This window comes from Anarhichas minor, unplaced genomic scaffold (assembly GCF_050575085.1).
Source record: "Anarhichas minor isolate MPS153535 unplaced genomic scaffold, ASM5057508v1 ptg000042l, whole genome shotgun sequence".
In the NCBI taxonomy this organism is placed as follows: Eukaryota; Metazoa; Chordata; class Actinopteri; order Perciformes; family Anarhichadidae; genus Anarhichas; species Anarhichas minor.
Window position 1 is genome coordinate 10,586,100 of NW_027466488.1, and position 72,089 is coordinate 10,658,188.

The 72,089-nt window shown below is 41.6% G+C and overlaps 3 protein-coding genes and 1 long non-coding RNA gene across 6 annotated transcripts; 3 read left to right on the forward strand and 1 right to left on the reverse strand.

The window, feature by feature from the left end:
- Positions 1-5,436: 5,436 nt before the first annotated feature.
- syap1 (synapse associated protein 1) lies at positions 5,437-10,123 on the reverse strand. The gene is made up of 9 exons (XM_076110298.1): positions 9,802-10,123; positions 9,313-9,431; positions 9,049-9,115; positions 8,106-8,179; positions 7,838-7,977; positions 7,476-7,627; positions 6,626-6,675; positions 6,368-6,524; positions 5,437-6,240 (listed from the first exon to the last, which is right to left on the reverse strand). Exons 1-9 carry the CDS (start codon positions 10,004-10,006, stop codon positions 6,110-6,112), a joined length of 1,095 nt encoding a protein of 364 aa, XP_075966413.1. The 5' UTR covers positions 10,007-10,123; the 3' UTR covers positions 5,437-6,109.
- A 434-nt stretch (positions 10,124-10,557) lies between these two features.
- phospho2 (phosphatase, orphan 2) lies at positions 10,558-14,268 on the forward strand. Of its 3 annotated transcripts, none has more exons than XM_076110299.1 (4): positions 10,558-10,659; positions 11,243-11,320; positions 11,564-11,658; positions 11,776-14,268. In XM_076110299.1, exons 2-4 carry the CDS (start codon positions 11,250-11,252, stop codon positions 12,330-12,332), a joined length of 723 nt encoding a protein of 240 aa, XP_075966414.1. In that variant the 5' UTR covers positions 10,558-10,659; positions 11,243-11,249; the 3' UTR covers positions 12,333-14,268. The 3 variants fall into 3 exon arrangements, with proteins under 3 accessions (XP_075966414.1, XP_075966415.1, XP_075966417.1); XM_076110300.1 differs by having other exon boundaries at positions 10,594-10,659; positions 11,229-11,320; XM_076110302.1 differs by lacking the exon at positions 10,558-10,659 and adding an exon at positions 10,695-10,833.
- A 9,201-nt stretch (positions 14,269-23,469) lies between these two features.
- LOC142970047 (uncharacterized) lies at positions 23,470-25,520 on the forward strand. Its single transcript, XR_012959160.1, has 4 exons — positions 23,470-24,417; positions 24,542-24,974; positions 25,092-25,381; positions 25,457-25,520. It is a non-coding gene; the product is annotated as an uncharacterized LOC142970047 (long non-coding RNA).
- Positions 25,521-25,911: 391 nt separating this feature from the next.
- Positions 25,912-31,277, forward strand: LOC142970001 (kelch-like protein 23). The gene is made up of 4 exons (XM_076110143.1): positions 25,912-25,933; positions 26,169-26,248; positions 27,210-28,905; positions 29,087-31,277. Exons 3-4 carry the CDS (start codon positions 28,760-28,762, stop codon positions 29,379-29,381), a joined length of 441 nt encoding a protein of 146 aa, XP_075966258.1. The 5' UTR covers positions 25,912-25,933; positions 26,169-26,248; positions 27,210-28,759; the 3' UTR covers positions 29,382-31,277.
- The last annotated feature ends 40,812 nt before the right edge of the window (positions 31,278-72,089 follow it).

Sequence of the window (72,089 nt, forward strand, 5' to 3'; positions counted from 1 at the left end):
GCCCTGACGGCCCACCGCTGCTTTTAGTGCATGTTCGCGCACATGAGCATGCCCTACTGACTAGCTCACAGCCGCCACTCTGCACTACTCTCATAAGGCGGTAACAGTCCCAACCCGGCAGCGTTGATGCGGAGGCGTAGCATCCGCCCCTCCAGCTCCCCTTGAATCAAAAACACCATTAGCTCTGTCAGCGCTTTTTATAGCTAGCCGCCGGCACGCCGTCGACCTGTTGAGAGCCGTTGAGAGGCAATCGAAATGCTCCCAATTTCATTCCTTGCACCTTTAAGTATTCAGTTGTGGTTCATTTTCACAAATAGGCCCTCAGATGCGTATAGAATGTAAATACTTTCGGCCTTTCTCGGCTTCCATAGTCGTTATATTCGTCCAAGCCTTTCTTTTTACCGTCAAGCAGAAATACAAACGTTACCATGAGAGGTTAACATATAGTTCCGCCTGAGATCACATTTTAATATCTCTGACATCTCTTTTACATATGATTGTTCTGTATTCTCTATCAACACTATGGCTTTTTCAACTGGTATGATGACAAATATATAAGTTGCTGGATTGTTTTCGGAGCTACTGGAAACCAAAACGAGGTCGTGGTATGAGCGGCAGGTGTTCTGAGCAGCCATGCCGCTCCTTTCCCGCCTCCTCAACTCCTCCCTTGTTCTTTCTTTTCACTCTCCCCACCATTTCCACCCGCATCCCTCTCAGTCTGGCACCTTTTATCCTTTCCCTCCTTTTTCGGTTCCCTTCAACCTTTTTGTTTGAAGCTCCCCCATTTTAAGAACATTCCTTGCTAACAATTTTACAACAATTGGTTGGAGAGGATTCGTGCCTCAGTATGATATGCCACGCATGAAACACACACTCAATGTTGTGTTTGTCTCAACATGATTAGCTCTTATCTCTGTTCATCTGTCTCTTTGTCCGGAATACGGTCAAGATAATCTGAAGGCCATAATTGGGCTACACACACACACACACACACACACACACACACACACACACACACACACACACACACACACACAAACACACACACACACACACACACACACACACACACACACACAGACAGGCCTGCCTTTATGCATTATTGAAAGATATTGTTAAACTGTGGGTCCTCATCTGCTGGGCTTTGTCACCATGGTGACAACTGTGTGACCTGCTAGAGACCAGCTGGTGGATTCTGGTCACTGTGATGGGAGTGACACGTGTGTGTGTGTGTGTGTGTGTGTGTGAGAGAGAGAGAGAGACACAACAAAGAGAGAGTTATTCATTATGCTGTCTGTTTTTTTCACATTATATGCTTAATTAAACACACACTTTAAACCCCAAGAAGAAGAGAGAAAGCGCAGCATGCATTAGCATATTGAGTATTGATCCTTGTATTGATCGCCGGTTGCAAAAGAGCATTTATTCTCCGATTCATTTTAGCACCGAACTGCGGTGGGAGTAGTGTTGACACTGCAGACAGCGTACCATCTGTTTCCACCACTGCTGCACTGAAACGTAGGCCTATGGGGCGTGCAGAGACATGACTGGCTGTCTGGTACAGCTATGTGTTTGTCTCTTTTTATTTACATGATGACAGACTTTCTACTACAGAAACATGCGTGCCTCCTTCCCCACCATTCCACACGTACTTAGTCACTCTCTCGACTGGCTTTCCTCTCGGCCCTCAGCTCCGCCTCCCATTCGGCTGGAATAGAATTGTTTGTCCATCAAAACCATTTATTACATGCCAAACTCTATATCAATTCAGTTTTGAAGTCATGCAGACCGGTACTTTGCCTGGAATGATCATCCACGTGAAAGGGCTGAACACAGTGCAGTCGGAGGTTCAGACAGCAGGGGGATAAATAAGGTTAAACGAGAAAGTTTCCATTAGAGCCGACATAAAATCACTACTATTTTAAAGTGATTGAGCCTTTATGAGACAGCACATGGCTGTCAGGCGGCTGACTCATCACACATGGCTCACTGCCTCTTCAGAAGGCTCCCATGTGGTCACAGCTTTGGTTTTATCAGGACCAGGACCACCAGACACCTGAACAGTTTTTTCCCCCTAAGGCCATCATTCTCCTCACCAACACATATAGTTCCCTCCTTCTTCCCCCGACCACACACACACACACACACACACACACACACACACACACACACACACACACACACACACACACACACACACACACACACACACACACAGTGTATGGGAAAGTACAACCCCCTAGTCCCCAGCCAGACTTAAAGTAGGCATGTTGCTATGACATTGTCGTCTTGGACCGCTAAGCCATCACGATTTCTCAGAAATTAAGATACATGAATTAATAAAGACTAGTTTTGAGGATGATGGTCGTAAAAAACCATTATATACAGCAAAACAGAGAGAAAAAAAGTGATGCAATTGATCAATATTTTGACCCACCCCATAGGTGAAAAACGGTGGAATAAAAGCGAATGTGTCATGTCATTTTTCATCTAACGCTTGAATTTAGTTCAGATTTTCACTAATAGTGCCCTGATATATGCACTCCACCTCAAAGCAATATGAATATCAAAATATATATTTATTGTAAAACCAGAGCCTCGAGGATTTTCAATACAAAGTTGTCATAGGTACAAATTTCACACAGACACCTTTGTGAAAGAAAGGTAATATATAACGGTATGTTGGCACATTTCAGTTCATCACAATACAACAAGAAACGTTGTACAAAAACAATAGCGGCGGTGCAGTAAAGCACAATGTGTAAAGTGAGGAGTCAGATATATTTCTTGTTTTCATAAAACAGGAAGAAATAAATAAAAATAATAAATTTAATTAGATACAAACACCATTCCAACTTTCATACCTTTGTCCATATCTCAGGAAAGGCTGACCCCGTACAAAGGCACTTAATGTTGGTCATTTTTCCTATTTTTAGTTCTGCATGTATAACCTCAACTGCAATGCACAAGTTATTGTTTATGTTATTTACATATCTTTTAAAAAGGACAAACTGGGCTATCAGACTACGCACAGTGATGCCACATGAATTTATAAATAAAATCACCATAAATACAAAAGAAAAAAAGACAGTTTTTATGGACATTGAGGGAGAATACAGAGGCGAAGTCTCGCTCTTTCCGTTGACCACCATAAGACCTAATTTTGGAAAAAATATGTACTGTAGTCAATGGCAAGGGACAAATAATTATCCGATCCCGTTTGACTTGTGTCATGAATTACACATATGCTTGTCAATTTAAAAGATTATTTTGCACGTCAAGATGCATATTGTGGTAAAACTCTCGAAGTATAGAATATATAACTAGAATTACATTAACAGTAATTACCCTTCAGTGACGTCTCACGTGAAGCTACGGTACCTTCCTAGCTCCACCTGCTGCTTTCACCATAAGGGCCACTTCATCACTGACCTTGAACATTTCCATTCTGGACCTAAAGGAAATACAGAAAATGCATAAGCATAACCACCGTTAACCACCGCCAATAAGGAAGAAACCTCCATTAATAGCTTTACATTTCTTTTCGAATATGTTTTATATCCACATGGAAGACGGAGACACAAGCGTTTCACTTGACTTTCTAAGGATGCAGTGAAATATAACTTTTGAATAAGTATTTAAGACTTACTGGTGCAATGTCTTTTTTTCCGGTAGCCTTCATTTACGGCTCCGAAATCCCCTCTGCTGATCTGAGAAAGCTCAATGTAGTTGGTTTCAAATTCAGCTGCATACACACACACAGAGAGAGATCACTATGAAGATAACACTGATTTAATAAAAAAGGTTGTGGTATGCAGATAGCACAGTATTGATCTAGATCCAGGAGGTGGCAGCAATGCCACGTAATTGATGCCGTAAAACCGCAAAGACGAAGAAGAAGAAGAAGTGTTCTTGCTCCCCCTGAAGAAGACACGTGTGGAAACGTAAATAAATAGAGATTGATGAAGTGAACAGGTGTGTGTGTGTGCTGTCCTCCTCCTTCAGCCAGAGAAGAGTTCCAGCAGCAGCACAAGTTTGATGAGATTGAGTTGTTTCTTTGTTTGAAATTCATACGGCTTCATAAAACTCTTCTTAAGGTTATAAAGAATAAAACATTGTGGAAATAATATTTTATAAGTTCAGCGTTCATGATGCTTTATACCACGATGTTTGTGTGTGTGTGTGTGTGTGTGTGTGTTTCTTTTCTTCTGCTTATCTTTCTCTCTGCCTTGTTGTCAACAAATTATGAATATAATGGTTTATGGGCAGATGGGAGTTTGTCAGTGTTGGGGAAGTTGTGGATGATTGTTTACAAGTTTTTGATAATGACGATAATCACAATAATACTGTTAAACCAGGTACTGGTTGCTTTGGCACTGTGTGCAGGTGCCAAGTCCTGTTGGAAAATGAAATCTGCATCTCCATAAAGTTGGTCAGCAGCAGGAAGCATGAAGTGCTCTAAAACTTCCTGGTATACGGCTGCGTTGACCTTGGACCTCAGAAAACACAGTGGGCCAACACCAGCAGATGACATGGCACCCCAAACCATCACTGACTGTGGAAACTTTACACTGGACCTCAAGCAACGTGGATTGTGTGTCTCTCCTCTCTTCCTCCAGACTCTGGGACCCTGATTTCCAAAGGAAATGCAAAATTTACTTTCATCAGAGAACATAACTTTGGACCACTCAGCAGCAGTCCAGTCCTTTTTGTCTTTAGCCCAGGCGAGACGCTTCTGACGCTGTCTGTTGTTCAAGAGTGGCTTGACACAAGGAATGCGACAGCTGAAACCCATGTCTTGCATACGTCTGTGCGTAGTGGTTCTTGAAGCACTGACTCCAGCTGCAGTCCACTCTTTCTGAATCTCCCCCACATTTTTGAATCAGTTTTGTTTCACAATCCTCTCCAGGGTGCGGTTATCCCTATTGCTTGTACACTTTCTTCTACCACATCTTTTCCTTCCCTTCGCCTCTATTAATGTGCTTGGACACAGAGCTCTGTCAACAGCCAGCCTCTTTTGCAATGACCTTTTGTGTCTTGCCCTCCTTGTGCAAGGTGTCAATGGTCGTCTTTTGGACAACTGTCAAGTCAGCAGTCTTCCCCATGATTGTGTAGCCTACAGAACTAGACAGAGACCATTTAAAGGCCTTTGCAGGTGTTTAGAGTTAATTAGCTGATTAGAGTGTGGCACCAGGTGTCTTCAATATTGAACCTTTTCACAATATTCTAATTTTCTGAGATACTGAATTTGGGATTTTCCTTAGTTGTCAGTTATAATCATCAAAATTAAAAGAAATAAACATTTGAAATATATCAGTCTGTGTGTAATGAATGAATATAATAGACAAGTTTCACTTTTTGAATGGAATTAGTGAAATAAATCAACTTTTTGATGATATTCTAATTATATGACCAGCATCTGTATATTGTCCATAATAACAGATAAATATTTATTGAAGCTTCACAGGTTCAACAGAAAAGGTACAGTATTTCAGTTGCAGAGAAACAAAAGGAAAAGCAGACATGAGCACAGTACAGTTTGTGAAAACGCGATACAAAATGTAAAATGACAAGCAGATGTAAATGGAAGGGGAACGCCATTTGAAGTTAGGTATAGTGTTTTTATTTACAGAAATGTAACTTTACATTTGACTTTACGTTACTAGAACTATACCAAGACTTTACTGTACAACCCACCAGAAAGCAGCAGTGGAAACAGAGATAGAACATTTTGTGCCATTTCAAATAAACACCCCTCCATTATAAAATCCACTGTACTTGTACCGGAGAGCCATCTAGCAGCTTTTTTTGTCCCCCCCCCATCAAAAAGAGAGAGGGTAGGGGAAAGCAAGTAGATAAAAGTAGGAAGGGGCGACAAAGTAGCGCAACTACTACTAATACGCCTGGATAGACCCACTGCTTCCAGCAGAGCTGACACCCTCTTGCTAATATTGGATCCACACCTTCATCGGAGTACAGGCGTTTTACAAGATAGTAATCACAGTCGGGTCACAGAGAATGTGGAAGTTCACCCCTCCCCCCTGTGCATCACCGGGTCACGATTCCTCCGGCCCGATCGGCGAACAGGAGGCCGACGAGCAGCAGCCGTCTAGTTATCGTCGGCCTGGAGCATCTTCTCGATCTCTTGGTCCCACTGGTCGTCTCTGTTGTCCGCCTCGGTCACCACCTCGTACTCCTGGAGCTCCTGCTGCAGCTCCTTCTCCCAGTCCGCTGTCTCGTCTGAATTGGAAAAGGGAAGATCACGAGCAGGACGATTATTTACTTCACACTTCAATCGCAGGACGGTGTCTTCCAAAGTCCAAATACAACATGTAGCTGAAGAATCAGAAACGGTCATAAAGCGGACCATCGGGAGAGGGGGCGCTGTCCTTCTTGTCCAGCACCAGCTGCTCCATCTCTTTCCTCAGGTCCTCCTGGTTGATGCCCGTCGAGTCGAAGGCGTCGCTCACAAACTCGGACACGCCGGGACTCGTCGACATCTCCTCCTCTTCCTCCTGAGGTGACTGATGGTCACGGAGACGGGACAGAGAAAGGACACAGACTGTACTCGTCTTTCTGAAGCTTTAGAATGATTGTTGGAGAGTCTGTATTTCAGTGCTCTTACCTGCCGTTTGTCGCTGATGGAAACTGGTGGAGTTTTTGGTCTGACGTTGTCTACAATAAAAACCATACAGTGCTATTAGTTTTCCACATTCCAAATCACAATGTGGTGTTTGCTTAACTTGATGACCCGAGGATTTCCTCTGAATTTCCTCTTGTCACATTCAGCTAGAGAGCTCCGTCCATACCACAACTTAAAATATTTTCCTTCAGGACTCAAATCAAATGATTTCCCAAGAGGACAAACAACTCAAGACAGAGAAATCAGAGACACACATAGGGGACAAAGCAGATTATTCTCTCTCACCACATCTTCTAACTGCAACCTAACTGGGATTTAAAAAAAGAAGAGCGTGCCGTGTGCACCTCACATACACTTCAGGCCTTGCGTGCACGTTTTGTCTTCCTAGAGCAAGTCTGTTTCATTTATATCATATGCATTGAATGTGTTGTAACTCTGTTATGTTGTTCATTCTGTACACATGACATCTATCACACTTCTGTCCATCCTGATAGAGGGATCCTCCTCTGTTGCCCTCTGAGGCAAATTTGTGGTTTTGGGCTACACAAAATAAATGTAATTTAAAGGTTTTAAACATTAATTTAGGCTATTAGCTAATTTCATTGATCCTCTGGTATTTTTTTGCACATGGGTTTGTAAAATGTCAATCCAAGGCACTTTTTTAAACTTAAACATGTGGCTGCTGAAGGTCATCGTGTGAGCATCAGCCATTCCAAGCTCAGGGCGGTGAGTTGGGAGAGGCTTGTGAAGTACATGTGTAGCTTTAAAAGAAGCAAAGTGCAGCCCTGGAATCCCCCTTCCCCCCCCGTTGAAATGTGGACGACAGTCGGACCTGTTAAGACGACGTCCTCAGGTGAGACACCGGCCCCTCTGTCCTCACCGTCCTTCTGCTGCTGCTGGGCCGCCAGCGCTGTGAGCTGAGCCGACTGCTTGACCAGAGACACCCGGTAGAAGTAATTCCTCCAGAAAACCTCCTCCTTCACGCTGTCCAACACATCACATTTTATATCATCATTTTAATGTCGACCGCGCGCGCACACACACACACACACACACACACACACACACACACACACACACACACACACACACACACACACACACACACACACACACACACACACACACACACACACACACACACACACACACACACACACACACACACACACACAATGCTGGGAGACTACTGACTGTTTAGGAACCAGGTCGAAGCGCATGCAGTTGAGGAGCTGGTCCTCCTCCAGCATCACTGCAGCCAGAGGATACATCTGCTCCATGTCGAAGTGGAACTGAACACCGGCAGGAGGGTCGCGCAAGAAATTTCTCTTGTCCTAGAATCAGCAGCCAGAGAGCTCGGTTTCAACAACAAGTTTGTACAAATGCTATCCGGGGACAAAGAGCGATAACGTCACACACACGTGTTGACACATTCATTTAGTGCATGAAGCCTTTTGCTTACAGCTGACAGGGCGAGGATCTGCTGCTGGATGGTCTCCTCCTCGTTGTAGCCGACCCACGGAGGCACCGCTGCGTCTGGACACAAACATCAACACACACCTTCAGTGGTGCTGCGACACTAAGTATATTAGATCATGGGAGAGGTTTTTCAGCACTCTCTAGTCTTATCTCTCACTGATCGCGCTCTCTATCAATACGGTGTTGCAAGGTTGCAGATTGAAACGGTGCAATTCACCCTTTCACCCTACAGCGTAGCTGATAATGATGATGGAGCAGCTGATAACAAGCCGTACATTTCAAATGTCTATTTTTCATGTGCATTAGTCTTCATTTGTGTTACTGTTTATATCTATACTACATTGAACCCTTCAGTTTGTAAGTCCCAGTAAAGCACCACCCTGTATATAGAGTGCTATACAAATAAAGTCTGATTGACTCGCTGAGTTGGACTTTTTAATGATCATGTTATTATTGCACGAGGTGGCGTAGCTTGCTGCAGCGTCTTTTAGAAACAGCGCTGCACTTGAATGGTGATATAGCTGCAGAAGTTGATGCCAGCTTGGATGAACAGTGATTACAATGGACTCTAATACTGACATACGTAATGAGCTGTGAAAAATACAAATCCTCATCAAGTCAACACAGCTGCATTAATAAGCTTATCATACAGCAGGATTCTGTTGGGTTTAGATGTGGCCTCTCCCTTATTGTGTGAGGTCCACTTCACTTGCTTCATTACAGACACACTCCCACTGTTTCTAGAAGGCCTCAGTAGTGTCTCTCACACAAAAATACAGGATGTGTGAAGCAAGTGACTTAATCAGAAGCTAGTTTGTCCTGTGAAGCTTTCACGGAATAAAACAAACATTTATAAGAGAGGTTATTCTGTAACTAGTTGATCGTTTATTGTAAAGAAGATTCCCGTCTCCTGATTCTGACTTTACCAGATTTTTTGGACTTCTTCTCTTGGACGAACTTCTCTTGCTCCTTCTGAAAGTCTCCCAGGAAAGTCTGCAAACACAAACACACACACACACACACACACACACACACACTGAATAAGAGGAAAATACCTGTGGGAGACATTTCTTATAGAATGTTGTCATGCTAACATTATGGCATGATGAGCAAACAGCTGCTCTTGACAACAACAGACCACAGAGTTGCCTCCAACATGCTGCCAAACTTGTCAAACAACACCAGCATGCCTTGTCTATGATGCCGTCGATCTTCCCTTCTTCCACCGTCTTCTTGATGGTCTGAGCGGTCTCCACCACCGACTCGGAGATCTTCTTGGTGGCACTGGACGCGAAACTGAAGATGTAATCTTCAGAGATGAGAGGACAGCGTGGGTGACAACAACAACACCATCACCATCATCATCATCATATAGCGGGACTATTGCTAAAAAAAACATTGCTACAATAACACAACACAAATCTATCAGGAGACAGCTCCTCCTCTTGTTAGCACTGGACAACAACGCTGAAGAGGAAACCTTAGCTACATTCCAACAGAATTAGAACAAGATGGGGAAAGCTTTCACTAAGAACTACAATATGTTTGGTTTAATGGGGGTATGCTGAGCTAACATAGACAGACGGATGATTTATGCAACCACATCCTCGAGCCACTGAGAAGCATTTAGCTCATTACTTAGCTTAGCTAGTTTTAGGGGAACGCAGTTTCTTTCTTACCACCAAGTCCTTTCCCATGCTCGGAGTTTTCTTGGTCCGCCTCCGGTTCTCCGTCCTCGTTAGCTGGCTGCTGTTTGTTTACTTCGTTCTGGGCTTCCACCACCTTTTTTTCTTGCTCCACGACACTCGGGTTTTCTTTTTCGTCCAACGTCTTCGTGTACGTCTGGCTCTCCAGACCCAACCACGTCCCGAACCCCCTGAACATGTTGCTCGGAATAAAATGACAAGTTTTAGCTTTGAAGGTGCGGAAAAGCGACAATCTCAACAGAGAGTGATTCTTGACTCTACGCAACCAGGAAATAAACGGGCAGGTTTTCTTCTTCTACGTTTTGTTTTGTGTAATTCGAGTTGTGTGTTACTGCCACCCAGTGGTCAGAGGAGCGGAGTGATGCCTTCATGGGTCCTCTGGGTCAATGGGTAAACGTCCGTGGTTGGTTTTTGCCATAAATGCGACTTGCTGCATACTCGGTGTTTTTGTCGGATAATTTGACAAAATATAATAGCTAGAGAGATAGATGTATACTTTATTCATCCCCAGGGGGGAATGTGTTCAATGCAAAACAAATGATTAATTTGGGCAATATTATGACATAATTATTTATTACAGCAAACCCCACTCACTTTTTAAAACATAAAAAAACGTTTAAGTGGCATAATATCTCAAAGTATATCTGAAATGGGACATAGGAACGACTGTTGCTATAATAGTAATTGTTACAATAGTTATTATAAAAGACCAAATGTGTCACTTGACCAGCAGGTGGCGGTAAAGAGCTCAGAACAGGTTTGTCATCTCTTGTAACACAACAAGACGAGGAGAAAGACAGGAGCGGTGGACTCATGTCAGAACAGGCTGGGGTCAGTTTGCCGTGGATGATAGTTTTACCGAATATCTTAGAGTTATATCTGAACCTGGGGTGTAGTCAAGTACAGCAATCTGTAATTCCGGTTATTATTCGCACTGAGCCTGATCTGAATTGTTGGAGCACAGTTTCAATGGAAGGATTTCCGGGGCTGCTAGGCCGTTTACTTGTACGAAGTTACACCAGACCTCTTACAAAAATCTGTCATTTGAAACACAGCGAGCTCAAACTTGACTTTTTATAGTTAAACGAAAATAATTTAAAACATCTCAGCATTAACTGAGGTGTTGGGGTAAAATCGGCATATGCGTAGGAGAGCGATTTATTGAGATACAACAGCTGTTTTTTTTGTGCTCCGTCACGGTGTGTGCTGCTCAAAGATAAGATGGTTGAGCGTAACAGACGGAGCAGCTACGAGTAACATTAGATCATCATAAACTTACCAAGCCGTGGCCTCATGTCACGACTAGTAATACCGCTCAATGTAACGAAAATGTCAGATATTTATGATCATATTAATAGCTGCGCCAGGTCTTATTGTGCATTTTTCTTGTTTTGAAACAGATGTATTTTTCCAGGTGAAACATGAAGACTCTGATGGTGTTCGATTTCGACCACACTGTGGTGGATGACAACAGTGACACTTGGGTGATAAGGTAAATAACATATTGATTGAATCCATAATTTAAGAATCATACAAAACACGAGTTGGGCACGTTTTTAATGCTGCAAAATGTATACAAATCTATAGTAGTACCACAAGACTGTTTGATACGAGTAGAACAAAATACCACACTGACAGGATAACTGTACAGTAAAGAACCACCGACGAAATACAATTTGCTATGTTTTAATTACAAGCGACATCTGCTGATCTTTTTTGTTTTCTCCCCTCCCAGATGCCTTCCAGATCAGACTCTTCCGGACTCTGTGGAGAACTCCTACAGAAAAGGCCACTGGACTGAGTTCATGGGCAGAGTGATGAACTACATAGGTGACAATTCATTATCCTGTTTGTAGGCTGTTCATTTAGTCGCACATACTTAGAATCTGCAAAGATCTGTACATTGACATTTCATTGCTACCACTCTTTTTTTATCTGTCCACCCAGGAGACCAGAAGGTCAGCCCCGACAGGGTCCGCAGTGTGATGGAGACCATCCCCTTCACCGCTGGCATGACGGACCTGCTGACGTTCATATCCGATCACAAGAGCACCATTGACTGCATCGTCATCTCTGACTCCAACACCGTGTTCATAGACTGGATCCTCCACGCATCTGGACTCCAGGCAGCTGTCGACCGGGTCTTCACCAACCCGGCTAAGTTCAACGAGCTCGGGTACATGGAGGTGCAGTGCCACCACTCTCACGACTGCGATCGCTGCCCCGTCAACCTTTGCAAGAGAAAGGTCCTGGAGCTTTACCTGTCGGAGCAGTGCGATGGCGGCGTGGAGTACGAGCGGGTGCTCTACGCGGGCGACGGCGGGAACGACCTCTGTCCCACTTCCTGTCTGAGGGGGCGCGATGTCGTGATGCCCAGGAAGGGGTTCACCCTGGAGAAACTGCTGGCCAGACTGGAAGACGATGCGTCTCTGAGGGCTAAAGTCATTGTGTGGAGCAGTGGCACTGACATCCTTGAGGAACTGAAAGCAAGTATGCAGTCGTAGGCGGGGCCATGGAGCACGATACTTGATCAAAGTCTCAGTTGCAACTTGAAACTGAAATATTGCACTTGCAGTTTAAAAAAAACGAAACAATTGACTGCCAAGAGAGTATTTATATTTTTTAAAGTACAATTCTGTTGGTATAATTATATAAAGTTAGGTACAAATCCTTAACAGTAACAGCCCCCTCAAACAAGTTTGGACTCTGAGCTACAGTAAAATATTTGCCTTTTATTCAGATGTGGTGGCATCTGTGCCCAATTACAATACAAACACGGAACCGAAGCAATGTTTACATTGAGCTGAAATTGGGGGATCAAGGTTTACAGAAAAGCCCCAGTAGTACGAGACGGCAGGTTGACTGGAAAGACAGTTTGTGTTGTGATGGCAACTGGCGCTCAGCTGTCGAGTGTTCGTGCTAAGCTAAGTTAATCGATCTCCACATTTATATGAGAGACACGATCGTGGTACGGATCTTCTCACTTAAAGGCGCTTTATGTGATATTTAGAGCGCATCTATTGCAACATGGCGACGGCTGAGCTGGCGGCTTGCAGCTAACAGTGCTAACTACGGCAAACAGAGCTGACAGTGTTTACCTGAGGGGAAACCGGAGGGGGGAGTGCCACGCTTCCGTTATGGACTGTAACCGCCGTAGGAGAGCAGTGCTGCGTTTCAAAGCAACGAGAAGCTCGGACAGCAACACGCGCTATATCTTCACACAGCTAATAGTTGTTCGCTGCTGCATTAATGCTCTGAATATCGAATAGAGAACCTTTAGCGCTGGGCAAGAAAGCAAATCATTGCATTTCCCAAAATATTATCCCTTAAGAGAATCTTAACCCCACGTATCACCTGTTGTTACCATCTTCCAACCACATTAAAACATACTATTTTAATCCTCCCCTTCAGCACTTCATGTCATTACCATATGTTCATAAGTACGGGTTTATAAATATCAGTTATGATATATGATGTGGCAGCACTTCAGCTAACTGATATGCTTTTAAAAACACTTTTAAACACACCGTGTGACTCTACCCATGTACCAGCATATATTGTATTGCAATAAGCCTTTTTTATTCAGGCAGACAGTTTGACTCGTCGTAGTAGGAGAAGCACAGGTGACACTCTTTAGTGAGCCATGTCACTGACAGTGAGCCATAATTCACATTCATTCATTTGGTAATTCTTTCACCTCTGCTTTCCCCACTGTGACATGTCGAAATGTCTTCAGCGAATAAGGAGTGTAATAGTATAGCTAATAAATCTGATGGAGTCTGGGCCAGGAGACAGCATTTCAAACACAACACCTCCACATTCATTTACCTCAGTTGCACAATATTCTGTCAAGATTACTTCAATCCATTTAGTCAAATCCATTGTTCATAATATGTCAAAGTTGTCTCATGTTACTTAATCAAGTGAAAAAATGAACTTCCCTGATACTACAATTTTAAAGATCATCATACAGTAATGGAACACATACTGAGCCTCTTAGGTATCACCCATAGTTGTATTTTGGATTGTATTTTTGCTCTTTGTACAATGAATCCAAAATGTGCTGCTCTGAGATTGTGAACATTTCTTCCCTCCGGTGATGTTGAGTGTTTGATATCTCAGCTCTGTGGTTTGTAGTCCTACACGTGACGCTATCTTGATTGTTTGAACCAGGTTTAGATGAACTGATCATGTTAACGCTGAGTTGGCTCCATTGAATGGCTTGAACCTCAATTTATTATTTAAGCTCAATGAACAAAAGTCCGAACTGCTGTTTTTAATCCATCAATGCTTCACACATTCAGTAATGTTAATCAGATGTATTCAAAATGATCCTGGGACTTGGTCCATATATACCAGCGATGCAACATGTGAAATGTGATTTGTTTATTCTTAATCTTGTGATTCTAATGATGCAATTAAAACCAGAAACCTCTTGGATTCTTTCCCCCCCCCTCATGTCTTCATGTCTTCATAGAACTGTGTTGTGGGGGGTTCGGTTGCATGAGTCAATATGGAAATAGTAGTTCCATTTTTTTCTTTGTGTAAATAAATGGAGTGGACAAAATACTAGAAATATACAGTATATTGGCCTTTATTAATCAAAAAAACCAACTAAGTATCCAGTCAGTCATCTGTCAACGTGCTCTATCCTCTCAGCTTCCCCAGATGATAGCCATAGCCGATATAATCACCAAATATATATATACACATATCATAGATACACATATTAAGATAAAGGAAAGGAACAGGAGATAAAAAAAAGTGTTACTATGTTAAGAATTCGAGTACACTTTTACAAACCATAGAGTACTGTACTGTACTGCTAGTGGTTCTGTGAGGCTGTACCACAGACTGTCTATGAAGATGGACGTCATGACCCTCTCGCACTAACAAGCTGCAGTTGTGCTCGGCTCTACTGCGCAGACTCCGGCTCCAAATGACGTCAACAGGACAAGATGTCCCGTTGTATTATTTACCGTGTTCACCATCTCTGTTTAGCATGTTAATATTTTCTTATTAGCACGAAACACAAAGTACAGCTGAGGCTGATGGGAATGCCGTTGGTTCTGCTGGTATTTAGTTTTAAACCGAAATATGAAACAAATTTATATTTTGACTTAATGACGGCCAAAGCGGCCGTGGTTCATCCTGAAGGAACCATGAAAGTGTGTGTCAAAGTTCGTGGTAATCCATCAAATAGTTATACACACGTTTGACTCCAAACATGCAGCTGTCAACCTCATGGTGGCTCAGGGGATCGGCAAAAGTATTTTGGGTTCATCCTCTGGGAACCATGACTGTCTGTAGAAAAGGTTACGCTAATGCTTCTAATAGGTGATGAGATATTTCTCAGCATAAGTAAAGTACTTTGACCTGCTGGTGGGACTATAACAAGGTTCAGGGGATCACCAAAGTTAGTGGGCTTCATCCTCTATGATGAGAGATAAATAAAAAAGAAATATATGAAACTTAGTGACGGTTCATCCTTTTTTAAAATATAATCATTGTTATTAGCTTCTGTTTTACACCCAAACTTCAGCCAATGGTTAAGAACTGATTCATCCTCGCCTTTCAGATGTGCAGATACATCCTCTAAAGATGCAAGTATATATTTCTTCCCAAGGCTGTCAGAGGAAAAGCATCAGTGGATTGGCACAAATGGAGGGGGATTTGAAGACGGATTTGGAGAGGGATGCAGGCCAACAACTCACAGAGACAGCTCTTCCTAAGATCTAACCTGGTATTATGATCCAAGACGCAGCAGGCTTTGTTTACTTTCTGGATCGCTCTTCAGTGGGAAGCAGCTTTAGATGAGGCTCGCTGTATTAAAGGAAGATGCTTAGTTGCATAAGTAGCAGCCATGCTCAACAGTGAGGCTGTCAAACTGGGATACAAGTCCTGGAAGTTCGGACTAGTTTACTCCGAAAGTTTGGTGTTTAGGCCGGAGAGAGGGCTCGGAAACAGCTGGGGTCTGTGGATGACCGGAGATTTTACTCCATCATATTATCAGTTGTTTATCTATGGCTACTGTAGGTAAGGCAGTATCAGTCTGTCTGTCTGTCTATCTAGTAGTAGCCTCAATAAACCAGCATGCAATGCAGCTACAAGATATGTTAAGGATGTATTGTATTATATAATAAAAAAATGAAAAACATTTATATCTCAGGAGCTGTGGGCAAAAACACAAGCTGAGTGCAGGAAATCAAGAACAGCCAGGCTTACAAAAGCAGAATGTACAGTGCTTGTGATGACCCTCCTGGGTGTATTGTGAGCCCACCTAAAGTCTGTCATTATTGTGCAGTCCTTGAAACCTTTCACTAATGGGCGTCCATGTTTTTATTTCAAGGCTGTTTTAACCTGAGGTGTATAATGATCCTGTTCATGATTCATTTTGAGGTCTGTTGGTGAGGAGCCCCACAGTTGTAATACTTTCATATTTGTCTGCTTGCAGCTGTGTGTAGAGCTGCAACACTTTGTTGGTTAATCGATTAGCTACATTAAGGATGTCACCTTGGACTGATGAAAATTGTGATGGACATTTTCCATGATTTACTGACAAAACTGAAAAAAGAAAAACAGATTTAAAACTACTAAAGCAACAGGAAAAGTTCATAGATAAAGCTGATTCCCAATCTCATTCTAGACCCATTGTTGTTAAAGTAGGCTTCAAATCGTCCTAAGTAGACAATATGTTACGTAAATATATCTACTTGAAATAAAGTCAATTAACACCACCGGTATAGATGAAATCATCAGCTTATTCTTTACATCTAGATGTGACTAAAGCTTATGTTCCAGGAGGAATAAGTGCAACAATCAAACAAGCATTTTATTTTGAAAGTCACGACCAGGAGTTATTCTGGCTTGCTAAACAGTGGCCTCACGGATGATCATGTGTGCAGTGCTTTTCTACTAAAGGCAGAGTGACATCACCAGAATTAAAAGCCATGACTCTGAACAATAACTCTCAGAATTCTGTCCCGATTATTCTCCACTGAAAAAGCATTTAAATAGCTATCTGAGCAAATTATTTTGAAAACCATTTCAACTTTAATGGTGGACTATGTTGATCAGGCATGTCATGGTCATTGACCATTCACATTGAGGAAAACTTTCTCTCACTTAATTCCAGAATGTATTTTCCTACAAAGTTCATGATCAATGAGTTACAAATTATAATACAAGAAGCAGCATTGTAATTTTGCGTCACTGGGCTCATCAATAATTTATTAATGATCTTATGTTTTTCCCATGTGTTCATAATTTAAGAGATGTTCGAGGGAAACCAGATCTATAGGAGAAACTCAACACCATAATTTAACACCACAAACGATGCATGTATTATATCACCATAACACCATTTATTATGCATGGATGTGATGATAAATATTTAAAGGAGCAGTCCTTGATTTCAGCGGGCAACTGTCTCATTTGCAAACCAAACTGAAGAATGGGGTAAGAGACCTCGGGGCCACCACAACAACTTACATTCCTCTTTTCTGATACATTTCATCATAGAGAACCCCAGAGACGTCCTCGTTACAACTTACATGCAGAACAAATGCAGCTTTAAAATGTATTCCTCATGATCAAACTGACAAATAAATATCTGACATGCCACTGTGTCAAAACTTTGTAATGCACAGACAGACTACAAGCGCGTCACCCAGAGGACCCCAGGACCTCTACGTGTACGATTCCCAGGATGTGAGCCACCCTGAGGAGGTGCTGGACACCCTGAGAGGCTTCTACTCTTACTCTGAAGGCCTCTTCTCAGATATCGCCCTGCAGCCCTCTGAAGGCCAGATCCTACGCCGCCACAAGAAGGCGCTCTGTGCACGCAGTTCATACTTCAGGGTCTTCACGCTCACAAGGGAGAGGACAGCCTCGTCGGGTATGCACGAGAATGAGATAGAAAGGGAGGACTCACCGTGGATGGATCGTGCCAATTAATGACAGTGAAGCACTCATGTTCGATGCCCCACTGCCATCTGCAGGCAATCAGCACTGACCCACCTTGAGCATCAGCATCAACCTAATCAAGGACCAGTCCAGCGTCTGCCTTGTCTCATTGTGAAAGCAATAATTAATACTGAAGGACGACATTCCTGTATGCAAATGCATGAGGACGACTGACTAAAAAGCACTTAGGGCAATGTTAAGTGTATGAACAAGAAATATTAATCATGCCAAAATTATAACAACAGCTAGCAGGAGATTCGTGTTATGGCTTACAGCATCGACAACTCCTTGTCGACATTTAGTTGGAAGACATACATGATTTAAAATGGCAAGTCAGTCAAGTGGACAACCTCGGTTCAAGTTCCTGAGCTGTACTGGCTTTTAGATGGACATTCAAGCCCAACGGAGCTGTAGTCGGGCTCTCCCTCACCTCTGACCTCCCTGCACAGGAGGAGGGAGGAGAGAATAGGAGACAAGTTTCGTCGAGGGATGAATAAACGACTGGGGGCGACTGTGGCTAAGGGGATAGCAGGGCCGTCTTTCAATCAGAGGGTCGGCGGTTCAAACCCCGGCTCTGGCTCTGCTAGTCGCATGTCGATGTGTCCTTGAGCAAGACACTTAACCCCAAAATTGCTCCCGTAGCTGTGCCTACGGTGTAGAAATGTGATAGAATCTGAATTGTAAGTTGCTTTGGATAAAAGCGTCTGCTAAAATGACTGTAAAAAAATAAACGATCACGAAATCCACCGAAACGTGTTTTGCCAGGGTCTTGTGTTCTGCGTGACCAAAATGGTAATAGTTGACAGTGGAGATGGATCATGAAGTCCCCCATGATCAAATTACTGTTGCAGAACCCTCAAGCGTTCTTCGTAACCTTTACAAACTGACCACAGTGTCACACGACTTGTGCCGTCAAAACAAGATGATACTCTTCCCTTGCTTCGTCCTCACTCTCTGTCCTCACACTCTTTATGAAGTGTGAAAAGTGCCACCTCTAACATACAGAAGGTGACGGAGGCAATGCCGAAAGATATGTACAATAATAATATCAATAAGTGAGTTGTCACCTGTCTGCTTATATTTTTCATTTATTGACGGATAAGTAATCACACAAACAGTATATGGGGGGAACTAACAGATATTACAAATACTGAAGGACACTATCTAAAATATTAACTAAATACAGTATATGTTGTATCTCAGACTTTGGCCTATAGGGAGTGTAAATGGTATGTGAGCTGCACTTGTGTGTGTGTGTATATATATATATATATATATATATATATATATATATACATACATACATACATACATACATACAGTTGTGTGAAAAAGTGTTTGCCCCCTTCCTGATTTCTTATTTTTTTGCATGTTTGTCACACTTAAATGTTTCAGATCATCAAACAAATTTAAATATTAGACAAAGATAACACAAGTAAACACAAAATGCAGTTTTTAAATGAAGGTTTTTATTATTAAGGGGGAAAAAAAATCCAAACCTACATGGCCCTGTGTGAAAAAGTGATTGCCCCCTAAACCTAATAACTGGTTGGGCCACCCTTAGCAGCAACAACTGCAATCAAGCGTTTGCGATAACTGGCAATGAGTCTTTTACAGCGCTGTAGAGGAATTTTGGCCCACTCATCTTTGCAGAATTGTTGTAATTCAGCCACATTGGAGGGTTTTCGAGCATGAACCGCCTTTTTAAGGTCATGCCACAGCATCTCAATCGGATTCAGGTCGGGACTTTGACTAGGCCACTCCAAAGTCTTCATTTTGTTTTTCTTAAGCCATTCAGAGGTGGACTTGCTGGTGTGTTTTGGATCATTGTCCTGCTGCAGAACCCAAGTGCGCTTCAGCTTGAGGTCACGAACAGATGGCCGGACATTCTCCTTCAGGATTGTTTGGTAGACAGCAGAATTCATGGTTCCATTTACCACAGCAAGTCTTCCAGGTCCTGAAGCAGCAAAACAGCCCCAGACCATCACACTACCACCACCATATTTTACTGTTGGTATGATGTTCCTTTTCTGAAATGCCGTGTTACTTTTACGCCAGCTGTAATGGGACATACACCTTCCAAAAAGTTCAACTTTTGTCTCGTCAGTCCACAGAGTATTTTCCCAAAAGTCTTGGGGATCATCAAGATGTTTTCTGGCAAAACTGAGACGAGCCTTTATGTTCTTTTTGCTCAGCAGTGGTTTTCGTCTTGGAACTCTGCCATGCAGGCCATTTTTGCCCAGTCTCTTTCTTATGGTGGCGTCATGAACACTGACCTTAATTGAGGCAAGTGAGGCCTGCAGTTCTTTGGATGTTGTTCTGGGGTCTTTTGTGACCTCTTGGATGAGTCGTCGCTGCGCTCTTGGGGTAATTTTGGTCGGCCGGCCACTCCTGGGAAGGTTCACCACTGTTCCATGTTTTCGCCATTTGTGGATAATGGCTCTCACTGTGGTTCGCTGGAGTCCCAAAGCTTTAGAAATGGCTTTGTAACCTTTTCCAGACTGATAGATCTCAATTACTTTGTTTCTCATTTGTTCCTGAATTTCTTTGGATCGCAGCATGATGTCTAGCTTTTGAGGATCTTTTGGTCTACCTCACTTTGTCAGGCAGGTCCTATTTAAGTGATTTCTTGATTGAGAACAGGTGTGGCAGTAATCAGGCCTGGGTGTGGCTAGAGAAATTGAACTCAGCTTTCCAAAGATGTGATAAACCACAGTTAATTTATGTTTTAACAGGGGGGGGCAATCACTTTTTCACACAGGGCCATGTAGGTTTGGATTTGTTTTCCCCTTAATAATAAAAACCTTCATTTAAAAACTGCATTTTGTGTTTACTTGTGTTATCTTTGTCTAATATTTAAATTTGTTTGATGATCTGAAACATTTAAGTGTGACAAACATGCAAAAAAATAAGAAATCAGGAAGGGGGCAAACACTTTTTCACACAACTGTATATATATATATACATATATATACATATACACTGGCTGTTAGAGCCATATTTTTAGTTTTGATTACAAATCATAATTTCTCATTTTTGCTAATATATTTGTGTGACTCCTTTAATTTATGAACGAAGGTTACATTTTGGATTCTGTATAATTACTTTTCTTTAGGAACTTCCGTGATTAACCAGATGAGGATCAGCTGGCATAAGAGGAAGGGGTGGGACTGAGTCTCGAGTGTTGGTTTTCCTTTGTGTGGAACGGGGCATCGGGACAGTCTTTGACCTCACGCTTAACAGATTATATTTTGCTGTTCAATTTGTCAAAAGAGAAAATAAAATCAATCAAGTGACGGCAAAGAAAGCAGTGTCTGCAAGAGTCATTATTTAGATGGTTCAACGTGTGAGTCAGAAACAGAGCCCCGTAACGTGGCTCAGTACAGAGGAAGAGGAATCAAGAACGGGCCACCACACTGGTACTTAATTGTAAAGTCCATTCCGTGAATTTGGAGTAGAGGCTTCCAGTTTCCACATTACATTTGATAAAAGAGTAACTTAACACCCACCAAAAAAACATTTCTTTGGTGACCTCCAGTGGCTTAACTTTTCACCCCACTACAGTGAAGTACAGGTGTACTCCAGGCCGCCGTGACATCACTGTTGGGCGTGGTTACAGCTTTCTTAAACCTTGACTTGGTATTCTTCTATAATAATTGTTGGTCTGGCTGTGAGGAAAAGGTAGGCTCCTTCAAATCGTGGTAATCTGGCATTTTCCACACTTCATAACTCTTCCTCTCCTCTCCTCTCGTTTCTGTTTCCGGTTGGGTGTGAGTATGGCCCAATGTCCCCCCTACAGCCTCAAACCCTGAACCCTCAGGGACTTACTGACGTCACCTGGTAAGTGGTTGAGTGTGAGAGACTATGAGTGCTTGAATGGTTTGAATACGAATGGGACAGCACTTTACTGCAACATATCACGTTACCATGAAAACGACAAAAAATATGATGTATAATTGTGGGTATTTATTTTATACTTTGTACTCCCTGATTTGAACGTCTTCCTGGCTCTTTCCTCTCAAGATGAGAGGTAACTTCATATAATCCATTTACTCGTTTTTGTCAAAACAGATTCAATGACAAAATCAAGGGGTTCATAAAGGCCTCAACATGTCTGCCAGAGAGCCTCAAACACTCGATGATTTGACAGTGGGACAGCCCTAAACATCTCACGGATTTCGCGGGAGCGCGCCTTAAAATCCGTGAGTCAGTAAAGGTGGAGATTGTGCCATTGAGTGTGCGTGGTGAACGTGAGAGTGGCGCGGAGCTTTGATTGTATTTTCACTGCTTTGGGTTTTTCCTCTGTTCTTCTGTCTCTGCACATGATCAGGTAAGATACAAAGCAGTTCATGTATTGGTAGCAGAACGTGCGATTAGTGGTTTGTTTAGCGTTGTTCGGAAGGATGGCGTCCACGCCCGTCAATCCGGTGTTACGTCCCTACTGGTTCTCGAACCTACTGGTTTCCCTTCCGTGCCTGTGTTGTGTTCACAGCAGCAGCTGTTTTCTGCCTCCGTCGCCAGATTCGTCACACATTCACAAACATATTGCTGGAGATCTAAAAGCCACATCTCATATCCATTGCGTGGATTACGATTGTATAAGCGAGTGTATAATGTTCACGCCCAGGGTTTTCTAAATTATATTCAGACTATAATAATATAAAAAATATTGATGATAAACTGTATTTACATATTAGTTGTGTAATCTTGTGTTGTGTAAAAAAAAAAAGTGCTTCACAGATGTAAAAAACGAAAATACACCGTGCTAAATCAGGATCAAACAATCACGTTAATTACCAACATCAGTGTAAAAGGAAAATGGGGCAGTTACTACGACATTTGCTCAGTAGAAATACATTTCGTAAAGCTGGAAAAAAAAAAAGACAGTACCGATGGACCCTCGGACGGTGAACAAATTGCTTGAGTTCAATCAAGATAAACAATAACTATTTGACAGATTTCAACAAAAATGAGCGATACTTTCTTAAACGAAGAGTTACCAAGTGATAAGTAAGGCAAACCACACAACAGCATGGGATCTTTTCCTAACCAAATTTTTAAATGTAATTTCAAATGTTTATGCAATTGTCACAATCAGGCTTTGCCTTGTGTGTTCTGTGTCTTTGTGTAGCTTCACCCTCCTCACTCTACCTGTCAGTCACTCCCTCAGCATCAGCCTAACTCCCTTCACCTGCCTCTAATCAAGCACTCCCTCCTCATCAGCACAACTCCCCTCACCTGTTCAAGCCACTTTATAAACCCCTGTCTCTCAGTCACTCACTGCCAGGTCATTGTTTGTGTTCTACCCGACCGTTTGTCTTGTCCTGGTCCCGGTTTCCCACGTCTGCCTGCCCTGCCTCGTCCTTCTGGATTTGCCCCCTCGTCTCTTGTCTCGTCCCTGGATTCCCTGTGTGTTCTTGTAAGTGTTCATGTTCTGATTTAAGTGTTCGTTAAATTCCCACTTCACTCTACTTCTGGTCTGCGGTTGAGTCCTCCATCATGCCCCGTGACAGCAATGTAATCCCTAGATGGGGAACTTTATTACCAGTGCCACAGAAAGAAAGATGAGCAGCGGTGTCATCTTGCTAAGGTAGTGGTAACTCTTCAAGAAGCAAGTAACATTTTTGTGGAGTTTCACACTACTGGCCTGGTATGAATTTGGCCGACATTCAAAAATGGGTGAGTGTTTTATTGCTCCATATTTCTGGGGAGCTTATGGTAATATTTACATATTCAATAGAAGAGTGTTGTCAATTGTTTCACTTTGTTAGATTGCCCAATGTGATACCTGCCAAAAAAAGAGGACCTCCATAAAAGAGAAATTCAGTACAAACCCATAGAGGTGAATAAAGATTCAATTCAACATGTTGTATGGAAGTCTTGTTGGCGTTAAGCTTTGGTTTGCATCCTAAGGTGACAGAGCCCTTTGAACTAGTCGGAATGGATCTAGTTTTCAAGCTCAAATGCACCAACAATGATTACGTATATACTGTATATGTGTGATGGTGGACTACTTTACAAAGTGGTTAGAAGTATACCCTTTAAGAACAAAGGGAGCAGAAGAAGTCACACCATGCATAATGAATTTTTTTTATAAGTACGGCGCTCCAAAGTGTATCCTGCCCGACCGCAGCAAAGAATTTGTTAACAAAGTTAGTTGAATTCTGAGACGAATGATATTACTGTTTTTTTTTTTTTTTTTTTTTTTTTTTTTTTTTTTTTTTTTTTTTTTTGTCGCATCAACAATGGAAAAAGCCCCATTGTAATGAAAATATTTTTCTTTTTATGCATCGTCAAGATAAACCTAGGGTTGTGTGACAAGCTTGGCATTGCCAGAAGCCTCTGTGCTCCCTACCACCCTCAAACAGCTTGGTGGAAAAGCTTAATGGCACCATTCAAGGGTAAAAATAAGACTTTTCTACAAAATATATTCAAATAAAACTTTTTTTTCAATTTCAGAGCTTTGGAAAAAAAGGTGCAGGACCACCCCAGTGACTGGGACAAATGTATACAGTCAACTGTATTTGGCCTACGAACAAAAAACAGCTAACAAAATACTCCCCATATTATCTAATGTATGGGAGGGAGACCCGTTACCCGTCTGAAATTCCAGATGAGTGGCAGGTATGATGGCCTTTTCCAGCACTATAAGCTGCTTGGCAGCCATATATATCTATCTAGCTATCTAGCTCTCTCGCTCTCTGCTATAATGTGTACTTGTCTTTATTTTTCTACACCAATGTTACAGAGATCTGAGGAACACATCATTGCACTGTCAAAAAATGAGGACGTTTGCATCCACACCAAATAACTCAAAGATGTGTACAATAAAGTGGAGGCAAATATTGCAGAAGGCCAGGAAAAGGTGCGAAAAAATATTCGGCAATAACAAGGAAAAAGGGGGTGAGCTAGAGGCAGACTTATTGGGTCCATACACTGTCACAAACGTGGATGGAAAAAGTGCTGACCTGATGATCCTAAAAGGAAACCATCAACCATCTCAAAAAATACTTGGAACCAGAAATGCGAACACCTGCAAAATGGGTTGCCGCCACAGCCACTTCTCCTCCAGCACTGCAGCCCAGCCCCTTGAGGTGTTTTGGGGTTCCCCAATCATAGTCAGTCCAAAATCAGACTCTTTGATCTCCAGTCATGGATTGTACCCACCTCCCCAGAGGAATGTAAGTATAAATGTCAATACACTTTCAATATAATGACAGCTTCAGTGACGTTTTGGAACTTGATACTGCATCAAATCACAAATGAGGCCTTGGTAAACAACTGTCTTCTAATCTCAGTAATCGCTGACATCTGGGCGGGGAAACGTAAAGGTGTGCTGTGGGGCCCTACAAGATTTTGGCCACAGACTGACAAAATGTGGCCCCCAGAAGGGAGCTGGAGAGTGAGGTACAGACAGTAAAAGCATGCAGTCTTTCATTTTTCATGCCAAAAAAATGTAACACCCCACAGTTGTTAAGGTTTTGCAATAATTGTGAAGAGACGAGAGGAAACGGAGAGACACTGATGTCTGGTTGACTCCTTCCAAATGAGTGCGATGTGGCAAGGATCATTCAGAGGATTCAAAAAGGTAATCATTTTCGAAATCTGTTTAGACACGATTATAGATGCAAGCAGCATTTTCATTCATTATGTATGTTTTCAGCTTGACCCCGTGGCCTTCGAAGTCCTCATAGGACCAGTTTGTGACAAACGGCACTGGACACTTGTGGTGAGAATACGTACACTACCATAAAGACAATTGTATAACCATGTGTAGGAGTGTCCAGACTCTTGTGTGGTAATCTAGCATGATGATTGAATGTGATAATTATTCCTCTTTACATGAATTTGAATGTATTGTGAAGGTCATTTATCCAAAGGAGAAGCGGGTGCTTTACCTTGATTCTTTAGGTGAAACTCCAGATCACCTAAATAAATGCAAGGATATGGCAAGGCAAGTTACAAATCAGTGGTTAAAATGTCATAAAATGTTCTTGCTTACAAATAGAAACTATATTTTTCTATTCAACAGAGCTTTCATGAGACATACAAATATCCATATATATCTGGGTGGACTTGTTCTACAATAAGCCATCCAAAACAGCAGGACTCAACATCCTGTGGGCCACTTCTCTGCAAGGTAAGAGTGCAACTGTTGAATATGTTACTGATTAAACATATCTTGTGTAGTTTGCAGTGCTTATTTTAACCGGTGGGCTGATAGATTTGTCTACGGATGAGGCTGCTATTACTCAGTTGAGGAGAGAAATAGCTTGTAGACTGGTGACTGACTCAGGTTTGTCTTTTCTGTTAATGTTTTGTCATACGCATTTAGATGTCATTGAGAAAGTAATTGCACTTGTGTAATGTGTTAGAAAACTTGACAGAACTATGCAGAGCATGCGGGAATGCATGCCAAAGTCCAGGGACAAAGAAAGATGGGCATGATGACTGGGTAAGATTAAACTGTTGGAGAACAGGTGGGACATGACAAACTTTCCTTTGCATCTAGGATGAATAAAGCTGTGGTTGTGTTCGTGACGAGCAAGGCTTATGTCCACAACCTGATGGTGGCGTATTTATCACCGTGTCCGGTGTTCCGCCATTTATAACGAACGAGCTGTTAGAAAATGAACTGCGCAGATTTGGAAAGTTTGCCAGCGGATTTAAAACTGTGCTATCTCTTAGACGGCAGGTTTTCATGTTCCTGGAGTCACCTACACAAACACTGGAGGTGTCATTCAGGGTTAAACACAGGGATGGGTCCTACATGGTGTACCCTAGCTCGGGACAAATCAAATGTTTTGAGTGTGGAGAGGTAGGACACAAACGCTTCGCATGTCTGCACAAGCAGCAGGGAGGCGTGGTGGCCCTTCCCGATGGTGGGGCCGCGGCTGGCGGCAGTGCGGCCGGCGCCGCTTCTTCTTCTGATAACAATATCGACAAGGAGGATCAGGGCCAGTCTTACAACCAGCAGGCTTCTGTGGTTGCGCAGGACCTCACTACATCTGGTACCAAAGCATCACCACAGTCTGCACACTTTGTGAAGAGGCAGCTGCAGGTGGAGATCACACCATATCCTTAGATGAAGGACGGAGTGTAGGGGCTCTGTCCAACAGCCAGCTGTCTTATGAAGGAGGAGACATGGAGTATGAGAGTGAATCAGATACTGCATCTAATTCTAAAACGTGCATTGATCTGTAGTCATTAGAGGAAATAAACTATTTTGGATGTAACAAAATATCTGCAAAAGTGAGTGAATATTTCAGTGACATTGAGTTCATACGATCTGTTGGGGTGGTGCAGAGACAGGTGGGTTTTGATCTTTTAGATGAACGAAAGCACTGCCGTCTAAAGAAACACAGGAAAGTAAAAAAAACTAAGTAAACAGTTTAACATGATCTTGTGTCACACAGGATTTTCCACTGCTTATTTCGGTGGCGCAGAGGAAGCGGATGACCTGTCTGAAGCTCCCAGGAGGCAGGATAACACCGACCAGAGGGAGCTGAGGACCCATGCCGTGGGTTTCTACGCTGCTCTTTTTGGGGAAGAGCAATGCTGTACAGAGAGCCGTAAGGAGCTCCTGGAGGGTCTTCCCCAGCTCGGTCTACGCTGGACGGAGAGCTGACGCTGGAGGAGCTGACGGCTGCAGTGAACCAGATGGCTTCAGGAAGGGCTCCGGGAATCGACGGCCACTCTATTTTCTTTAAGCAGTTCTGGAATATTATCGGTTCTGACTTGCATTGTGTTTTGTTGGAATGTTCTAAAACAGGATCACTTCCTGTTTCATGCCAGCGGGCAGTACTCTCCCTGCTGCCCAAGAAGGGCAAACTGGAGACCAGTGGCCCTGCTTTGTACTGACTATAAGGTACTCTCCAGAGCCTTATCCAACAGAAGAGACTACTTTGAAGTAATTGTAAATGGCGACCAAATTTACTGTATCCCGGATAGAACTGTTATGGACAACATTTTTCTCATTCGTGATGTGCTTGATGTATGTAAATTCCACGATGTAGATGTTGGTATTGTCTCACTGGATGAGGAGAAGGCTTTCGACAGGGTGGATCACTCTTATCTGTTTCCTGCACTCAGGGCTTTTGAGCTTGGTGATGGGTTTTTGGCTTGGGTGGGTTTGTTGTACAGTTGTTTCACACCTCACGAGAAGTTGACGAGACTCCGGGCGTGTGGCTGCTGGAGGAACCTTTGTTTTTAAACAGCTTCATAAGGACTCAAACGCTGCAGTCTGCCAGCCTGCGAATGTGTCTGAGAGAAGCCGGCTGCACTAAACTAGGACATTTGGTGAAGATGTCAACAGCATCATCCACTGTCACCTTCAGGCAGAACATCAACATCACATCTGTCAGGTTGACCAACAGAATAGTGGAGGTCTGTGCCGCCCTGCCACAACACCTGAGAGCAGTTGCAGGAAACTGTACTCTGTCTGACCAGTGGGATGAAGAGTGAGTACACCCCCCCCCCCACTCTCTGCTCATTGCCCCAGCTGTGGGGGACTGACAGGGGGGAGGAAATAAGCTGCTGACATTAACAACCCCTCACCTGGACAAATTTCAGGCGGCAGAGAAAAAAGCAATTCATGAAATCTGCATAAAGGTTGTGAACTTGCGCTCTCTGGCAGGGTTGAAGGAGTCGAGGTGGAGCAAGTTCTTTGGCCCAGAGTTTTCCCCGAAAGGCAGCTGGAGGTGCTTGTACAAGCTGCCCGTTGAAAAACGGACAGCAGTTCTCCAGTGGAGGGTGGTACATGTGGCTATAGCGATAAACGGATACCGAGCACACCTGGATCCACACATTGGGGAGGAGTGTTGTTTCTGCTGTCAGACTGAGACCCTGGAACACTTGTTTGTTAAGTGTCTCAGCTCTCTTTGAACGTTTAAAAAGATGGTTTCAGGGTCTTGGAGAGGACTTTTCTTAAATTTTATTCATCTTCGGTCCAAAATACTGCACAAAAATGAAGGCTGTCCACGTGACACTGAAGAACCAGGCTCGGGGTGCTGGTAGTGAGGATCCGGTGAAAGTTCTGGAGGAACTGTTGAAGCTCCGACTCAGGGTTGAACACGCCTACTACCAGACGGTGGTCAATATACAGGCCTTCAGGTGGGTGCTGGTGACTTTCTGAACATATTGTGATTGTTCATTTGTTCTTTGATGCTTTATTTTATTTATTTTTCCCATTTTTTTGCTTTTCAAGTGATGTTTTAGAGTGTTTTCTGCTTTCTCTGCAATAGTGAAATAAAGGGACTTTAAAAACCAAAAACCTCTTCTCCTCTGCCCCCAGGCTGCCAGTGGTGGGAGTGGAGGTCTTGTCAGCATTGGTAGACTACATCTACTCCTCCAGACTCACCATGACCCAGCTGGACCTGAAGTGCTTGCTGAAGGCCGCTGACCTGCTGCAGGCCGCTGACCTGCTGCAGCTGGGAGCGGTGAAGAGGGCCTTCCCGGTGGGTCTGCCGGATGTAGACAACTGCCTCGGCACGCTGGCGATCTCCCAGCTCCACGCGTGCCTTACCCCGGAGAAAGAAGCCTGCAGGCTGCTAGCGGGCAGGTCAGAGGGTCAAAAAAGGAATTTTTAGAACAAATACAAAGTGAAAGCAGAAACACTTTTCTGAGGAGTATTTTTTTGATCTTTTCACGTCATTGAGTATTTTCCCAATGTGCGGCGATCTTAAAATGGTCAGTCATTTAAGTGAGGCTGAAAGAAATCTTACACATGAACAAATGCATAGATTGATCTATGATAGTTCCTCTGTGTACACATGTTCTTTTACCGTAAGATATGGTTGCCAAAGTCACTTAGTCTCTTCCTTCGTAATTTAGTGACTTACTCTAAACACTGCAGGTTTCAGGAGGTCATCAAAGAAGAAACACTTCTAGAACTGGATTTTCCTATAAATTGACCAGAATAATGATCCGGTCCGTTTTCACAGGTGTGGGGAACACTTCTGTGACTGTGTTGGGAAACAACATCTATGTAGCAGGTGGTAATTATGGCTTCAAGAGCAGCTACAACAAGATCCAGAGGTCGACCAGTGGAGTATACAAACAACTTGTAACAACAAACTAACTTCTCAGCGATAAAAATAATCACAAGCACTAAAGAAATAACTGCACCTTGATTGTACGTGAAGAAAGACAGTGCCTGAAATCTGCTGTTCCCAGTTTTGCCTTTATAACTCAATACGTTCATATTTGCATAAAAACTGCTTGGATTGAAACCCAGTTATTGTCAAAACTCCCTGCAGAGAAAAGGGTTGTGCCGGGTGTCTCTGAAGTGCAGCCTGAACCTGGTGGGAGGCCGGACCTCCCTCGGCGAACGCTTCGACCCAGACACAGAAGAATGGATCCCGCTTGCCAGCACGAAGGAGAGGAGGATGGAGTGCGGGGCGGTGGCCATGCTGGGCTGTGTGCACCTCACCGGGGGCTATTCCTGGTCCAAAGGGACCTCACACAGATGCATGGGACCTGATTGCAGATCTGACAGAAGCGGCACGTTCGCACAGCTGTATCTGTGTTTATAATGGCACGTAATGAAAAAAAGACAGTGGCAAGCCAAAGGTGCCGCATCATCGCCTTCTCTTGGATTGTAAAGCTAACTGGGTGAGCTGCTTTAATAGCAGGCAGTGATGTGCCAGCTGGTTTGAGTTGTATTAGTGTGGTCTGTCACCTGAACGGCCTCTAAACCAGCAGGGACAACTGGAAAACAAACTAATGTTAAATGCTCATGCACTTTTAATTACCTCTGGGGTTCAAGAAATAAAGAGAAGAATAAGATGACACTTGGGGAATATGCATATTCACTTCCTTTTTTTTTTTTTTTTTTTTTCTTCTTCCCAGAGTCTAGATATAATAATCTGTAAAGCTCACTAATTAACACAGGGAGTCACTGTCACAGCCTCCAAGAAAAGGTTCGGCTTATGACCCCTGTAAACCAAAACATCTTGTTTTTTTGTAGTTCAAACAAAAGATACACAGCGTGTTAATTAGTGAGCTTTAAACGGGGCTGTTGGCAGCCTGTCACATTTGACGAGCTGTTTTATGCTAAGCTAACCGTCCCAAGGCTACAGCGTCGTACTTTATAAACAGTTATGAGAGTGAATAAGTGTTTTCCAAAATGTCGAACACTTGCGTTCAATTTTAGAATTAGTAGGTGTGGCCGTATAGAGTTAGAAAAAAGTATGGTGGCTCATTTGGTCAGCAATACCTATCTGAAGTTCAGGATTGTAGACTACATACTCAATCAGTACTGCATACTGCCCATTGAATGGAGAATTAAGTACGGCATTAGCAGCAGCCTCAAGGCCGGTCTCAAAGGCAGCCCGCCGCTCGGCTTATTTCCGAGGCATTTTTTTGGATGGACTGACCTCGTATTGGGCTTCCGGTTACTCTCTTTCATGGAAACATATTACAGTTGATGGCCGGGCAGTAAGCTAACACTGCACACTCAGAAATCCTTGCTAATGTAGTTTACGTCCTGGTATCTCTCGTGTTGATTAATGTACATGGTCCCTTTCAAAAAGAAATGGATAAGAAAAGACATGAATACTATACAAAACATAGAATATGTAAAATGGATGAAATAATAAAAATCAAATATAAGATTGTTTCTGCCTCCAGAAAAGCTGCTCCAATAAGGCTGATCTGCTTGCCAGGGTCCAGTTTCTGGGTATCCCTCAGCAAGTACCTCCTACTTAATTTAGTCTTCCATCCATCCATTTTCCACCGCTTATCTGGGGTCGGGTCGCGGTGGCAGCAGGCCGACCCAGACCTCCCTCTCACCGGCAACATGTTCCAGCTCATTCTGGGGGATCCCGAGGCGTTCCCAGGCCAGCTGGGAGATGTAATCTCTCCAGCGTGTTCTGGGTCTTCCACGGGGTCTCTTCCCAGTTGGACGTGCCTGGAAAACCTCCAGTGGGAGGCGTCCAGGAGGCATCCTAATTAGATGCCCGAACCACCTCAGCTGACTCCTTTCGACGCGAAGGAGTAGCAGCTCGACTCCAAGTTCCCTCCTGATGACCGAGCTCCTTACCCTATCTCTAAGGCTGAGCCCGGCCACCCTACGGAGGAAACTCATTTTGGCCGCTTGTAGCCGCGACCTTGCCCTTTCGGTCACGACCCAGAGTTCGTGACCATAGGTGAGGGTAGGAACGTAGACCTAGTGGTAAATTGAGTCTTAATTTAGTGTTATCTACTCTAAAGGGAGGCACTGTGTGTGTGTGGCTGTTAAAGAGTTAGTAAAAGAAAGCGATAAATAAAGACCGATTGACAGGCAGTCCAGCAGATAGCGAGGCAAACAGAGACAGACACAGAGGGACAGTCTCCGGTCGTCTGCTTCTTTCTACCTCACCTTATCTGAACTCCTGGATCACAGGGAGTTTCTGTGTACTGTCCCACACTGATGATCACAGAGAAGTGGTACCATCCAGAGGACAGTAATACCACTTCAATACGTCTCAAACTCTTCATGTAACTGGAGCTGCATATCGTGTTTCTGCTTTCATTCTTTAGACTTGTGTGAACTTGATTGTCTATCACTGATACAAATGTTTTTAGGAAAATCAATAACAGGGTTCGAAATAGTTGCCACATTGGTGACATGGCTCTAGGGATGGCAATGACGATCTGCTGGTTGGCTGGTCCACCACTTTGACATTAACAACTATTAGATGGTTGACCATGATATTTGAAACAGGATGGAGGGCGATACATTTGAATTTGTCCAGCACTTTGGTTTATAACCTAAAAAACTAATGACATGCCCATCTTCACATTCTAACATGCCAAACCTAGATGGTAAACAGCTTGTTAGCATTTTCATTGTGACTGTGTTAGCATGCTGATAGCATTTAGCTAAATGCACATGCTGTGACTATAGCCTTTCGACTTGTAACTTAATTAAAGTTGATTGTTCATCACTATTTCATTTTTTAAAGTACATTAACAATAATATTTAAATTTAAGATTGCATTTTTTAAATATGTTTTAAAATATTTGCCAAAGTTTGATTGAGTGTAGTTTGATGTTTTAATGAGCCTATAACATTAATCTTTTTTTTTTTTTTTTTAAATAACTGATTGATAATGTATTTTGAAACTAATTGGTACAGATGAAATCACTGCCGTTGCACAAGTGAAAATGTAACGATACAACTTACTTCAAAGCTTCACTGTTTCAGTCTGCGGTCTCTACCAATCAGCTGAAGGGTGACACATATTCATTAGACTTGGGAATAGCTAATATGGCACCGGCTGCAATAAAGCAAATATGCCTTTGTAAATTGTGTGAAACCCTATTAGGTATGCACAGAGCCCAGTCTGAACTTACATGACAAATGCTTACCCTTTTCTCCCAATTACTCCAAAGTCTATGCTCATTGTTCTCTTTGACAATAATGGCCCAGATCTCCTTGACCCATTTCATTTATAGTTCCACCGCTCTGTGCTCTGAAGGCTGAATACCAGGCCTGCACAACTCTGCTCTTTCCTGCAAATTCAGTGCCTCTGCAGCGCCGTCTGTGTGGCGAAGAGTCCGAGTAATGAACGTATGCTGCCAGGGGATGGCAGTGTTGCTCCATTTGGAATCTGCCAACGGGCTTGACAAGAAATATATAAGTCTGTACCGGTGTGAATGGTTTGCACCATGCTCTTTGAGTTTTTCTTATATCTTTCAACCAAAGTCGGAGGAGCTTTTGCTCTTGTCAGGCAAGGACACAAACAATCATAAAATCAATGAGAGAGCTGATGGACAAGAGAATCTTGGTGAATTACCTTTGGATGTAGCCCGAGCAAGTGTTCATCCTTCATCAGTGCTGTGGTGGAGGGTAGAGCCCCCTCGTCTCAACCACTCTTCTTTTGCAGAATGCAGCAGACCCGTCTTTTGAAGGCTGGGAGGCTTCACAACCTTCCCCGAAACCTTTTGTCAAGTCGCCCTTGTGCTAGGCTCTTAACCATGAGCAGCTGCAGTGACTACATCGGTGGGTGCTTTACAGGGGTCTTGGATCACGCTGGTGTCTCTACCATTACTTAGAAACTACAGAAACCTGTGAAAAGATATTTTGTCAACAAAAATTCCTCATGTTTCATTCTACATGTTTTTGTTGTATTTATAGATTGGTTGATGGAGGACAAATATTCATCGTGACGAAGAGGAAAATGACGAGGACCATTAGAGTCCACCTCTTTCTCACACCCGATATATTCCACTCATATCTCCCCGCTGTCCTTTCACCTTTCCTCTCGTCACAACTCTGCTCAGTGCCCTGATCCTTGTTGTTTTCGCCCAGTTAAAGCTGATAATGAAATGTATGCACTGGGCGAAGCAGGCGATTAATCAGAGTGGATGTGTATCTAGGCGAGTGCCAGAGCGAGTCTCTGGAGCGCAGCGGCCTGACGGCTCAAACCCCACACTGGTTTCCAGTGGAGAGGCCGAGCCCTCGCCTCTCACCTCGTGGCTGTCAGCGCCAACATATGTGCCAGCCCGCCTTAATACAATTAATTAGCCGGTGCCGAAATGTCCTCACACTTCAGATGCAACCGCGTCTCATCTCGGCCAACCAAAAGGCTGGTGGTGGGCTGCTGTCACGTTTGTTGGCCTGATAAATCCGGGATGACAATTTAATAGCTCAATATAGTGGTTTTATCCGTAGAGAAATATCACTGTGATCTTCCTGTGATATTTTACATTGATATATTGCGAGTTGTCCCTTGTCGTCAATACACATTATGGTGGCTTTAAGGTATTTTCTTTATCGCTCGCTCTCTTTCTGGTATAGCCTCCATCATATTTCTATAATGTTATTGCAATGGTGTCTAGCATATTAAGTTATACAAATCTATTTATACAGCCCCTTTCAAAACAGAGTTACATAGTGCTTTACATGGGAAAATACAGATTTTAAAAAAAGATCAGGGATTTAAAGTGATTTAGAATATGTTACTGATGAGAGAACCCTGTATTAGTCCCACAGCGGGGTAATTGTCAGTGTTACAGCAGTAAAGGGTGCAACAACAGAGACATCAGTAAAATAACAAGACATAATAAATAAGTAAACAGTCACAAACTACATATACCAGTAGACAGACTGAATGGTTGAATTCATATTAGTGCACATATGAAATAATGATATTCCACATGAATGAATTGTCAGTTTTTGGTTACTGGGAGCACTGTTGATTGTGAAGTGTGACAGCAGAAGGACCTCCGGTATCTCTTCTTCACCTGGATCGGATCGGGGGGGGGGGGCATATCAAGACGGAGCTGGCCTCCTTGAACAGTCTGCTAAGTCTCTTCCTGCCAGCAGCCAAGATGCTGCTGCCCCAGAAGACCACTCCATAAAAGATGGCTGATGATTTACTTTATCTCCTGCAGGTATTTCTCTGTAATATTCCAGAAATCGTTATCAGATGTTACACATGCTTCATGGTTCCATTCTTCTTAAATGTGTTTGTTAACAACAAGTCATCTTCTCGAAGGCCACACCGCTGAAACAGTTAGTCTGTTACCGTTACTAAACATCCTCATAACTTTGCTTGCTTTATGCCTTGAGATGAATTGCAGCTTTCAAGCTGGAAGTCATTCTGTCAACTCATCACACAGACTCAGACTCTCCTAACTGGCAAGAGCAGGTGCTATTGCTTAGCCTTAGCTGATGAGAAATGGAAATGATGCTAAACCAGCATTGGGTTCATTGCATGGGACCTAATGCCCAAACTCAAGGCTACATTGGTTGCTTACTGAGATGTTCGTTGTTGTTCACAGATGTAAACTTGACTAGTAAGTATTTGATTAAAAATGACCCCCCCCCCCCCCGAGTGTTATTTCATGATGTTTCTGTGTGAGCTCCAGTAGCTTCACAACATTTTTGCCTCGCTGTCTGCACAAGGCAGAATTATCTCTTTTAAAGTATGCTGTGCAGAGGAAAAAAATAAATATCACATCGCTGTAAGGTGCGTTGAACAACAGAAGATTATAAGATTTGAATTTTTAAGTCGAAGGCAAATTAGGTATTAGAGATACCTGGGGCAGCCAATATCTGCAAACAAGTAAAAATGTCCTACAAAAGTGAGATATTGCAAAAGTGTGTGATATCGCACATGAGGGCCGTCTGTGCTGCAGTGTGGCAGCAATGTGGCACCTGTTCACGAGATTCTCAAAATGTCTACATTTTTGCAACAGTATTGCAAGGATCATGTGGGAGTGGAGGCCCCGTGCTCTTTTCAAAAACCCATTGCTGATGTTTGAGAAGATTGGACACAGCACACGCCGTGAGCTGTTCCTGGCTTACGCCCTCCTCAGTCAAAGATGACGTCTCTGTGCTGTGGCTGCCTTGAAACATCAGACATCGTAATTGGACCAAGCAGTCTGGGGTGAGGGGCTGAGGGTTGAGGATGAGTAACCGCTTTATCTAGCCAGCATTATCATTAGTGTCATACTGTATTTTCACAACATGAGTGCTGGAAGATCACAGAAATATACGTTCAGCCTGTGTTAAGGGGAGCTTTATTTTTGTTGCCTGACCCCCCCACCGCTCACTCGCTGACATCATCTGGAACTCAGTGTGATGAATTGCATGTCAATAGAAAAAAAAACTATTTATTTCTGAAGGATGTATGCGAATTGAATATATCCTTATGATTTCTAATGCTAAGCATATATTTGCCTTTCCTATTTCCTTTGTTTGGCTGAACAGCAACTACAGAGATGTAGGCAGTTCAGCAAGGAAATGGCAAAGTTATGTTTTGTTTAGAATGAAGCACTGTTCATCTCATGTCTCCTAAATTAAAGTACCGGCAGTCTTCTTTTTCTCTTCATTTCCTTCTCTGCAGGCTGTCATTTTGGTACCTGTATGAACTCATTATCACTGTCACTCAAGACATCCTCATACACACACACTACAACGCAACACTTACAGCATTTGCAATGCAAAGATGTCATTAAGACCAGTTAAGACCAGCCTTCCTATCACATTTACATCACAATACACTCCTGGAGTCAGCAAGTGTCAAGTCAACCTACCTGCACACAAGGTGATTTATACAGGCCATGAAAGAAATATATAGTACCATTCAATTAACTCTCCAATAACTGCTCACTTTATATTAATTTGTACCAGTTCAATGAGAAAACAACAGAATATTGTGTTTGATAAACGTAAAATGTATTATATTTGTCTGTTTATTTGCATTTTCTGGCTTCAGTGTGCAAAAAAGACATTTAAAACCTTTAAACGTATGCTTTAGCAACACGATTCAACAAAAGCATGCGTTAAAGGCTTTAGTGTTCAATGACAATGTATATTTCTATATATTTTAATCTCTAGAAAATAGTAAAAAAAAGCATGGCAACATGGTTAAATTTTGTTCATGATTACAGCTAAATAACCTATGGTTATGGGTTAGGCAGCAAAAAATATTAGGTAGGGTAGGCTTGGGTAGGTAACATTGGAAAAACCAGGAAGAGTAATCTAGATTTGAAAAAATATCCTAACCTAAATCTAGCGTGAACATTGCCAAGTTGGCAACACAGCCAGTTTCTTCAGGTCTCCCTCCAAAACCACTCCCCATAAAATTATCATTTTGTGAAGCGTTTCTGAACGAAGGAGAAGAGTGCAAGTCTCATGGTGTCAAAGGCAGACCTTGAAAAACCTTGGAGATGTCCTGCACGGACAACCAATGCCACGAAGAGATGACCCTCCCACCAGACATGCCACCAGAATAACAATTAAACCTCAGCCCGCCTATGGAGCGGTGGAGAAATCTGTGCACAGAGCAAAGGCCTGCTCAGTTCCAGAGCCCAAAAGAGTCCCAGAGGCTCTACAGAAATGCACCATACGTCCTGTGTTTCCTCTGGAGGCTCATAATGGTGTTGTGGCATAAGCCAACATCATGGCGGAGAGCAGGAGGCATGCTGATCCCAAAGGAAAATGACTCATCAGAGATAGTCCATTTCTCCAGTCAGCCTCCTCGAGAGACAACAATCTTCTTCAGTGTGGTGGACGTCAGGATACTTGGAAAGAAAGCATCTGATTGACTCACCAATCTGAGAAGTAGGGCACCCCGTCTGTCTGGAACATGCTGGTACCACCTGGCATCAGATCCAGGTGGCCAAGAAGGAGGGAACAGACCGTCATGTGGTATTCCTGTACCTACGTGTAGATAAATGGTAGCTACGGAGACAAGAGGAGGCAGCAAGGTGCGCAAAAGCCGTGGCTTTGGCAAGGCAACGGCAATGGATGAGAAGTAGAGAAGAAAAAGATCTCCTGGAAAGAGCTTTGGGGAATGGAGACATTTAGAGCAAGCTTCACCATAGAGGCTTACCATCTCCCAATAATCTCAGACGGTGTTAAGGAGAAGAGCTCACATGCTTCCTGTGCTCTACACCAGAAACACTACAACACATCCCGGTGGGCTGTTAGACCAGCCTCACTCAAGGTTTAAGTGGCAGAATGCATTGTCCAAAAAGCCTAAATAAAATATGTTTTTGCTGAGACAGAACAATAAATGTACCTTATTGGTGCAGTTTCGGTGTTTTAACTTCATGGTGGATATTTAACATTTGACATGTGATGTGATTGGAGAATGATGGTAATTTAAGTAGGCTAGGAATTTTATTTAATTATCACTTGGTACTAGATGGGAATGATACCATACTCATAATATAAGTGATGACAATTTCTGCATTATACTTCTCTCATGCTGTCTTCAGTTTTAAGGACTTCACATTATTGTGATTTCAATTGACAAAGCCAAATACTATGAGATTCAGTTTTCTCCATTGTGAAAAATATGATATATTCTATCTATTGCACAGCCTTGTTAACCAAGTGTGAAATCATTTTAGAGGTCTTCGGACTGAAGCCCACAGAACTTGACATCAAACAGGACAAGGTCCCCTGGGAGATCTGTCACCAAGGGAACTCTTCCACAAGTGGAAGTAACCAAGCAGAACCACAGGTTGGTGGGATTCTCATCTTGAACAATTCTGTTGCTTGCTGTCACCAGAAGTCAGAGTACGGGTCAAGGAACATGATCAGAAAAATGGCTCAACGGGCTGAACCCCACTGGAGCCAGAGGAAAGCCGTGTGGGTCTGTGGGGTTCTGTTTCCGATCCTGCTGGAGAGTCCTATATCTCCCTTTTTTGTCACTGTAGACAGGAAGACGCATAACGTCAGAATTAAGAAGGTCACACAAAAAAGCTCCCCATCTGTGCACTATAGGAAGCTCTGAAAAAGGCACAGATCTCAGTGCATTCAGTGAGGCCCGATTATCCATCTGGGCTGTGTGATGGCCTGTGTGGGCTGTAATTGTGCTGACATGGTCCCAGGAGCAGGTCCAGTATCAGGAGAGGGACAGGCTCAAGTTCAGAAGAGGGACAAATCTTAACATCAGGTAGAACCACATGTTCAGAGTCGGGAAAAGCTGATTCCCCACATTCTCCGAAGCAGTTCATGTAGAGTCTGATAGATGAAAAAGATGAAAATGGACATAGGTGCTGGGTAGAAGAGACAAAAAGAAAGAGAGAGTAAAAGCACACCATGAATGGCACCGATTATTTGTAAATCCATTACTAAGTCTGTGCCTTAGTGCAGTCTCCTTATACTATTTCAACTATCAAGCTTGCTTTTAAGAACTTAGTACAAGTCCTAAATTCTTGAAAGCTAGCTTGTTAGTTGAAATAGTGACTTACTAAATCTGATTGCACTATTAAAACTTAAAGCAGCTATAATTTATATACATAGATCTAAAGAGATTATCACCTGACTCTGCAACTCGTTGTGACTTTACAGAGCTTGTAATGAGTTTCGGTTCATTATTTAGCTAACCGGCCCACAACTTTATCATTTTAGTTGACTCTCACAGCTCTCATAGTGTTGCTTTCCACCGCAAAAGGCAGCCGTTGTCAGCAAAAAAAAAGCTTTAAAACCCCACTATACATGACGCACTCTGCACAAAACAGCAGACAGACAGTCAGTGACTAACTTGTGGACATGGTAGAGCATTCAGCAGTTAAAGACACAAATATTTTCCTCAGGTGTTGGTAGAGACCAAAACAAGAGCTAAAGGAGAGTGCAAATTGCTCTTGTGGCAAATGGGGCCAACATATTTCTCCTTGAGAAAGATGCTTCTGTGCATTACTTCATGTCTACAGAGAATGCCTCCGACGGCCCACTTGTCTCAAGAGAGACCAGGTTTCTCCAACCTTGATAGAAAAAGTTCTCTTTTGCACAGAATCAATTTCAGCAGCTTACCCGGGTGATGCTGTCATCTTCAGAAACTCATGGCAAGAACACTCATTCACATGGAGGACATCTTGCAAAAGATCAAACTGTCAGGTCTTACCATAAATCCAGGAAAGTTCTCTCAGCATTTGGATCGTGAGAGGGAGAGTTTTCGGACAACAGGACGAAATGGAGGCAACAAGAGAGCAGCGCATAAAACCAGTTGACAGGGATGTTTTTCGCCCTGGTGGGCTGGTATTGTATTTTTGTTTAAAATTAAAATAAAATGCTGCACTTTTGTCTCACGGTTATCATTACAACCAACCTGGCCTGGGGTGAAGAGGAGAATAGGACATTCATGGATCTCAAAGAGTCCCCCTGTTCATCTGAACCTCAACTTTGATCGGCCCCTCTCCATCCAAACAGATGCCTCATTCTACTGGGGACACTTTCGTTCTTTATTCATTATTTCACTCTTAATTAAATGCAATTTATTTATGCTGTTATGCGCATACTTCTAAAATCAAGTGTACAATATGAACAGAATATCAATTAAATTTGACCTTTCTTCAATTAGTTTAAGTGGTTCTAAGTGTGCTAAAAAGCCTGAACCCCCATGTGATCAGAATTATCAGTTTTTATGCGATTAAAGCTCTGCGCAAGCTATTAAGCAGAAGTATAAATTAGGAATTACTCCTTCCTACGTAATGTACCCTGTGAAAATGCTGCATTTTGCATACACTGCAAGAGTGCATTTCAGGAAATGACGATCATAAAAGATCTAAAAGATCATATTAAGATGACCAGATAGCAATATACAACACCTGGAAGAGAATGTGTCCTGTTCGACCTTGTGATGGCAGTGACTTGCAGTTTGCATGTTAGGCCTATTTGACTAGAAGGAAGAGATGCTCTGCCTGGCTCTCTGATTTACCTAAACAAATCGCACAAAAATATGTTGTGAGCAGTAGGGAACATGTGTCAGTTCATTTTCTTAAGTACAGTGCAACTGACTTTTTATGCCACATATACTTCAAGATTACTTTAGTGTATATTATTTGACTGACTGCTTTATTTATTATTTATATACAAATATCAGAAATATACAGTGGTTAGTTGACAATGTTTTACACATTCAACTCCACCTGTGAGCCTTTTGCCTCACTACAGCAAAGCTTATTAATGAGCACTGTTAAATGAACCAGTAAATATATTATTAAATTTGTCCATCTTCACTAACTATGCCATTGAAATGCTGCTGACGTGTTAATGCATCATATCCCAACATCACAGGGTCATTCTGGTTCAAGTTAAATGCTTCCTTCACTGGATGAGCCTGTGTGTTGCGTGTGTTCTGATGCCATCCCATCCATGTTAATGTGGACAATTTAATTGATCAGTTTGACTTAGGGCGTCAGGGGAGTGACAGTCCAAGTGAGTCCCAGCCTCCTTACATTGGGAAACCTGCGGTAGTGATTTACTTAATGTGCCTTACTGAGTTGGCACAACCCACATAGAAAAAAAAGGTATTTGAGCAGCAACGTTAAACAGAGAACACAGTGTTGAGATCTTGATGCTGAAAGTCAAATCTTTTGTAGAGCAACTCTGGGGAATCATGTTGACGAAGAGCAGCTCCACCCGTCTCTTCTTCTTCCTCTTCATCTTCAACCTCCCTCTGTTCGAGCAGGCCTCTTACCAACCCAGAAGGTATGTTCACGTGGCGGTCCCATCGACCTGGTCTTCGGCCCAAAAGTACTGCAGGGAGCACCACACTGACCTGGCTACTTTCCGAAATAGTGATGACTTTGATGCACTACAGAGTCCATGCCAGTACAACAGATTCTGTTGGATTGGTCTCCAAAGAGACAAAGATGATTCTAATGTCTGGAACTGGTCTGATGGAGAGGAAAGCAGCTTTACAAAATGGCTAGAAAATCAACCTGATGACCATTTAGGAGCAGAGAATTGTGCTGCTATGGGATGGGAGTATTGGTATGATTTACCATGTGATGTCCCTCAAGAATTTCTATGTTACGAGAATTTAATCTTGGTGAAAGAGAACAAGACATGGGAAGAGGCTCTGGAGCACTGCAGGACTCTTGAGACAGACTCCAGTTCAAGCAACAGATACTTAAACCATCGCTTTGATCTCCCACACATGGACTTTGGAGGCAGCAACTCGTATGCCGAAAAAGAGATCCAGGATGCCCAGACGCCAGAGGTGTGGATAGGTCTACGTTTCCTGGCAGGAGAGTGGCTGTGGGTGAACGGGATGCCTCTGTCGAAACAACTGCCGGCCTGCCCAGCACCCGGGCTGTACTGTGGGACGATGTCGAAGACGGGGCAGCTGTTACCAATGAGGAACTGTTTGGAGAGAAGGAATTTTTTTTGCTCATAAGTGACTAGTGTACATGTAGTTCAGAGCCTTCATATGTAGAATCATGTTTTATCAGTCAATAGTTTAACTATATTCTGTGTTTGTGTTTATGGAAGAGGAGTAGATACAGCATCTGTATTTACAGTTTTTAGAAATGTAACTTGTAGATTTAAAACAGATGAAAACATGGTAAATCACAGCATGTTTTGTTTTTGTTGTTATTATCTTGCCAACATTAAAAATCAGAAAAAAATATAGCTATTTAATTGTAAAAAAAACAACTTGTATTTAATTGAGTACATTTCCAGTCATAGAATTTTGCGGTTCTGAGGCGGTATTTGAAATTACATTATGAGTGATATTTTCTGTCTCACAACTACAAAAATTTAAATGTACATTTCATAAACAAAATTTATTTTTATGATATTGGTTGTCTGTCAGGCATCTGTTCAGGGTGTACCCTGCCTTCACCCAGTGTAAGCTGGGATCCTGACTCTGAATTGGATAAGCGGTTACAGATAATGAATAGATGATATACACACACATATATATATATATATATATATATATATATACACACACACACACACATATATGTATTGCGGACAAACCGTCATGAATTAGGTATGCAGTTTGTGTCATTGGGTAAGTTGGGGCAGGTAACAGATGTGCTTTTTCTGGTTGCTAGTTTTCTTCGTGGTGTTGCTAGGATGGAGTTTCAATTGGATGATTTTACCCCAGATCCCTCTGTTAGACGATTGGATAAATATTAAAAAAGTGGATTTCTTTTTTTATTGCCAAGTTCTTTGAGGGCCATGTAGGTTTGGATTTTTTTCCCCCTTAATAATAAAAACCTTCATTTAAAAACTGCATTTTGTGTTTACTTGTGTTATCTTTGTCTAATATTTAAATTTGTTTGATGATCTGAAACATTTAAGTGTGACAAACATGCAAAAAAATAAGAAATCAGGAAGGGGGCAAACACTTTTTCACACAACTGTATATGGAACTAAATCATAGCGCAAGTTATTATTGTGATGTTCCGGACCTTTGCATGAGGAAATTATCTATAACTGGACATCGTGAACTTTAATTGAATACCCCCGTGTAAGGGTATTGCCCTTTTCAAATCAAACGTACAGTGGCTCAGATATACTGGTGTGGGGTATGAAAATGAGCCTTTTTATGCTTGAACTCAACTTTGATCTCCCCCTCTCCATCCATACAGTGCTCCATTCTGCAGGGGACACTTTCGTTCTTTATTAATTATTTCATTTTTTATGTTAAATGCTTTTTATAGATGTTATGCTTTTATTCATAAACATCTAAAAATAAGTATATAATACTAACACACTATCAATTACATTTTTTTCTTTGGAGAATGTACATTTATGTGATCTCACTCTTTGTCATAGACTGTTCAGGATTTGAAGGTAGAGGGACGCAATTAAGACTTGATTACAGATATGGTCTTCGGTTTGTTTAAAGATTTTATGACCTGTGGTGGTTCTATGTCTAAAAAGCCTGAACCCCCTCGTATAAGGTGATCAGACTTCCTGGTTTGTCTGGGATTGAAGCTCTGGGCGAGCTTTTACGCAGGAGTATAAATTAGGCATTACTCCTTCCTTCGTAAAGTACCCAGTAAAAAAATGCTGCGTTCTGCACACACGGCTCAGAGACAAAAAGGAAGAAATGTATTTCTAACAAACATAGGTAAAACAGCACTGAAACATAAACCGAAGCAACTGTGTTAAGCCAGGATCCAAACACCAAGGATCTTCCTCCCAGAGAGCCAGGTTGCCAAATGAAGAATACCTTTAAGGGGAGAGCCACACCGGCACAGGTGTGGCTCATCCAGCTGATGACCCTCCAATCAGCCCCTGCAACAGACAACCAAAAGACACAGGGACACCTGTGTATGGGAGGAGGAGGGTCGTCACAACTTTCAATCACGCACAGAGGAAATGACGATCATAAAAGATCTAAAAGATAATTTTAAGACAACCAGATAGCAATATACAGCAGCGGCCTATTCTTGTGCACACTGACAAATTGTGTTTTTAAAAAAAGATATGGCAATCAAATATGTTATGTTACACCAATGCAATACTGGTATTTTGTCAAATGAGGGAAATGAGTCGAGTTACAGCGCGCATCCCTACTTTGTAGTGCTGTTGTTGTATGCTAAGAAAATAAACATGCAATGTGTTATTCATGTATCTATGATGTGTGCATTATTTGTTTTTTTAATCCCAAAAATGACTAGCTGTAGGATATTAGATTCAAACACCCAACATGTTGATCCAAGCAAAAGCAAGTACGTTCTCTTCACTGTCCTGTTCGACCTTGTGATGGCAGTGACTTGCAGTTTGCATGTTAGGCCTATTTGACTAGAAGGAAGAGATGCTCTGCCTGGCTCTCTGATTTACCTAAACAAATCGTACAAAAATATGTTGTGAGCAGTAGGGAACATGTGTCAGTTCATTTTCTTAAGTACAGTGCAACTGACTTTTTATGCCACATATACTTCAAGATTACTTTAGTGTATATTATTTGACTGACTGCTTTATTTATTATTTATATACAAATATCAGAAATATACAGTGGTTAGTTGACAGTGTTTTACACATTCAACTCCACCTGTGAGTTTGTAACATCTGTCCTCAGATGATAAACCATCACAGATAAAAATATTAGATATATATACAAAAGTTGATTCATGTGCACTGTTAAATAAACCAATAAATATATTATTAAATTAATGATCTCCATCTTCAATAACTATAACATGCTGCTGACATGTTAATGCATCATAACCCAACATCACACAATATCACAGGGATATTCTGTTTCAAGTTAAATGCTTCCTTCACTGGATGAGCCTGTGTGTTGTGTGTTATTGGGATATTAATCAATTTCCTGCATTTCTGCATTTTACTACTGTATTTATTTCTTACACTGCTTTTTAGTGTTTCAATGAATGTTCTTAATTGATTTTAAATCTCCTTTTCTTTTGCCTTATGCTTTGATGCTTTTAATGGTTTTATGTGAAGCATTTTGAATTACCTTGTTGTTGAAATGTGCTTTACAAATAAACTTGCCTTGCCTTCTGATGCCATCCCATCCATGTTAATGTGGACGATTTAATTGGTCAGTTTAACTTAGGGCGTCAGGGGAGTGACGGTGGAACTGGCCAAGTGAGTCCCAGCCTCCTTACATTGGGAAACCTGTGGTAGTGATTTACTTAATGTGTCTTACTGAGTTGGCACAACCCACATAGAAAAAATGGTATTTAAGCAGCAACGTTAAACAGAGAACACAGTGTTGAGATCTTGATGCTGAAAGTTAAATCTGCCATAGAGCAACTTCAAGTCAACTCTGGGGAATCATGTTGACGAAGAGCAGCTCCACCCATCTCTTCTTCTTCCTCTTTATCTTCAACCTCCCTCTGTTCGAGCAGGCCTCTTACCAACCCAGAAAGTATGTTCACGTGGCGGTCCCATCGACCTGGTCTTCGGCCCAAAAGTACTGCAGGGAGCACCACACTGACCTGGCTACTTTCCGAAATAGTGATGACGTTGATGCACTACAGAGTCCATGCCAGTACAACAGATTCTGTTGGATTGGTCTCCAAAGAGACAAAGATGATTCTAATGTCTGGAACTGGTCTGATGGAGAGGAAAGCAGCTTTACAAAATGGCGACAAAAGCAACCTGATGACCATTTAGGAGCAGAGAATTGTGCTGCTATGGGATGGGTGTATTGGTATGATTTTCCATGTGATGACCAATATGCATTTCTGTGTTATGAGGATTTAATCTTGGTGAAAGAGAACAAGACATGGGAAGAGGCTCTGGAGCACTGCAGAACTCATGAGACAGACTCCAGTTCAAGCAACAGATACTTAAACCATCGCTTTGATCTCCCACACATGGACTTTGGAGGCAGCAACTCGTATGCCGAAAAAGAGATCCAGGATGCCCAGACGCCAGAGGTGTGGATAGGTCTACGTTTCCTGGCAGGAGAGTGGCTGTGGGTGAACGGGATGCCTCTGTCGAAACAACTGCCGGCCTGCCCAGCACCCGGGCTGTACTGTGGGACGATGTCGAAGACGGGGCAGCTGTTACCAATGAGGAACTGTTTGGAGAGAAGGAATTTTCTTTGCTTGTAGAATCATGTTTTATCAGTCAATCGTTTAACTATATTCTGTGTTTGTGCTTATGGAAGAGGAGTAGATACCTGTAATGTAACCTCTCCATTAAAGGCAGTGAAACATGTCTTGTTATTTGTTATTATCTGGAATATATTTCTATTTAATTGTAGAAAAAAACACGTTTGTTTAATTAATTACATTTCCAGTCATAGAACTATGTCACTGAGTTGGAGTTGAATTTCTGTGTGTCCTATTTTCTGTCTCAACAAACAACTACAAAAATACGAATGTACAGATTATAAACAAAATTTATTTTCATTATATTGTTTGTCCGACTTCAATTAACATTTTTTGTTGATGCGGAGCGAGCAGTTGAGTCCTTTGAGATACATAGCTGAATTGTTTATTCAACACATTCCTTGAAGATGAATATTTGCCTTCAATCTCATACTGAATATAACCAAAGCAGTTATCATTGACACGAGTAATAATACCAAACTATTCATTGAAACTGTCTTTGAATGCACCTCTATTGAAGGGAACATATTTTTTATGTAATTTGGAGTAGAATATAGAAGTTGGCTGACATCTTAAGTAGCTTATGAAAATAATAAATAACGATCATAATGATAAAGCAGTAGTATAGCCTGACACACATGCTGGTGATAGATGACTGCAACAGTATCTGGACCTCCTCCCTCCCTGTTTTGTCGCAGCACTATGTGTCCCTTCTCCTGATTAGTCTTAGATTGTTTGAAGTATATTCTGCTCTTAGCCTCTCCATAAATATTATAGTGGATGGTATTTTTTCACCTTGATGTCTGTTTTTGGTGGTTTTGGTGGTCTCTTTTCAAGCTACTTGCCAGAAAAAAGTGAACCTGGAGTTATGACACGCATGCGTTGTTTAAAATTCTATTTAATCTCTATAGCAACATATAACAAAATCTGAAATTTGCCTCAGAGGTCTTTACAATCTGTACAGCATGTGACATTCTCTGTCCCAGGACCCTCGCATTGGATAAGGAAAAACTCCCCCAAAAAAACCTTAAACGGGGACAAAAGGAGGAAGAGCAGAAGTGCAATAGATGTCATGTGCACAGAATAAACAACATATTAAAAGAACAGCATAGTAAATATGATATAAATATATATATAATGACAGTAGTATTTGCTATCGTAGCAGAAATAATAGTGGAAAACATAATAGTATAAAACAGCACCAGTAGATATAATAGAATGATAATAAAAGCTAGTAAGAGTAGCAGTAAAAGTAATTGTAATAGGACTAACCATAAGGTCTATAGCAGTGTATCTAGGGGCTGGTCCAATGCAAGCCTGAGCCAGCACTAGCTATAAGCGTTATCAAATAAGAAAGCCCATGCTTGAATGGGGTGAAACTGGAAGCTGGTTCCATAAGAGAGGAGCTTAATATGCTATCATACATATAGGGCACACTTCTTTTGTGCGTATTCTACAAATATGTATGTCTTTATTAGGGATACTGGGCTGCAAAAACATTGTGGGAACTGAGGGATATGGTCAAGGGACGGCCAAGTGATTATTTGGTTATAACTTTGGGATACAGTGACAATTTGTCTGTAAACCTGTGAGAAAACAAAAATGGGGGCCCTCATATGTTAAGAATTAGCTAGTATCAATACAGCCCCTATCAACAATGATTCCACACAAAAAGTATCAATATATTGGTACTTTTTTGTTCTGCCCGTCACTACTTGTCAGCTCACCACCAACAAAAATCCTAAACCATCAGAGCAGAGGGAAGCTCAGGGATCTCCCGTAGACTGCCTATGCCAATATTACTTTACCAGATTATAATACATGTCTGAATACTGAGTGAATAGCTCAGAATAAGTACAATATCCTCGGAAAGTGGACAACATTCTTGGCTGAAGACATGGCTTTGTGCAATGCAAATGTCCCAACTAGTTATGGTAGAAATTAGTCTGGGCTGTTGAGGCAGCTGCGAATGCACCAGTGTATTACTTATGTAATTAGCTATGACACTGAACATGTCAGCCAGATTAAGATTGAGTGCATGACAAAGACTACACACTGACAGATGCATGCCAATAAATTAGGGACAGGCATTTTATCTTGTTCGCACAGTTGAGTAATGCTATATTACACTGGGTTGAAAAAATAAGAATATAACTGAGTAACAGCTTTACATGTTTCTATTAATTTTTACATTTAATTAAATATAGCATTGTACAGGGATAGTTTCCTGTCGTTCTGTCCACCACTGATCTTTCAGGCATTGATCAACACTGAAATATCCTCACAATCACTGGATACAATTTTGTACAGACATTCATGGTCCCCAGAGGATGACACCTACTGACTTTGGCAATCTTCTGACTTTCCCTCCAGTCCCACCATCAGGTCAAAATGTTCACATATTCCATGAAATATCCCAACATCCACTAGATGGATTGGCACACTATTTTGTACAGACAATCGTGGTTCCCAGAGGATGACTCCTAATGACTTTTGTAATCCCCTGACTTTTCCTCTAGTGCCACCATGAGGTTGACAGTCTTGATTTATAGTGAAATGTCTCAGTAACAGTTGGATGGTTTGCCATGACATTTTGTACTCATGTTCATGTCCCCTTGAGGATGAACTGTAATCACTTTTCGGCTGACTATTGATCTTCCGCCACCATGGAGTCACAATTTTTATTTGTTTATTACTTTGGTTTATGACCAAATAACTGCAAAACTAATGATTCTCCCATCAGCCTCAGCTGTAGTTTGTTTTCAATGCTTATTAGCAAACGTTACCATAATGACACACTAAAGTGAGATGGTTAACATGGTTAAAATGACCTGTTAAACATCAGCATGTTAGACTTATAGTCCTCTTTCATATACACTGCGTGCACAATTATTAGGCAAGTTGTATTTTTGAGGATTCATTTTATTATTGACCAACTACAGCGCTCTCGGTCAATCCAAAAATGTTAATAAACCTCAAACCTGAATATTTAAGAAAGTAAAAGTGAGGTTTTGGCTTCCTTAGGAGAATACATATGTGTACACAATTATTATGCAACTAAATGAAAAACAATTTTTTTCAAATAAACATTTCTGACATTTAAAAAAAAAATCAATAATGACATGGCCCCTTTCCTCACCTGACCTAAACCCTAATGAGAACTTGTGGGCCCTTCTTGAACTGGACATTTACGGTGAAGGAAACCGGTCCACCTCTCTGAACAGTGTCTGGGAGGCTGTGGTTGATCATCAACAGATCAAGAAAGTGACAGAATCCATGAATAGAAGGCTTATTACTGTTATTGAAAAAAAGGGGGGGCTATATTGGTCACAGATTTTTTTTTGGAAATATCAGAAATGTTTATTTGTAAATTTTGAGTTGTTTGTTTAGTATTTTATTATTTATTATTTATTCTCACTTTAACAGATGAAAATAAACAAGTGAGATGGAAAATTTTCGTTTTTCATTTAGTTGCATAATAATTGTGCAAACATAGATATTCTCCTAAGAAAGCCAAAACCTCACTTTTACTCTCTTAAATATTCAGGTTTGAGGTTTATTAACATTTTGAATGGAAGATCCCCGGTGACATTCAGCTGGGGCCTTTGGTTGTACACCGGCCGAAATCCACCTTACTGACTTGTACAAGACGATCTAAGAGAACTTCCTCTTGTGAGCGAGCGTGCGTGTAAGTGATGGCTTACATAATCGCACCCCTCACCTCTTCTGTCATTTTACAGGACAGGCTTACCTGGAAGGCCCTGTTTAACAGTGAAAGGCACACACAATCCTATTTGAAGCCTGCTCTGTGGATTTAGCCACTTTTTAAATTCAAATCACTCACACCACAGTGTCAGGACAAAGGGAGGGTGGGAAGGGGAAGGTGGACTTAATATAAAACCCAAATCCCATTAGAGATGGAGCGCAGGAAAATGAGGGGTTGGCACTGTTTCGCCTTACCACGAGATGTGAAGAGAGAACTCTTTGATGGGGGTCAGAGATGATGTCCCATACTGCACATTTTTTCCTTTTTTTGTTTTCACATTTCCACCCATCAAACTGGAAATCGCCAGAAGTGAAATGTATCATTACAGGATCTGTGTCCGCAGAGGAGCATGGCTAGAAGGAGTAGGTGACTTATCTGCCACAGACGCTGGTCTTTAGGGTAATAAGGCATGCATGAGAAGCTGTTTCCTTCCTTTGAATGGGGTATCCATGTCGCTTGGTCCCTGTGTAGCCTGCAGACTCTCTGAAGTGGTCGACTTAGCTTGGCCTTCTTGTATAATTAGTCTCTTGAACCATGTAGGAAGTGTTTCTCGATGGCTCACCTCCTCTACTTTCACTTATACCTGTCCCTCTCGATCTCTCTCACTGACTCTCCCCTGGAGCCTCCAAAAGTATGTTCCCTCATTGTCAATTCCAATTTCAAAGTTTTCTTTTAATGAGGTGCAATGATCTCGTCAATGTTTCTAAACGCATAAACAGTCTCCTGGGTAATGATAATATAGGCTTACGTGACGGTAGTCAGTTTGGTATGGCGGACACCAAAACCCCCTAACCCTAAACTGACTGCAAATACTACGCTTGTTGCAGTTGCCATTGCTATGTTAGCAAGCAACAAAAGCAATGAAACGGCCGAGACGGTGCTGAAGTGTTGCCCAAGCGCTTGTTGACGTAGTTATGGCGATAAATATCACTGTGAACTGGCCAATGGCATTTTTTTTGACAGAATAGGGTGAAACAACAACATATAATTGGTTGAAGCTTCACCGCGTCATTGGGGAGCTGAAAAAGTCAAAAAGAGACCAGTTCAACTTGGATTTGTAGCGCGTCACGCAGCATCACAACAGGAACACAATAGTGCATCATAGTTGCCAAATTCATCCAACAACAAAAACTGAATTGTCTCATGAAACAGAGTGAACAAATGCATCAAACCGCACTGATTGAATGAATGAAGTGTAATCTGATATGTTTAGATAAAATCTCCCTCTCTCTATATATTCTGAAGTTATTAATGATATGTGGAAAGATTGATGAGCATCCTGTGTCACTATGAGCTTTCTGGCTTCACTATTGTTAGAATGTAGCAGTTGGGGGGTAATCAATAAAATCAATGAGCCAATTGAAATTTTGACCTGATGGTGGCACTACATGAAAACTTAAGAGATCATCAAAGTTTTTATAATTGATCCTTGGAGCGATATGATTGTATGTACCAAACTCCATGGTTATCCCTCGAAATCACAAATATCAACCTGGTGGTGGCTCTAGAGGAAAAGTCCGGGGATCACTAAAGTCCGGCCTTGTCCTCTTTGGACGATGTACAGATTTGAATGGCAATCCATCCAACATTACCATTCGTAGAGGCATGCGGCTGACATGGCTGAAAATTAAATTTAACAGTTCATTCAAATAAATAAATAAAATATGACGTATCCAAATAATATCATCATTTTATACGACTTAATTTTTGGTCTCTGGTAGAAATCTTAGATCGATATATAGATAGACAGACACAGAAAGACAGACCCCAATTTCCCCAATGCACTGAAATCTGTATAATTATAAACACATTGCACATGTCAGTCTCATGTTAATTTTATGTTTTACATTGTAACTACACTCTGACAATCACACAAGAGCTGAAGCTGGAGACACGATTTACCGCAGAGGTGAAAGCAAGCATGCAACCTGGAGGTCATCTGGTTCAAATCCCCAGATTGGCAGGGAACAACCTCTGCGTAGGAAGTGAATGAGTCACTCACTGACCTTCGTCAAAAAAACCTCCCAATCAGTTGCCTCTAAGCAAGGCCCTTTAACCTGCAACTTTGCCAGTGGAGCAATACTAGGAGCCCTTTTTTGACCACCGCTCGCACATGTGGGTGTACTGTTGTTCAGCAGAGAAAAAACAATATTTGTGCTAAGTAAAGCTTCCCTGACAAGATATACCTTAAAAAAATAATCACGAGTATTAGAAAAGTGTAGCTCAGTATGCTAGAACACCGATTAGCCATCCTAAATTAGCTAAAGAGCCCCACTCCCCTGGTCACATTTCCTCCATGCTCCAGTACAACTGAGATTGTTTCTAAGTTGAGAGAAAATGAAGAAATAAATGACTAAGACATGGGAGGGAGGGAGGGCGGCCAGGATTCGCTTGCCTGCCTTGTTAAAGGAAAGAATAATTACTGGAGCATTTCACAGTAATGCATCAAACGATCACGTCAGTTTTTGACTGTGTATAGGGAATGATTAACAAGCTAGATGAGACGTCTCGCAGTCTGAAATGGCCACTGGGCAAAAAAAGAGTTGCACATTCCTTTAAAGGTACAATGTGTACGATCTGGCCACATGCTGCACAGAAATAGGAGGCAGCATTTTAACTCGATAACGGGTCAATACAATCTAAATTTAGTTGTGAAAAACAAATGAAGTAACTAACAGCAGGCAAGAATACGAAAATCGATCAAACTGCTGAAACTCTAAGAGCAAGTCAAAGTAGCACTGCTATCTATTACCTTCACGTGTGGCGCTGTGCTATAATGTGTTTACTGTGCCACTCACTGGGGCTGTACGGTCCGTGCACGTTTTGATCTTTGATCTAAAGTGGTAGAAAAATTTAAAAAATACCTCGTATTTTTTGTTGCCGCCACTAGATGGAGTTGTAGTAACACAAATTCAACCGGTGCGAACCACAGTTTTCTGGGGGTCGGATCCCAGGGGACTGCCCCGATTCCCCGCCGGATCAGCAAACTTTCCCTTGCTGCCGTAAACACAGGTTGGACACGGCGCCGCCACAACCTGCTGTGACTCCCAACGCTGGGATTTTGTGCTGGCTGAATGTTAGTTGCTACAGCTAACACCTAACTGAAGGCTCGTCTCCCAGAGCCATCGCCCATCCTCCTCCAGATTAAGTATTCTCCTGGTGGCAGCAAAGGCAAAACGAAATCAGGAGTTGTTTTCTCATTTCTCCACTTTGAATTTAACCCAATAAACATATCGAAACGAACAGGGACCCTGTACCTTCAACGTGACAAACCCTCAGGGCAGCGCTACTTCATCCTCTCATGAGGTAGACTATATGCTACAAATGGTAAATGGACTGTACTTGTATAGCACTTTTCTAGTCTTCCGACCGCTTCTTAGCATGCTCATTTCAGTATGTCTGCAACACAACACATAGACGTCTTTACATTCTGTTGATAGTGTTTGTTCATTTGGAATCTTTTAAACTAAAATCCTGGCCAGATCTTACACATTGCACCTTTAAGGTAATAACATACAACATCTTCAAATGAATAAATGTCTGTGTTGCTACTCCCATCGATGTAAGCATTGCTGTGTTATCAGGAGAGAGGTGCACAACAATTTCTCAATATACCAAAAGCACATCTTTTTTTATTAGTTGGCAACCAAAACAATTTGTTATTTATAAAATATTTGTTGTTCACATCTTTTTTTGTTTCGAGCCCATTGGGGTAAAATATATCCATCCTGCGTGTGGAAAAACCTTCTTATATGCAATGTTTATATATTTATCACCTTTAGGGCGACATCTTAGGGAGTTTTATTTTCCCCCAAAGCACCATAAAATCAATGCTGACAGATTTTTTTCCACTGTGGAGGAAATGGCCAGCCATGAGTTTAGAGGGTCACCACTGGCTCTTAATGTTCAGATGCACACAGACATACATCGCCTGTAGTTTCCAGGCAGCTGTCCCTGTGACATAGTGATCGGCAACAGGAACCGCCTAAAGCACAGGTAACACACTACAGACATTGTAGCATAATCATTTTCTTAGATAATGTACTTCTTCTCTGTGGGTTATAGAAGTTCCCCAATGATGCAATTAAGATTGATGAAGTCCGGATGAAGAAAGTAGTGCTTCCTTTAAACCCCCAGAGTTTTATCCCAACAGACAAAGTTAACGATTGGCTCATGAACATAGTGGAGCATTTAGACAAATATCTCCCTCAGGAGTAGGTGGAAGGCCAAAACGAAGCTAGGAGAATGAACCTTGGACTTACATTTGCCAGGTGGATGGTAAATGTCTCCAATTGAATGCTAATGCTACTACTATGAGGAATATTGTTTACTAGATTGCTGCTAACATATTGGCCATAAAAAGCTTTAAGGTGATAACGTTTTGCCAGAACTCCGTAGATATCTTGTATCTCAATAAATTGAAGTGTTGTGATGACAGCTTGTTTCCTCTGCCTCCAAGTGGCCAAAAAAAGGAGTAGTTTACAGGTTGGAGTAAATAATGCATGTGTGTTTTTTTACAATGTGGTGAAATGGCTGTGGTCCATGCAGTCGAAAAAATAGTAATTAAAGAAGCTGAACAGCCAAAGTGCACATCATCACATAGAGAAACTCAAATTCATCATGAAAAGACTCAAAGCGCAGAAGCACCTCAGCGAAGATGGAGATAAAATACATTTTGATGTCAAATGCAGACCAATAATAAACCATGCCTTTATTAATAGACAATGTTTGTGTCATTTATGATGCATGCACAACGCTGGGACAAATGTGTTCAGAATCAATCCATGGCATCTCATATCTGATATTTATGTTGCGTCCCTTCAGCTGATCCATCTTCACTCCCTGTAATCGTAATCATAATCATAACTCCACCACAGCCCAAATGACAAACCATCCAGTCATACAACATAGTGCATTTATAACTGGAGTTCCCGCAAGTGGTAAATGTTCCCTCAGCTGGACTTATATAATGTATTTAAGGCACGGAATCCTATCCTACTTCTTTAATTAATTCCATAAATCATTATTAATAACCTTTAAAGCCCCCCATCTGCATGGTTATAATCACTATAGTCAATCTTTGGTGTCAGGTTTGATTGCCAATCCATGTCCTTCTCTAATTGACCTTGTCCAGTGAGGGAAGAGCAGACAATATTGCGTTTTCCCACTAGTGCCCAACTCATTTCTACTCCAAATGAAGACTGCTCCCAGTTTGTTTAGCAGATTGAATTCCAACAGTGTATCCTTTGAAACAGCTGACACGCAAGCTACTTCAATTTAAAGTTATTGAATGTGCAAAATCCCTTCAAGCATCCAATAAAAACAGCTGAAAGAAGTCGTCATTTTAACACTTACAACTGAAAATGTGTTTATATATGTGTGAATAATGTCTTAGATTTAGCTGTAGGACAGAGATTTAGCTGTTAGACAGAGGATGACATACTGTGTTTACCTACTTATGTTCAGAAATGGTTTCTGCTGACTGACTCAGCATCCATTGTGAATGGAGGGACTCTAAAAAGTCTGAGTTTTCTCCTCTAACAGTTTTAAAATAGAGACCTTTTGTCTTGAATATGATAAAGTCTTTCGTCGTGTTCCCAATTTCATCCAACATACTATTCACACTTAAAATGACGTAAAATTGAGTATGTAGTGCTTTTCAAATGCATAGTATGTGGATTTCCCAAAATGCATTGAGGCTCTTCAGGCTGTCCGTTGGTGGTTCAAATAATGAACTGTTGAATAAACTGCAGCTCACATGTATAATGTACTGCAGAAAACCTGTTTAACACTAAAATATTTCATGATTTTAATTTGCTTTTTAATAATACTGGAATATATAAACAATTTTCCTTTAATGGAAGCTCGGGTCGATAACGTTGTGATGCGGAGAAGACGTGTTGCTTGAACAGTCTGCTGGTAATGGCATACTTTCATTTAGTAGTCAGTGTGCAGTACATACAGACTGAGTATGTGGTCTGCAGTACGTTAGCATGCTGTTTCAAACCCAACCTCGGTCTCTGCATGTTCCGTCCAATCAGTTCTGCTGCACGGTCTGACCGGTTCCAACACTTCTGGGTTAAAGGGATATTGATTTTCATGCTTTGCAACTTTCTCTCCTTCTCCTTTTAACCCCTCTCCTTAGTGGAGCACATTTATTAACAGCAGAAAAAGTAGAGGAATAGTCTGTTCTACTGACTCGTCAGTCTAATTGTTCAGTATTTATTTCCCAGATTCCCCGAACGCTCTTTAATACGTTTGGTATCATGTTCTCCCTCATGCAAAACTCACTTTTGTGAAGACACGCCATGCAAAAACTCAAACATTTCTCACCACAGCTGACTTGTACAGCATTGACGTGCTGAGTTATAAGGCCACAGACTGTTATTTTGTGGACTTCTTTTATTGTCAATTGTTTTAATTTTTGTAATTTATTGAAAATATTTTTGTAATTGTGAGCAGCTTTTATCTCATGCAGCTTCCTAACACTTTGTGTCTCCACAAAGAAATCATTATTATTAAAATACAAATCATAAAAAATAATGCTTTAATATTGAAAAAGTCAAAGGGGATTTGAAGCCTGAGATGGGACATTTTAACATTTTAATATCAACCAAAGTATTTCCTTAACCTCGACTAAGTGCTTTGAGTTCCCTACACATAACCATAAAGTCATCAACATTGGAAAAGTAGGCGTAGAGATTGGATTCAGTGCAGCGGACCTTGAGACTATCACCACCCACAGCATCTTCCTGACCGCCCAGCCAGACCAGCCGGAACAAACGCCACCAAATACGGATTCAACCGCCCCAGGGGGAGAGGGAGGAGAAAATAGAGAGTCGGGATGGAGCAAAGCTTACCCAGCTAGAACCTAAGGGTTTTTTATTAATGTCTGGTCACATCAAAATAAAATGGATGAAATAAGACTCAGGCGAAGGCAGCAATGGGAGATCGGTGACTGTTCTACAGTCCGGCCGCAGGACAGAGCGCTGGATTCCGGTGTGAAGAGAGGAGGCGGACTCTGTGTATACATCAATGATGCTTGGCGCTCAAGTTGATGGACAATGTTTCCCTGATGTTGAAGTTTTAGGGTTAAGATATCGGCCATATTATCAGCTCAGAGAATTGTTCATACATCCTAGATTGTTGAACAAACAAAACCAATTAAAAAAAAAAAACATCATCTGCTCTTTTTTTATTCTGATGTGCATCGCACCTTTTAAAAGCTGTTGCATAGGTTAAAAGTCAGGTGTGCAGAATTGATCTATTCAATGAAATAGGATCTAATATAATAAGAATGTTTTCTTTAGTGTAAAATCACCTGGAAATAAGAGTTGTTGTGTTTTCGTTACCTTAGAATGAGCTGTTCCTACAGCTGCTTGACATGGTTGTGATTGGCCCCGCTGCACATTTTTTATCTTGGTTCCTCACCCCCAAAATGAGGTGACACTCATGCGTGCACACGCATGAGTGTGTGCACTCAATTTCTAATTAAACAATTTCATACTTTGGTGTACAGTACATAGCTATTAAATTTGTTAGCATTTTTAGCATCATCATTGAATAGTTACCCAGAAAACTGTCAGACACTGTGCAGCTTTTCCTATTGCATTGATGATATTTAATCATTGTGTGTATATCTACTTAAGGAGGGGCTCCTCCTCATGGAGTCCACTATGTTGCAATGCCATCTTCCTACAGTAGCCCAGACCGGACAAAACCAACCACTGGCTCTAGATTGGGCCATTCACGTTTTCACGTCAACACTTGGCACACAGGAGAAGTTTCAGTTTGTTGCAACCTACAACATCACAGCTAAGTGCAGCCAAAATCCTACACACTAGACTTTTAACACAACAGAGTCCCAATTTAAATGTGTCCAACCCCCAGACAGCAAACCAAGACTTTTCATCCAGCAATGGGGAACTAAACAAGTAAAACAAAGGTTTAAGCAGACAGGTTGAAAGTGATAGTGGTTAGATAGACTGAGCAGTTGGATTGAGCACTCGTAGATTTCTGACCCAGTTCTGCTTTTATGTTCTGAAACATACAGTAACTGGGATTAAAAAATACACATCTTGAACGGAACGGGGAGGGAAGGGATATAGCATCGCTCTGTAATTCTGATATAACACAGTTTTCTACACTGTAGAGAGCTTTGTCAGGTCCTGATTATGCTGTGTTTGTTAGCATTGTCCCTTGGAGCTTGCCATACAGTACAGTACAGGTGAAGGTATGGCCCCAAGGGATGAGTCATCAACCTGAGCCGAATCTCAGAGGAAGCTGGTGGAAACTGTGCTTGCAGCATGCTTTAACACTTTTAACACATTTGAGTGGGGTTGTTTCCACCGCTGCTGCTTCAATGTCAAACGACTTCATCGAGAAATATGGTGAGACTTCACCTTTTGTCGTACCGGGATGTTATTCACATTTTGAGACAGCTTACTTTATGAACTGTTGCGAGACCGAGCGGCTGTGTGTCAAAGACAGAGCTTGTCTTAATTGCCTGCAGGGTGCTTAAAAATGGGCCCCATGACAACAACCCAAGAGCTCTTAAACAATAAATATCTAAACCACAGGGTCCCTGTTCTGCCCCCTAAATTATTCAGGGTACCCCTCACTCCTGTTGCGTCCTTGATTGCTGGAACTGACTGCGTGCACGGATATTGACAGCTATTAAAACGGTTTGTATGAGGACAACCCATGCTACCCATATACGCTCTCCACCATGTACTCTTTGTGCCCTTTGTAATTCCTTATCTTGTCAAAAACTATGCCAAACAAAGCAACTTTACAAAAGTGACCCAATAACACACGCACACACACACACACACACACCATACACACCATACACACCATACACACACCGGCAGGGTGATTTATTTTAAGACTCCGAGAGTGTAAGAATGCCATTTAGTAAAGATGGCAGTGGGTAATAAATCCTCATCAAGTCTGGTACATCCTGTTAGCTTCCTCTCTCCTAGTGACAGCTTTTTAATAAGCTGTGTGTGGTCCTGTATGTGTACTTGACATTTACTAGCTGACGTTACTCCTCCCTGTCCGTCAGTGCACATTATGCATATTCCGCTAGAACCCGAGCAAAGCATTAGGATGCACTATAACCATGTCAGTCGTACTTTTCAAGGTCTAGGCGAATGGCGCAAGCCTGTTTGTTGCCGTAATTGATTTCTTTTCAGCCGCGCAAATGAGTTTCCTATTTCTTTGGAAGTTATTTATATGGAAATGGTGGGATGTTGTGACTACATTAGCTGAGTTATTCTCCCCTCCCTCTAAAGTCACTTACTCCTGGGGAAACTCCCTTTGTTGCCATTTGCTGTTTTGCTGATTCTGTCAGCAAAAATTAATTGGTGTCCATTTTAACTCCCCTCGAGCTGTAATTTCTATGAGCAGAGAGATACCCAAGCCCAATTAGGTGGTGTAAATAACATTTGCTCTATAATTGCTTCAATAAAGATTTATCGCCTTCTCTTCATTGTCCTTATGTGAAGGCATTGCGAGGCCAGCCAGAGGAGACAGAGGCATGGCAAAGTTATCTGGCAGAGTGGTAAAGGCATGGGCATTTTGCTGAATAGTATAGGCTGTTCTGGCTCTGTATGGAATTAGGGTTGGTTGGGGAAATCTAAAAGAAGAAAAATCAAATAAGCAGAACAAACACACTCACAAGGACGTTGATTCTTTTGATCTTCTCTGATGGGCCATAAGTGTCAGTCAGACAAATGCAGACTTGCTCTGATAACAACGATACACCGTGAGCATCCCCAGTTCTCCCCTTTGCCTTCATGACCATTTCCCTTTTCTGTTGATGTGCCTGCAGCTTTACATTCTAGAGTGACAAATGTTTAGTTCACCATGGTAGTCGTTGCAGATTTCCACCTTAAAATAGTGTGATATTCTTTGTAAGAATGTGTCCTTGATTTCAGACAGAATAAGAAAAAAGCAGGCTCCTAATGGTAAGTGAATGACCATTGATTTTACAAATAAATAACAACTGACAACAGTGTTGACAATTGTCACTTCTGAGTTCGCAAAACAGAAATGCAAATTAGGCGCATTTCCATCAACTAGTTTGGAGCAAATAAACTAGTTTGAGTGGATTACGCATGGCTGTAATCCACCTGTACAGAGAGTAGAAGAGGAAGGTTACTAACTGGAAACAAGTTGTTATAATTGGGCAAGTTTGAATTAAGTCAGCTTATATTTGCCATGTTTCATGGTGTCCGGAGATGATGACATGTATGTCCAGAAAGACGTCGGCATTGGAAACAGCTGATCATTCATCTGAGTTCAATGTTCGCTACGGCAGAACTTACTCGCAAAAGTGTTTCCTTATCCACTTTAGCGCATCAATTATTGTTCAACAAAAGTTAAAAAAAAATCAAGCCAGTGTGAAAATTGAATTTTGCACAATTTAGTGAATTTTAATTGAATTTTGCCCTTCCATACAGTTTTTTCAAATGTGATACTTCCAAATGTGCATAAAAATCATAATATGAAATACTGACTCCAAATGGTTCGCTAGAAAATACATAAAAAATAACCTTAACCCTCACCCTTTGACTGTTTTTTCTAGAAAAATGAGCAGCATATTAGTCTGTCAGCACCAGCAGGGTCATCCGGTGAGCCGAAAGGTGTTGGTCTAACAACAAAGTCGTTCTGCATACCAAAGTGTTTCACCTCTTCAGACTTTTTCCCTTTTAAATGCATCTTGGAAGTAGGTAGCCAGCCTCACTGGCATATTCCTTCTAGTAGAAACAGAAGCATCCGTGTTATCGCTCAGATACATTTTGGGTGCTTTGCGTCATCACCACTTACAGTGAGTAAACAACAACGTGTGAGCACTTTGTGCAGTAAAAGCTGGATTCACCATTGAGGCAGAACCTTTTTCACCTTTCTTGTGTTCACCCACTGTGTGCTCAAGAAGATATTCCATTCAGAGCGGCGCGCGGTTTACTGACACCACATTACATGATTTCTGAATAATAAACACCACAAACTTTCAACTGAACCGTTTCAATGTTCGTGGTGTTTGAATGTTATAAGAAGCTGGAGAATGAGGTCAGCCACTTTCACTGCAAAATACATGAAAATGAATGACTACGTGTGTATGCAAAGAAATCAAGTTTTGTCTTTGTTATGCTAATAATTCAGAAAATATTTTATCCACTGGCACAAAGCCAACCTATTGTTACTGCACTGTATATTCACTTCAGTACTCCAGATCGTACATGATGAAGACGTTCAACAATTTAAAAAAAGAAAATCAGTTCACAGCTATATTAATGATATGAGATCTCTAGCTGGCACAAAAAAACACCCACTGCTCATAAGGGACCTCGGAAGCATCAGTTTGCCGCCATTACTAACAGCAATTGCCTGCCTATTCATCCATTATCCATGTAGGATCCAAATAAACATGGCAGAGCTTGGTCTGCCAGGTGGATCTGGGGCTCGCCACCTCCTCTCCTCTGTTCCTCTTCCCGTATTAATAGCTCCTCAGGAGAGCCAGAGAGGTCTGCATGTCAGGTTTTATCTCCAGAGAAGAACAAGGGGGGAAACTAAATGAAGCCTGAACTTGAGAACAGCCCCATCTCGGCTTCTCGTGGGGATGCTCGAAGCACATTAAGGGAAACATCAGTAATGTGCAAAACAAATGGAGGGATGTGAAAACCCCCGAAGACTTTCCCCCCACCAGCTACGTTGAGCTGCCGCCATAAATCTCGGGACCCCTGTGCACGCTGTTGTATCCAGACTAGGGGAGGAGGAACGGGGACGGAGCAGAGCCAGGTTTCTTTTGCATGGAAACAGTGTAACTGTCATTTTTCGACGCTCTGTTCCAAATGTGGGCTGCTTGTTGTCTCTTTGCCAAAGGCTTTTCAGACTTGATGCACTAAACAGTTAGTGGAAAAGTTAAAGCAATTATCCACCGCTGATGTCCGGAGAGTATTCCTCCTGCCTTCAATGACAGTCTGTTTGTAACTACATGATTTGGATAAAGACTAATGGAGTGTGAGTAAAGCACAGGAGCAACGGGATTATACTAATAAAGATGTATTATGGCTGAGAACAAAAGGCCTTGGCAAGATATCCGACCGCTGGAGCTTGTGGGTTGGTTGTGGCTCAGGGAGGTGGGCGGCACGCACTGAGCTTTACATTTCTCCCTGATGAAATGTAGGCATGCTTTGCATTGATACTGCAGATTATATTCTGAACACACTGAGTGATGATGAAGTTATGCAATCAGATCCTCAGTTTTTTCCGAAATCAAAAGTTTTCTTTTGTGTGACCCTGGAGATGGCAATGTAGGTCCGTCGTTAGGTCCAGACTGAAATATCTCAACATCAGTGGTGGTCCGTCAGGGCCTGCAAGGCCTTCTCTGCTGGCCTAAACAGAATCACAAAGTTATAGCTATTTTATAATTTAATATTTTTTCTTAAATACACTACATGTATTATAATTTATAAAAATATTTTTCCCATTATCTTATTTTCTCATTGCACAGCTACTGTCTTCCTCAGTTGCTCTGCTTCCAGTGCAGCTTGTTTTAAGTAGAGCTTTTATCCAATCAGATTTCACCTCTGTGTCTCTAGGTAAGAACAGAGGCCGAGGCCTGCAGACTCTCAAGTGAATCCCTTTGCAGTTTAAGTGAATGGGGACGATATTGTTGATTGTCATAGTGTTCAACCAATCAGATCTTTAGTTTGACATGTTGGGCGTATTCTTTGACATGTCAGAGCCTTCTAGCTGGCCTACAAGTACGTCAGCATTAACGGGCAGCTCAGTTTTCAGGTGCAGCTCTGCAGTGAGGTACAGCATCCATTATATTATATTATATTTTATATATATATATATATATATATATATATATATATATATATATGTGTGTGTGTTTTATATATTATACAGAATATTATTATATGATATATATTATTATATTATACTGAATTGCCTGTGAGGGTGATACAAATAAGATGTCCAGACGGGTTTGTCAAAGTGTTATTTACTGCTTTTTTTCGTGTTGGAATAAATGTTAAATATTTAACTGCAAAGTAGTAATGCGTGTTTGATAACTTCATTTTTTTGCATTAAATCATACTGGGATGTTTGCTGAAATTGATTGGATGTGGCACAGCCCTACATAGAACATTTTCCACGAGCCGCCACTGTATAACATCTTACAAAATGACTCCTCTTTTTTTGTGCGTTTTCCTACGAAATCCAGCAACACTTCGCTTGTTACATGCATACGGTCTTTTCACAATAACCCCCCGTCTTCACAGGAAACTCAGTTAGGTTTAGGCAACAAAACTCCTTAGTTAGGTTTAGGAGAAGATCGTGGTTTGGCATGCAAGTTACGTGACAAAAACATCAACATTGACCTTTCGGTTCACATGGGGAACGAACAGCAGTCTCCTGGCTGAAAGATCGCTGTTTGTTGGACACATCCAGCTCTCCTCTCGCCCGCCCCGTCGTGTTCTTAAGCGTATTTTATACTTCCTCTTATCCATTACATGGATAACATACAAAATAATTTCGTGTGATATGCTGGATGAGGCAAGTCTGCACACAGAGAAGGGGCCAAACTGCTCCTCAGGGACTAATGTAAATGCTCATTCACACACAGTATTGGGACCCGTTAGCATGCTGATATGCTAAACAAAGATGTAAACATGGTAAACATTAAACCTGCTTAACATAACCATGTCAGCATTGTGATTGTGAGCATATTAGCATGCTGACGTTAGTTAGCATTTAGCTCACAACACCGCTGTGCCTGAGTACAGCCTCACAGAGCAGCTAGTGTTATGTTCAAAATTTCTCATCAAGGGAAAGGAGCCCCCCCCCCTCTGCTCCTTTGTCCGTCAGCAAAACAGGGCCGAATCAGCTGGTTCAAGTTAAAATCAAAAAGTGTTTAATATCTAACAAAAGCAAAAGCAGTTACAAATTGAATCACACTATGAATAACAAAATATCCCATGGAATAGAGGTCTAATGTGTTCCCTAGTCTAGCTGTAATGAAGTCTACATCAGATGTGAAGATCTCAGGGGATTCGAAGTCTTTTGTCCCTGAAGAGTCTCTGTAATGTCTCATATTTCACATTCTTCACCACATCGATCAGCTCAGGGATTGGCTGAAACCATCGGACTTCCTGCCCCATGACCTGTTGTCTGTGGTCAGACACTTCATGCAGCCGTTTTCTCCCCCAGCTCGAAGCCTGAGTCTTGTTCTTGTCCGTACCTGGCTCCGACTGCACTCATTACCTTATATGGCAGTAACTTCTACAAGTAAATATATTGTGACACATAATATCCAGCACTAGGAGTGCTTTTCAACATAGATTTCTCACACTAGCGTGGCCACAATACTTTTAGTCCTGTTAAAACATGAGCATTGGCAATTCTAAATTCATAGCCTTTAAAAAGTCTGTTCCTGTGGTGGAACATTTCAGAACCATTTCACAAAAATCTATTTCAACAAACAAACAGACTGCAATAAAAGCCATATTTGATCATTTCTGAAACCTGAATTAAATACCTTTGAATACCCAAATCAGCAGCAGTTTAAATGTCAAATGCGATTTATCAACCCGGTAAAGGCAGCGGAGCAGTTTGCAGATTGGGTATGAATTACCATTCTCCTCCTTCCCCTCTAGCTGTTGCTCATGCCGAATGGTCAGAGTGGCTTGCCTGGCCTCATTTGCTGGTTAATTGCATTTTATAGTTGAGCTAAAGACCTGTCATCTGTTTCTGTGGTTTCATTTATCTTACAAATAACCTAGAGAGGGTGGGTTAAAGTACCTGTGCGAGCCAAATAAGCTCTTTCGCTGAATTTCTCACATTTACTGCAGGTATCGCCTTTTCACATTTCATGCCCATGAAGAGATAGAATTTAATTCTAGGAATTAATGCAGCTGAAAATATTAGGGAAAATAAAATATGAACAGAGGTATCGTCGGTTTGGTGAATTCCAGCTGTCAATTGGACATCGCTGGAATGACAATTCTTACAGCACCACACAAGTGAATTTTGTCCCAGTTTTTGAGCTGTAAATTCATTAATAATCAACCAAAAAACATGAACTACACAACATCAAACATATCTCTGCTCCTACAGCTCACTACATCATGTTGCATCTTTTTTTCCCCCCTTCAAGGTAATGTGTAATCCCACTGTGAATGGTGTCCCCATTCCTTGTAATTATGCAAATGACACATTAATGAGGTGTAATTGTGAATTCATAAAACAGCAGGGCTAAACTGTGTAAAGATGCCTTGTCTTAATAAGGGTAGTCGGAAGCTTCATCATTGAAGGGCTGGATACGCTAATTGTTTACCCACCACTGCTACTTTAAGTAGCACATATTCATTTCAGGGGCATGAAGTCTAGTTATGCGTGTTTATACTACTTAATGAATGCTGTTGAGTGTTTTTCATGGCAAGGAACATTTACTACACAAACTATACATTTTAAAAGACACAGAGCCACTGCCGGGGAGAAGAGGCTCAACTATTTAGCCTCAGAACTCATTTCCTCTGTGCAGCGTGTGCATATCATTAGCGCATTGCATTACTGCTTATTGCTGTCTGTGGCCTTTGAGGTGACTCAGCAGCTTCACAACCAGCACACTATTTAAATGCATATGTAGTTGAAAGCTATTCTTTGAGTGTTTTTAATTTTATAATATAGGATTTTTAAAGACTTCTAAATGAGCAGTTTATGAGTTTTAATCAGGCTGCAACCTCCGGGTCTGAAAAGTGAAGCCGATGCCATACAATTGCATTCTCTCTAATGGCCAGCAGGGGGCGACTCTGGTTACAAAAAGAAGTCAGATTGCATAGAGACACTTTTAGACATAAGCACTAGATTACCAACACGTGGATACCTTTTGATGATATAAAACAGATTTTTACGACTTACATTTTCTGTTTAACATTTAACAAGCAACACTACCGCAGGTCCTTCATTCCAACAGCAGTCACACTTATTAACACATGCATGACATACTATTACATAATCACTGCTGTTGTCTGTCACCATCACATTTGATGCAACATTTGCATATATATATATATATATATATATATATATATATATATATATAAAGACAAAAAATACTATATACTGTATATATATATACATACATTTCTTTCTTGATTCTTTGACTATTGAGTTCTTATCTTATCCGAGGGCAATACTCTTATTCAACCTCAACATTAAAGCATGCAAACGATCGGATCTTTAAGCCCCCCTCTTATGTCACTTCACTGGGCTGTTTGAGCGTACTGTGAAGAATGATGTATGTGCAGACTTTGACAATAGAAGGCTGCTCTCACATTCATCTGCTGAAGGTGCAAAGTTTCTCTCTGCTCACCTTAAATCTCAGTTTAGAGTCGAGATGAAATGAAAAATGCCCTTTTAACCCCTTTAGATCACATCCCGGGTCATATTGTGCACCCATATATCAAAATCCAATCATCTTTCATTCCTGTAAAACTAAACAGGAAGTGTGCTTACGTAAGCTAGTAGGCTACCAACCAACTTCAAACATCAATATCATGACATCCATCCATCAATCAACCTGCAACTTTTAGCGATAAGGAAGGGGGTGTGCGTCACATTCCTCTGTAGTTCTGTACAGCACAACATTCTAAGTCCGACCAAAACGCAGGACACAGACTAGAGGTTGTTCAAAGTAAGAAGGTGTGTTTAAGGAACAAGCTGTTTTTGCAAATGAACCACAGCTGTCATCACGTTTAGAATCAAATGCTGTAAACTATGAACTGCGCCCAGTTAGAAGCCTTTTTTTTATTTCAAAGCGTTTACCATAATTGGTGTTGGTCGGAACAGCGCTGTTCTTTTCAAAGTAAATGCTGAAATCTGAGAATGTAGCAGCTTGCAACAATGAAGTCCTTCGGGGTGAAAAACAGTCAGACAATCAAACGGGTTTATCAAACCGCCAGCTTAACCCGAGCAGTGTGGAAGAAAAACCAAATGGTAAAAATATTTCCCAAAACTGTGAATAGTTCAATTGAATCATTTTCAGATTTACTCGCAAATAAAACGCTAATCTAGCAAAACTGTCAGCTTGTGTGAAACTGTATGATTGTTTGACTGGATCATGTTTCTTGCCCCGTTGAACCTACTTTAAGCGACGTTGCCACATTCCGAAATACAAACGATGTGATCGTATCTGACAGAACCGACGGAGCTAAGAAAATACGACGCAAGTTGTAATAAACCACTTTTTCTTTTAGAATGAACACCAAAGAAACAAACATTTCAGAGATGCTTGTTAGTATTCTGACATGGTCTTAAGTGGCAATGAATCTGCTGAAAAACACCAAGTGTGTCACTTCTCTTTCTTTTAGTGGAACAAGTTGCTCTGCGGGCGTCAGTGAGCTAGAGAGTGGCAGAGAGGGTGAGCCTTTGCATTCGCGACACATACAGATGTCTGGAATCAACTGCACATGTCAGGGCTTTAATTAGTTTCAACACTAAATCGATGGGGGCTGATTAATAAGACAGGGGCCGGTGCTAAGGTTGAGGCTGGTTACTGGAACAAGAGAGCTTGCTTAAGGAGAAAAACTAATTGTATGAATTATTGAGCAAGCTGTCCATTCTGAGCAATGATACAATTGGTTTTTTGGTGGAAAAAATAAATAAATAATAAAATGAAATGTACCCACTGGACCTACATTTTTCTTTACCGTCACTTAGTGTATGACAAGTGTGGCCCTGGAAGGACCGACTGATTGCAAGATATTCGTTGGTTGGTCTCTGGACTATTGAACACTGTAGCGTGGGAAGTCCAGAGTCTAACTAGGGGAGTAACCTGGTTATCTACTCAGCTACGTCAAATCATTAGTCAGTGGCCCTCGGCATCTAATACATACACACCCTTACAACGGTTCGTATGATATCCTAGGAAAAGTTACTCCTCATTTTTGGTGTGTTTTCCAATGAAAGCCTGCAACACGTGTCAATTTCTGTCACATGTGCATAAGGCATTTTCTAAAAAATTCCATCTTCACAGGAAACTCAGTTAGGTTTGAGTAAAATAAACACGTAGTTTGATAGGAAGAGATCATGAAATACTTTCTCGGACCCGTCGACCAGGATGAGACCAGCCTGATGCATGTAATAAGTGTAAGCTGTAATTTTACTGAGAACAAGGACATTTATTGTGAAAAGAAACTGCATGTCATGAGAGGAAATGACACGCTGTCCCTAAGACGTCCAAAACTGATACTGCGTGGAGCGTAGTTTGTACTGTAGCGGTACCAAATATTGGTATTGGACGAGTTGGAACTGAGAATGTGTTGACTCATATTTCTCAACACATTTAATTATGAATCAACTTTATTTATGTATTTATGTTTTTTGAGAGAGGAAATATGTTACCATAAACAGATGCATATACAGATGAGACGTGAGGCCCAACAAACCTCAGAGGCCCATTCGGCGAGGCAGAGATGGGAAAATAAGAAGTGGTTATCGTGCTGTTGTAATTTAATATCGATTATTTATGTCATACATCTACCCATACAACTAATGCTTTCGATTTATAATATTAAGACATGTAATTTAGGATGATTACTCATCCATGATAATCTATGATATATGAATCACTTATTTGAGACAGATGATTGGAAGATGACAGAAATCCATTACTGACAACTTTGAAATACTTCCTGTGTGATGAGTTGGCATACCGCCCATTTCATATTAAATACCGGAGTTGTTGTAATCCAATTTATTTAGCACAACTTACTGTAGTGGCTGACTGTGAAATCCAGTCTCCAGAACACACTATTTAAGTGTCAGTAATGTGCTGCTGCTGCATTTCCATACTAACTCACAGGCGGTAGAGGAAAGCTAAGAGCTCTCTGTGCTTCACAAGACTTTGAATACAGCAGATGCAAGTAGAGAGCAGCAGGATCAGAAACAATGTGCTTTTACAATGTGCAACATACAGGTAGTTAACCACTTTTACACCCACTTGAATCTCTCACTTGACATCAGCTATGCTTGGTTTTCGCAGCGGGGGTCTCATTGGTAACAGTTACTTAATGCACAAAACGGGGACTGAAAGAGACTTGCATGCAAAAGTTGTGATCTGAAAACAAACTTGACGTGAGAATGTGCTCACCTGTACAGAAACTCTGACCCATGCGTTAAGCACGCTGTGGAGACAATGGGTTAATTGGCGATGGTGTTGAATTGAAGCTGAAACGAGGAATCATTACACGTACAGTGATTCCTTTCACTTCATATCACACGTTACTTGCAAACATTCAAACCAACAGTGTCATTTGTGCTAATGAGCCTTATAAACAGAAACTAGCTCAAATCTCAAATCTTAAATCAAATTTTGCTTAATATTTCAGGATATATATTTATTTTATGGTGTATTTTATTGGGACGGATTCATTCTACTGTGAAGATAGATAAACTGGGAACAGCCATCTGTGGCAAGAATCAGAGCTCACCGGAGATACCGCGGTGACGGTCACACACTCGGTCCGTCACGATTGGAGGGCAGGCAGCAGGGGGAGGAACCAAACGTAGAACAGGTAGGTAGATGTGCGCAGTAGATTATTTAATCAAAGAAGAACTTGCGAAGGATAAAGTCCAAAAGCAAGCAGGTATAGCCGACAAGCAAACTAATATAAACAGGGACTGACAAACTGGGAACAGGTGAGCAGGAGGTTTGGCGACTGCAGTGCTGACAAGAGACAGGTGCAACTAATCAAGGCGGGGCAGACGATCAACATAGGTGGGAAAACACAGAAAATTCTCTTGATACAGATCTGGACCAGATGCAACATATTGCAGTCTTCAGTCAAGTCAGAGGGCATATAGAGGCAGACTGTGACACTGCCCTCTCCAGTCACCTCAACCAGCACGTCTTCACCACCTGCACATATGTGCAAACAAACACATACTGCAGTGACACGTATGCATAGGGAACAAGTGTTCAGGGACCACCTCGCCCACAAGCACCCCGATCTTTGTGTCAGAAAACAAATCTGTTTCTTGGCCGTCTTCTCTGTGATTGACGTGATTCACCGTAAAGAGCCACTGATCAGCAGCTCATTTCTATGCAGAAAGCTTCACGAGGTGCTTTGTGTTGACCATTTATGGTTGAATGTCGGCGTGTAGAGGGTGATATGAGGCTGATCCACGTGCGCACATTTCCAAGTTGATTTGGAATTTATAAATAGAAATTGCGTCCTGGCAGTAAAATGCAAGCTTTTATGAATCAACATTTTTTGCTGCACGTACTTCCTACATATTTCCTGATTTGTATGTAAGCAAATATTTTATTTGTGGATCTTTTGCAATGTTTTATAAATGAGATCCCAGTTTTTTTTTTTTTTTTCAGAATGAAAACTTTTTTGACATTATGCTACACTTGTAATATATTCAGGATATTTAGGCATCCGAAAAACACTTTGACTTTTGTTACATACAGTAACTTACGTACTTAAGTAACGCCACATCTGTAAGTTACGTAAAAAAGCCCATCTTTTCCGAAACCCAACCAAGTAGTTTTGTTATCCAGGTTCTGCACTTCAGGGGCCTGTGAAATAAGTTTTCATAAGCCATCATACTAACCGTTGTTTGTGGACAAGTACCACATTCAGCACCTCGACCTCAACAGCTTTACTTTTCATCCCACTGCATAAAGAACACACTACTTCCTGCATTGGCCCTGACTGCACATACTGGAGCACGTGGCCTGTAGAATCATCCAACATGAACGTGACACTGAGGTTATCAGTGTAATGAACTGAAGATGTATGAGGTTGGCTCACTACCTACTACTTCAAAAATATCATCGTTTGTATTTGCATTTCATCCTTATTTTCCTTGATTTTTTGTTCATTTTTGTACCGTATTATCCGCACTATAAAGCGCACCAGATTATAAGGCGCACCTTCAATGAATGGCCTATTTTAGAACTGTTTTTATATATAGGGCGCACCGGATTATAAGGCGCACAGAATAGAATAGCGTCGTAAGCGTGTCTCTTGAAAGGTGCCATTTTGGGGTCTTTATACACACAAGTGGTGTTGGACTAGGAGTAAGCACAGTACCGGTGTTTACCGCGGTGCGGCTTTGTAGTTTACCAGTCGTACTGAAACATTTTGACAGAGCGCCGTGTACAACCAGTATGGATCAACCAATTAACCAATTGATCCATATATAAGGCGCTCCGGATTACAAGGCGCACTGTCGTTTTTTGAGAAAATTAAAGGCTTTTAAGTGCGCCTTATAGTGCGGAAAATACGGTAATTATTTAGACATATTGATGCATCAAAGTCACTATTCTACAAGCACCTATTACAATAATAAACTGCTGAACTGCACCATTTTGAATACTAAGAGCTGTCAAACTCAGTCATTCTTAAAAAAAAAAAAAAGAAATGTTTATGTTTGTTTACTGTTTGTTTTTTGGCTCGCAGTTTCTGACAGTAAAGCTTTTTAGATGTACTGCTCCATGTTGGTAGCAAACACGATTGTTCATGTGACAAATGTTTCATTTGTTTCATTATGAATCCCGTGCATTTTTATGGGAGTTGTTTTTCTGCACAGTGACAGCACTGACAATGACTGCTCGGCCTTCGGAGAAATAAATGAAGGGTTATGAATGAATGACTGAAAACACAAGCTAAGGATGGGTTCCTGCAAACCTATCTATCCTCACAGATGGCCTCTTCATATTTATATC

Coding starts and splice junctions, on each gene's coding strand:
- syap1 (XM_076110298.1), bottom strand. CDS start 10,006: ATGTTCAGGGGGTTCGGGACGTGGTTGGGTCTGGAGAGCCAGACGTAC. Junction 7,978..8,105: donor AGATCCTCGCCCTGTCAGCT/GTAAGCAAAAGG, acceptor TGCTGATTCTAG/GACAAGAGAAATTTCTTGCG. Junction 6,676..7,475: donor TGAGGACGTCGTCTTAACAG/GTCCGACTGTCG, acceptor TTTTTATTGTAG/ACAACGTCAGACCAAAAACT.
- phospho2 (XM_076110299.1), top strand. CDS start 11,250: ATGAAGACTCTGATGGTGTTCGATTTCGACCACACTGTGGTGGATGAC. Junction 11,321..11,563: donor AGTGACACTTGGGTGATAAG/GTAAATAACATA, acceptor CTCCCCTCCCAG/ATGCCTTCCAGATCAGACTC. Junction 11,659..11,775: donor CAGAGTGATGAACTACATAG/GTGACAATTCAT, acceptor CTGTCCACCCAG/GAGACCAGAAGGTCAGCCCC.
- LOC142970001 (XM_076110143.1), top strand. CDS start 28,760: ATGAAGGCTGTCCACGTGACACTGAAGAACCAGGCTCGGGGTGCTGGT. Junction 28,906..29,086: donor GTCAATATACAGGCCTTCAG/GTGGGTGCTGGT, acceptor CTCTGCCCCCAG/GCTGCCAGTGGTGGGAGTGG.